Raw genomic sequence first — 72,089 nt, forward strand, 5'->3', positions numbered from 1 at the left:
CTGAACATGCATAAAATTCCATTTTGAATCTTGCCACTCAACGTAGGGCTAGTCTGTGCAGTATTTGTAAAGAAGACCTGAATAGGGTTCTTGCAAAAACCAATGTTTGTGTGCAAAGTGATAAGCATGCACATAAGATTCTGCCCCCCCCCCACTCCCCCCAATATATATTTGTCTTCTCCGGCTTTTCTGTTAGACCTCCTCAAAATGTGTTTTACATTTCAGGGGTTTTTTGAAGTGGTTTATGACTGTGATGGGAGAAAGCTGTCAAGCAGAAAATTGTCAGGAAAAGTGAGGAGCAGACCCCTGGACCATTGCCCAAGTGCTAAGACAGCAAAATAAGAAATGTCATTTGCTTATACTGCAGCGTCTAGGAGAATCCTGATGTCAGGTTTCCGCAATACGTACATGGAAATTACTCTCTAACTTTTGTCTATCAAAGAATCTTTTTTTCATTGCTTTAATAAAACGTGATTGCCTAGATATTTCATAGTTATTGATTAGACTGTGTGTGTGTGTGTGTGTGTGTGTGTGTGTGTATTATTAATAGCCCCATATGGAGCTGTATAAAGAAATTGCCATGGAAGTGAGAGCTGGACCATAAAGAAGGCTGATCACAGAAGAATTGATGCTTTTGAATTATGGTGCTGGAGGAGACTCTTGAGAGTCCCATGGACTGCAAGAATATCAAACCTATCCATTCTTAAGGAAATCAGCCCTGAGTGCTCACTGGAAGGACAGATCCTGAAGCTGAGGTTCCGATACTTTGGCCACCTCATGAGAAGAGAAGACTCACTGGAAAAGACCCGGATGTTGGGAAAGATTGAGGGCACAAGGAGAAGGGGATGACAGAGGATGAGAATGGTTGGCTAGTGTTCTCGAAGCTACCAACATGAGTTTGACCAAACTGCAGGAGGCTGTGGAAGACAGGAGTGCCTGGTGTGCTCTGGTCCATGGGGTCACAAAGAGTCAGACACGACTAAACGACTAAACAACAACAACAAGGAAATTGCCAGTTACAAAGGGCCATGCTGTGAAACTAAAATAGCGCTCAGCCTTTTTTTACAGGTTGGGTGGCTTTTTTTTCTGTGTTCCATTAGGATTTAACTATTGTAAAACCGAGTTACAACTCATGTGAAGAAGCATAAGAAATAAAAGCATGGTGTGCCAGACCCAAACGACATGTTACGTACAAATGGACTCCGGGAATTGAGTCAGAAACCTTATGGAACCTCATTTCATCACAAATACGAAAGATGTTTGTGCGCATGGTGGTCCAATCTAGGTATTGGCTAGTATGATGGCCTCTGAAGCCACAACTGAAATGCTGCATGGACATGCAGATAAATTTAATGCACTGGAATTGACCTCTCCCACACTGGAAGATTGTGAGGACTAGATGAATGAAACCCATTAACTTTGGAACAATATACATTTTGCGGTCTCGTACAGCAGAAACATCATATTGGAAATCTCTGGAAAATTTGTTAACTGCATTTAAACATTGAAACAATAATTTACAGGTACTGTGACCGCAATAAATATGCACACTAACCTGAAAATAACTTTGACAGGACTCAGCAGGACTTTTGCTTGCATTAGATTGCTCTGTAATTTCCTATTTATAGAAATGATATAAACACATTTTTGTACTCCTGGTTGCATTGCAGAAAACAGACATATACTGTGACGTACTAGGCTCTAAACCACAGAGCCTAGGGCTTGCCGATCAGAAGGTCGGCAGTTCGAATCCCTGTGACGGGGTGAGCTCCCATTGCTCGGTCCCTGCTCCTGCCAACCTAGCAGTTCGAAAGCACGTCAAAGTGCAAGTAGATAAATAGGTACCGTTCCAACAGGAAGGTAAACGGCGTTTCCATGTGCTACTCTGGTTTTGCCAGAAGTGGCTAAGTCATGCTGGCCACATGACCCGGAAGCTGTACGCCGGCTCCCTCAGCCTGTAAAGCGATATGAGTGCTGCAACCCCAGAGTTATCCATTACTGGACTTAACAGTCAGGGATCCCTTTACCTTTACATAACTACTGTAAAGCTGTTAAAATTTCAGCTGACATTTGTTAGTTTAACACCTGTTCACATTATGACCTCAGTTGAAAACAGCACCAGACACTGGCAATCCTATGCATATCTACTCAGAAGTAAGCCCCACTGTGGTCAATGAGACTTACACCTGCAGCCTTATTCATGAGCCATATTTCAACTTTTCAACAGAACAATGGCATTATTATCAACTTCTCAAATTCAACACTTCCCAAAAAACATCACGCACCACCACCATTCCACCCACCCATAAGTGGAAATGTTAAGATAGATATAAATCGGGGGGTATATATTCAATAAATCCAGTATCTCTGCAAGCAGAGAACATGTTTAAGATCCTGCCCACTTCATTTTCTCAGGGTAAAATAAAGTGAATGCCTAGAGGGTCAGAGATGCACTTTTTAGAAGACCGTACCTTGGGCAACCCATGCAGATTCTTCTTCAGAAGTGGAACTGATTTCCTACACTGAATCCATTATTGTTCAAACAAAGGCTGTGTCTACAGCAAAACCAATCTTACCTCCTGGAAATGAATTTTCCCCTCCCTTCAGCACAAGGCATCAGAGATCACTCTCAAACAACCTACCCTATTGTCTGCAAATCAAGAGAATGAAAGACTCTCTTGATGCCCTCACCATTTCCATTTATTTTTTCCTGCTGCTGAAACAATAGCACAAGTACTCATACTATATACCATGGATTTCCCCACAATTGTTCCTTTTGTTGTGCTTTCAGCGCAAACTGTGTTCATAATCATATCAAACAGAGAAGACACACTCCATTAGTGACCTCAGTTCTCGGCTAATATCACTTCCTTGTCCTTTGTTAAGTAGTTTTCCAGAAAAGAAGCTGGATTCCTTTCACAGTAGCTGCAGTTCAGAAGCAATGAACAACTTAGGAAATAATATTTCCTGCCCCCCCAGCTTTCTGTCAGCTGATGCATGAGGCTGTTGGGTTTAGTTTTATTTATGTATTTTCAGTTTTGCATGATTTATTACTGCCCATGAGAAAAGCACACTACATGGATGTGACACATTTGAAGACGTGTAGGAGAAGTGAAAGACTCTCTTGTATGACGTGTTTCTGATCCCTGAAACACTTTACCCTGGGTCCAAACAAGGAGAAATGAATTCTGTGTCCTCAATGGAGTTTTGGAAATATGTTTTTCTCAAACAGCAACTGCTATGCCCTAAATGATTTGGGACCAGGTTGAAGGTTCACATCTCCCCATGTGATTCTATCCACCCACTCAAGTCTTCAGCAGCAGCCTGGTTCCATATTCCCCAGCAGCAGATGTTCAGTTGGTTGGTACCCAGAACAGGGCCTTCTCTTTCGTAGCACCCAGGATTTGGAATTCTCTGCCCTGGGGGAGAGCTGTTGTCATTTATGGTGTTTAGATGCATCATTAGTACATTTTTATTTTGCTGTGTTTTCAGCCGGAAGGATTGGATTTTATGTTCCTGTTCTTTCTAATATTGTGATTTGTTACGCCCCTTGCACTCTCTATATTACTGTGCTTTTTATTTTATAACTTTTTGTTTTTAATTGAACTATTGTAATGGAGCTGGGTGAGTGAAGATCAGAGGCAGGGAGGTATCAGGATGTAGGAGCAGAAAGATACGTGGGACAAGGTCATGGGGAACTTGGAAGGTAGAGAAGCACATTGTGCTGGATCCAAGAATGTACAGAAAGTCAGTGTAGGGGTGTAAGGAAGGGTGTGAGTGCAACGAGAGGCATGAATTATTTCAACACCAAAGTGCTGGGTAGATATGAGGGGGCCAAGATGAGAGAACAGAAGATCAGAGGGCAGAAGGCTCTAGTAGTCCAGGTGAAAGATGACCAGGGCATTGACAAGAGATTTTGCTCAGGTGACATAAAGGAAGCACCGTGTTTTTGCAATGTTGTAAAGAGAAAAGTGACATGACTTGGTTACCGACTGAATATGGGAACAGAGTGAAAGATGAAGCCAACGGTTGGTGCTTATTCAATGGGATAGATGGTGACATTATCAGTAGATAAGGAAAATGTATGAGGCTACAGCTGCATTCACACAGCAGTTTATTCTGTTTCTCCGACATTTCCCAAACTGTTAGTTTCTGCATTATATTTGAGATTTCGCATGACATAAAAGCCATTTCCAGGAATATAGCCGAAGTTTAGCACCCATTTCTGTGTTATTTGTAAACTGATTCCCCCTCCCCCCTGGAAGCACATAACATGGAATTGAGCACTAAACTTGTGTTAGATTCTGCTATATTTCTGGAAGTGGCTTTTATGCCGTGCGGAAGGAAGCTCAAATATAAGGCAGAAAGTAGCAGGTAGGGAAACATCAGGAAAATGTAATAAACTGCTACGTGAAATTCAGCCTAGGAAGGTCAGGGAGGAAATATGAAAAGTCCAAGACAAGGAAGCATCCAAGCAGAAGAGGTGGCTTGAGATGTGGGATTGGAGTCAAGGGGACAGATTGATGGGGACAACTGGGTATCATCTATATACAAGTGGGGTTAGTGGACACAATTAACTTCCCACTAGCCTTCCAATCCTACAAACCCCAGCAAACTGCTTCCAGTCAGCCCCAGATCTGCTCTGACTACTCTGCCTCCCACTCAGCTTCAACCTGCTGCCGCCATTCTCCACCAACAAAATCTCCTATGTTATCCAACTCTGTTATGCTCTCCAATATTCAGGAAATTTCAATATCCATAGGAAGACTCTTGTCTCCAGTCTTCATGGCCAAACATACTGAAGAAATGTATAACTGTCAAAGAAAAGTCAACTTCTTATAACTGCCTCTTCATTTAACATTTTCAATCCCAGAGTGGAAACCAATGAAAGGAAGAGCCAGTGTGGTGTAGTGGTTAAGAGCGGTAGACTCGTAATCTGGGGAACCGGGTTCGCATCCCTGCTCCTCCACATGCAGCTGCTGGGTGACCTTGGGCCAGTCACACTTCTTTGAAGTCTCTCAGCCCCACTCACCTCACAGAGTGTTTGTTGTGGGGGAGGAAGGGACCGCTTTGAGACTCCTTCGGGTGGTGATAAAGCGGGATATCAAATCCAAGGTAATAAAAACACACAGGGAGAAAAAGGTATTTAAAAATACAGAATCCATAAAAAAGCAAGTTCATTAAAAAAAAGCAAACAAATTAACAGCTCCCATCACAAAGCAAACAGAGCTAAGTGCAGTGAGGATAAAAATTAGAATATCCTATTAATGAAATACCCAGGTAAAAGTACGCAGGATATCCAACTGATGGAAGCAACCAGATGTTCTCACCCCATCTCTTATTTGAAGCAGCTGACTCAATGCCCCCTGTGCTAATAGGTTATCACTCAGTACCTTAAAATAGTAATAATAATTTATTATTTATACCCCGCCCATCTGGCTGGGTTTCCTCAGCCACTCTGGGCTGCTCCCAACAGAATATTAAAAACATGATAAAACATCAAACGTTAAAAACCTCCCTAAGCAGGGCTGCCTTCAGATGTCTTCTAAAAGTCAGATAGTTGTTTATTTTCTTGACATCTGATGGGAGGGCGTTCCACGGGGGGGGGGGGGGTGCCACTACCGAGAAGGCCCTCTGCCTGGTTCCCTGTAACTTCGCTTCTTGCAGTGAGGGAACCACCAGAAGGCCCTCAGCGCTGGATCTCAGTGTCCAGGAAGAACAATGGGGGTGGAGATGCTCCTTCAGGTATGCTGGGCCAGGGCCATTTAGGGCTTTAAAGATCAGCCCAAGAAGCATGAGTCCTTGCCCACAGGAATCCACAGCAACATTTTGTGGCTTTAACATGCAAAAAATATTACATGAGTCTAATTCCTAAAGTACAAGTAGATAATGGTCTTCTGGAATAGTATCTTTCCTACTTACAGTACAGAAAGTAAGATCAAATTATATGATTTGCAGAAGTTAAGAGTAGGCTAAATTGCAAAATCAATGTTTTCAGGTGGAACATGCTGCCAACTGGGACTGCCTGGAGATTTTGCAAAGTTCATAAGCATGCTTCTATTGTGAGAGGTGAGAGCTGTTCAGCTGTGATGATGAGATTGCTTGAGCATCTGGTAATTAATCCCAACTTTAGGGAATTTCAAACCTTCACCAAAAATGCATGAAACTTAAAGCAGTTGATGTGGAAAGGCATTTTTATTCTCATGTGCAGGTCATTCTTGGGCGATACAAAAATACCGAAAATCACCCTTGACCTTCATTTACATCAACTAGTAAGAGAGCACAGCAAAATATTGTTCTGGTTGATATTAAATAATGTGTGATTTCTGTCTTTCCATACACACCTCTTCTTTTGTGCTTAGTCTTTCTCCCTGCTTTTGCCTCTGCCTAGTCCAGTCTTCTCTGCATCCCATTCCTGTATACCAGCTCCTGTTCAAGACTCTGCCATAGCATCTTCTCTCTCCCCCTTGTCCTGCTACCATCTCAGGACTCATCGCTCCTGCCTTTGGACCGTGCCACCGTTTTACTTAGAATTCTGCTTCTTAGACCTCTTCTCTGCATTAGGCCAAGAGAGGGGAGCCTTTGGTCCTCCAGGTGTGACTGAACTACAGCTCCCATCAACCCCAGCAAGCATGACCAGTGGCCAGGGATGGTAGGAGTTGCATTTGAGAAACATCTGGAGGGCCAAAGGTTCCTCGCGCATGCATTAGGCCTATATGCTTGCCATATTCATTTCTAGAATAAGACCAGCTCAACCAACGTCAACCAGATACTCATCCACATTTGTACGACTCAGCCATTTCTAGAGGCTTCATCACCACCATCCCCCAGTCATTAGTGGTGTCTGACTCTTCGTGACCCCATGGACCAGAGCACGCCAGGCACTTCTGTCTTCCACTGCCTCCTGCAGTTTGGTCAAACTCATGCTGGTAGCTTCGAGAACACTGTTCAACCATCTTGTCCTCTGTCGTCCCCTTCTCCTTGTGCCCTCCATCTTTCCCAACATCAGGGTCTTTTCCAGGGAGTCTTCTCTTTGTTGGGATACTGCCAAGGAGACAAAGTCCATCATGACTCCACGTCGCCTCCGGACGATCCATCGATCTCCCGTAGATACAGTATCAGCAATTAGCGACATGAGCTCCAGAAATAGCTTGCCACATTCCAGAGCTGATGCATGCTCTATCAGCAGAGTTCGCATAGCGAAAGATGCACTCAGGAGAGCATATTTACAAGTTTATTCAGCGTTGGTCAGAACAAAGAAAAAACATGACTGCCTGCTTCAGTGTCTCAGACACAGAGAGAGAACGAAAGCATAGACACAACAGAAACATCCTGTGAACAGGAAATACGCAGGCTGTGACACAAATATCCTGCTCCCTTTTAAGGTGGAACGGAAATATCCTAACACTCTTCTCATGAGGTGGCCAAAGTATTGGAGCCTCAGCTTCAGGACCTGTCCTTCCAGTGAGCACCCAAGGCTGATTTCCTTCAGAATGGAGAGGTTTGATCTTCTTGCAGTCTCAAGAGTCTCCTCCAGCACCATAATTCAAAAGCATCACTTGTTCGGCAATCAGCCTTCTTTATGGTCCAGCTCTCACTTTCTAGTGGTATCTAAAGAATCACTTCCTTTAAATTCACTCACATATTGAACTCAGATGACTCAGTTGTTAGAGCATTTAGGCTCATGGTCATGGGTTGAAGCCCCATGTTGGGTGAAAGATTCCTGCATTGCAGGGGGTTGGGTTAGATGACCCTCATGGTCCCTTCCAACTGTACAATTCAATGATTCTATGTCATAACATCCAATGGACACCCTGGAGCTAAGTGTGTAGATCTGTATGCTGAACAATACATGTGAGCTGGTGGATTCTGCAACCTGACTTTATGGATCTCTGGTCATTTGTGTCTTGGACCTTTATTGGGGGTGGAGGCACCTGATGTAATGGCACAGTGTAGTACACTACCATTTCTTTCAGCAAAGTGAGTTTTTTACATAAAGGTCTGCAGACTGCAGCAAGCATTACTTTGGCAACAGCCACTTCAGCCAAAGAACAACAAGGAAGAAGCAAAAAATTCCCTGCCCTTCACATAAAGGCTGTAGGTTGATGAAAATATTTCCCGGTACCCCAATGTAACCAGGGAATGAGCACCACCAAAGACAGCCCTGGATATATCCTTTTACGATAACATTTGGCTCCTGTAGCTCAGAGAAGCTGCACGTTTTGAAGAAATGATAACACAGCAAGACACCTTTTGGACAGCTCCCTCCGGGAGCACTATTAGTTATCTACAGGCCGATAAGGAGAAAGAGGGCATTTTTCTTATCTTGCTTTCTAGATCTTACTAAAGTTTGACTGCAGGAGGTCAAAGTGTGGGGGAGAAGCCCAGAACAGAAGTCAAAGCGTAGGGGATAAAGTGAAGTAAAGTTATGGTGTTATCTTCACAGCCAGAAGAGAGTAAAAAGGGAAACACAGTTGTGAAATGCCTTGGGTGCATCTGAATTACAAAATAAGTTTATCGTGAATTAGGATGGAACTGCATATCACAAGACAAATGTGTTTATTGCACAGGACTAATGGTGGGGGGCTGAAGAAGCATTCTCAGGGAAGAATGGAGAAGTGGGGAGAGCTTAACTCTTTCCCCATTTTCCAGTTCTCCCCTGTGAATGTATTTATTTTATTAACAGATGTTTAAAACTACCATTGAAGCTCTCCTGCCCTCACAAAGATTAATAACAATCATATAAAACCATCAGATGAACATCACATTACATCCCTGTTTAAATGAGCAGTGACAATGAACAGGACACAGCAACTACTCAAATGGGGATCAAAATAAAAATGTATCGAGAACGCTTCCTAGGTAAATATATAATTATGATATATTAAATACCACAAGAGCATCTGGATGAATTGCTCTGTTTCTTTTTTCTGATGGTATTGGTAGTTTCCTTATATATTATTGTTTATTCTTTCCTTTATTACTGATAAACCATTTACATATCTTATATCTTAGATATAAGGATGTGAATAATGCAATTTCCCCTATATATTCTATTGTATTTACCTCCGTTTCTTATAATATGCACTATTTTTTAAAAAGAGAGAACTTGATATCAAAAGTCAACAGTGGTAGATCATACATATTTCTGAGGGGTGGGGATTCTAAAAATGCCCCTCCTAAAATAATTTTAAAATTGATGTTTTCCTTAGTCAGGTTCCAAAAACTGAAGGAAGCCTGGATGAGGTTAAATCAGCTCTGAGGAAAAAACTGAAGAGTTGAATCAGTGGGCATGAGAAAGGTTAAGTAAATTCCCATCTACTAATACTTCTTCTGCTTCTTCATTTCTATTACCTCAGGGTTTTTTCTGTATTACTAAAAGTTAAATAAAAGAAAATATTTCAGAGAGAAAACATGTTGCCTCAGGAAAGACAGTTTGGATAACATATAGGGGAAAGCTGCAGGTGGCCATGTGTAGCTTGGTAATTGTGTATTTCTTTTATCTGGAAAGTGGCCGTCAGGTTGTTGGAGAGGTCCCAGTACTGCATCCTGAACCTTTTGTGGATTCCAGAGGCGATACAATGCAGATCTGATGATGAGGTTGTGCCTCCAATTTTAACTGAGGAACAGGGGAAGCATGCTTTGGTAGCAACAGCTTGTGAGGCACTGAAGAAGGGTGTTCAGTCTCATATATATATATATATATATATATATATATATATATATACACACACACACACACACACACACACATATACACACACATATATATATATACACACACATATATACACATACATATATTTCCAACAATCATATAACATAATTTCTTATCTTATACTATGTTTTGGACTTCCATCAACCACATCTGAAGATTTCTCAGTATTTTTCACTTAATCTACATTTCTTAATTTCCTTATTACTTTTAATTGTCCTTAACTAACAATTCTCTTCATAATCTTCTCTGCAATATTACGCATAATCCTCCTTACAAAACGTCTTGCAGTCCTACTAGCGTAATCTGTTAGGGTGTTCAGTCTCTCAGCTTGCTGTTGTCAGGCGGCAGAGGAACCAACCCCCACGGCAGGTTGCCAGGAATGGATAAGACAAGGAAAAGTTCTTACCATCTGCTTTTATTCAATATTTACAGAGAGAAGCTTGGGAATGCAGCCTCATGGAATGATGGCATTGCCCCGAGTAAATCTCCCCTCCCCTCCCCTTCTCTCCCACTTCCTCATTCACCATCCCTTCTACGGGTGGTGCTGAGGGCCCTTTGCTTCTGAGACCTTTGCTCTTCTACTTTTAAGGCTTGCCGGGTTCTGGGAGATGGTGGGTCTGGAATGCTTTCCAGTGATAATGTGTTAGCCAGCTGCTCTGGCTCTGCCTTCTCCTGCTCTCCCATTACAGTGGTACCTCGGGTTACATACGCTTCAGCTTACATATGCTTCAGGTTACAGACTCCGCTAACCCAGAAATAGTACCTTGGGTTAAGAACTTTGCTTCAGGATTAGAACAGAAATCATGCTCTGGCGGCGCGGCAGCAGCAGGAGGCCCCATTAGCTAAAGTGGTGCTTCAGGTTAAGTTTCAGGTTAAGAACGGACCTCCGGAATGAATTAAGTACTTAACCCGAGGTACCACTCTATTTCCCAACTTCTCCCCTCATCTTCCTCTGAGCTGTGATCTCCCTCAAACCCCTGTTGTAATTCTGAACTGTCTTCTTCTCTGGAAGGGTTGGGCTGGGGAGACGGTCTTCACCGTTCCTCTTCTGCCCAATCACTGACAGCTGTCAACAGAATCACAAGTTGCTGCTTCCAAATGTGGTCATCAGAGGATGAAGTCAAGGCAAAACCTTGTGGGGTGAGGGCACAACTGGGACAGAACTTTTAATGTGCTGGCTTTGATGACTCTAATACTGGCCATCTCATAGAACACGACTTTATAGGGGTGGTGATTTCTTTCAGAATGAACGGAAATATTGCACCAAATGAAGTCAGTTTCCATTTGCTCTGAAACAAGTGCATTGAGGTCTGAATGGGAGTCTCACAATTTTCCCCACAGAATCCCTGGGCAGTTTAGGAGGGAATTGGCAGCTGTCAATGATGCCAACTGCATTGCCCCAGGTGGTGGCACACACACACTCACAATACTATTTTGTAAAAAATAGGGAAAGGGGGGAAAAACAACATGAGTGATGAAGCAAACAATGCTAATTTATGAATAACAAGACGGATGCAAACTGAACAAATTGATGGAATGAATGAGGGCCAACGATGAAAATGAATTGAATAATGGAATGAATTTTTCAAAAATGATATCTCTTATTGATCAGGCCAATGTTTTTCTCACTAGTACGGAAGGGCAGTTTACAATATAAAAATGCAAAAATACATACCATAGTAACAAACAAAAACAATACCCCCATGCTATTTAAAAGGCCATAGATTGTTTAATTAGTTAAAGGCCTAGGAGAAGTGGAATGTGTTTGTCTGGTGCCTAAAGATATATATATATATATGGTGCCAGGTGAGCCTCCCTGGGGAGAGCTTTCCACAAATGGGGAGCCAAACAGGAAAGGCCCTGTCCCATGTTGCCCACCTCTGGACCTCTCATGGAGGAAGCACACAAAGAAGGGCTTCACATGATGATTGCAGGTTCCGGGTTGGTTCATATTTGGAGAGGCAGTCCTTGAGGTATTGTGGTCTTGAGCCCTTTAAGGCTTTATAGAACAAAACCTTTAAATAACAAAACCAGATTGTGATTTAGCACTGTTAATAACTAGCACAGTGCACATCCACAAACAACGCAAGACTATAGTGCTTAACAGATTCTGGTACAAGAAGAGATGCAGTTCTAATTTCAGTTTGGTTCTGCAAATTAAACCAGCAGTTCCCATAATAGATATCTGAAAAAGGTGCCTTCAGAGTCCAAGAAGCCATCCCACTGTTATCGTTTTAACTCCCTTTGCTTGACTTAGAATGTTTGTGTATCTGAAGTGGTAAAGTGCTGTGGAGTGATAAATATTAGTGCAACTCAGCAACTGCGCCCTTACAAGACTACCTAGGCCATTTCTGGGATCTGTAATTGGGAAGGAAATGTAACACAGCAACATTTTTTCCTTACTCTGAGACTTTCAAGGGAACTACTCTGATACTCTTGCATGCTACAAAGGGTCCTGGTGTATATAGGTGATGGACATCCTAAAACACACACAGTGGTGTGTGGTGAATTTTTTCATAGGGGAACAGTTAGGGCCAGAGGCGCCAGTTTGTGACAACAATTTGGGGGAGGGGGCGCAGTCCCACCATCACACAAGTGAGCATTGCGCCTCCCTCCCTACGCTGGGCTGAAGTTTCCTAGTCTTTGGGAAAGAGGCACCAGGCTTTAATACTTTAATACCCTAATTAGCCCTGTTTAGGGAAGTTTTTAATGTTTGAAGTTGTATTCTGTTTTCAATGTTCTGTTGAAAGCTGCCCAGAGTGGCTGGGGGAAACCCAGACAGATGCGCAGGGTAGAAATAATAAATTGTTGTTGTTGTTGTTTACCAGGAGCATTTAGGGGACTAGCCTAGTCCCCCTAGTCCACTGACCACATGCCACTGTTAGGTAACTATCTTGGAGAGCTGCTGCCAAACAAAACATGGATCAATACCATGATTAAGGCTGCTTCCATGGGTAAATATAAAATAGTTAAATTCTAGAGATCATATGCTTGAGATACCTGATGTTGAATGTGGGACCTTCTGTGACAGTCCCAGCTCCTGCCAACCTAGCAGTTCGAAAGCACGCCAAAAAAATGTGCAAGTAGATAAGTAGGTACCACTTTGGCGGGAAGGTAAACAGCATTTCTGTGTGCTGGCTGGTTTTGAAGTTCCATTGCACCAGAAGTGGCTCAGTCAGGCTAGCCACATGACCCAGAAAACTGTCTGTGGACAAACGCCGGCTCCATCAGCCTGTAAAGCGAGATGAGTGCCACAAACTCAGAGTCATCTGTGACTGGACTTAACTGTCAGTGGTCCTTTGCCTTTTATCTATGTGTAGGGTGCGGTGCACACTCCCTGCCCGCAGGCAGCCTCAGCTGCCTAAACAAGTGACCTTGGGGTGTGGGGCACACTCCCCCTCACAGATAAAGCCACAGCTGTCTGAACATCTTGCCCTCTGTCTAACATTTTGCGATCTCAGTAGTCTGCTGTGTCCTGTCTGTGACCTTTGTCTCTGAGACCTTTGTCTCCTTCGTCATACACTGTGCAAGGGGAAAATGACACGGTGGAAATAGGTGCCAAAATAACTTTGTACCACCCCACAATCTCGGGACTGGAAGATGTGTAAAGGTCGCAGCCCAAAATGTATCTGCCTGGGTTTGCGTATTGTGTCAATTAAAGGAGCCTCCACAGAGCTGGCCGGCAGCTTGCTTGCAGCTCACCTGTGCACAGCTCACCTGCATTATCAACTCCTTCCTCATGTCCTTCACTTCATCTATGCTCTAAATCAATAGTGAATTATATGATGCTGCCCTTTACTGAATTAGACAATAGGCACACTTGTCACATTGCTGTTTATTCTGACCGGCAGTGCCTCTCAAATCCTTAAAAATTGTTTTGGGTCTCTAACTTGGACCTTCAACATGCAATGCATGTTCTCTGCCACTGATCTTTGGCCTTTTCCCTTATTTCATATTTATCAACTGTGGTCCTCCCCACCTCTTTTTTATTTTATTTGTAAAAAAAAAAAAAAGCTTGTTAGAATAAAGAACAAATGTTGCATATGGAACAGTGTCGCCAGCTTTTAATCTCCTAATTATGCAACCATCATAGCTGTGTTTTCAGCATACATTCTGCCCTTAAAAGGAACGTATGTATATCTTGCATTAAACAGAAGTAGCACAAAAGATCTTCCCAGGGATAATAATTTATTTAAAAACACATCTCTCTTTCTGGCTGTTGGCTGGACTTTTGTAACTGAAAAGATGAAGAGAAATGGTTGAGACATTTGAAAGCTAGAGGCAGGCCAGATTTAAAGATTCTGACATTTTACAAAGGCCTCAGGTTTGGAAAAACAAATCAAATGGTGTAAATATTTTTATCTACGTTACAAATGTTGTCATTCTAGCGGTTTTTAAAGCAGAAATTTTCGGCACGTCTTTCCTTCTTTCCATCTCTCCCTCTCTCCAACATTGAGGCTGCCAATTGAATTCTGAATTTATTAATCATCTCCCTTGTAACCGATTAATCACTCAATTAAATGCAAGTTGTTGCCTTGTTGTTATTAAGATTCATCTAACGGAATAACATGATAAAAAAGATAAGTCCCCCATCCTGTCTTGAGGGAAATGAAGACAGAGCAAGGGGAGAGAAATTCAAGAAAGATAATAATGGTGAGATGAATGCATTAAAATGTACTTCAGTGTATCATCCAGCAATATTTGTTTACCCAGAAGAAGGTATCAGAAAGTACCGTGATCTTATTCCCAACGGAGTGTACACACAGTAGCATAGGCCAGCCAAAGAGATTTTGGCACCTGAAGTGAACCACAAAATGCTTTCTCCACCCCCAACCCCAGCCAGGGAAGAAGAAATGAACGAATATTTACCTCAGGAAAAAGTGGGGAATAAAGATCAACATCAGGATCTGCTAGTCCTGGGGGTCCTACCACCTGAGGCAGTAACCACATCTTGCCTCATGGGTGGGCCGGCCCTACGATAGCAGGCTTATATTTCTGTTCAGAAGTGACCCCTATTGAGTTCAGTCGGGTCTATTTCCAGGTAAATGGGCCAAGGATTGCAGCTCATTAGAAGATGAGATGTGAAGAGGTGAAGCCAAAGTCAACAAGAGGCAAGTTGGGTTTGAGCAGGAATTTGAATGAAGCTGGTGATGAAGCTGGGCTTTCCTCTCCTCTCCTCCTCCCTGGGCACCACAAAAAACCTTCTCTGAAGGATTCCCCAATCCCATTTCCATTCAGGATGCCTCATATAGATGCCACCTGCTTCACAGAAGACAAGAATCCTTACAAAGCACTCTGTTTCCTCTTGGAATTTGTCTGAATTTGCTGCACAGCCCTATTTAATTGTCTACAGAAGCAGGTGCCTTTTGCTAATGTATCTGAAATCTGGTACATTAAAGGAGTAACAGAAGGCCTGAAAAATTCATGATATTTGGATGGGAAATGCAAAAGTTACAAGCAAGAGAAATTCAGCTGGGCCTTCTGTTGGAATCAATAGAAAATGAAACTTTTAAAATGAAAACAAATGGATAAACAGAGCATTTTTCCTTGCACAATACTGATTATGGTCAAAAACCTCCATACTGATAGCATCCATTTATTTTTCTGACATTAAACTACATTGCTCTTAATTTAAATTCTAGACCATCTACTACAGAAACTTGTGGTGATACCAAAGGACTTATACCTGTCCCATATTCTGAATAAACTAAACTAATATAAATTCTGTTTTATTTGTATTGGTCAAATATCATTTTTTTTCTTGCAATGCCATGTGTATGATAAAATGGCAGTTACTGCATTTTTAGATTGTAAAAAGTCCCATTTTTAAACCTTCATACATTAAGTTATCTACTTAATGCAATTAACAACATAATGCAACTTTAAATTAAATGTGGGTATCACTGTATCCCCCCCTCACAATGTACTACAGTTGCAGTAATTCTAGACCTTATTGCTCCATATAAATGTATCTCATCATTAGCTACTTACATTTCTTAAAATGATCATGGTTTAGCTTAATAGGAAGAAAGTGGAACAAATAGCTTACTTCAGGGAATAAATGTATTTTTGATCACTTAAATGCTACCTAAAATGGACAATCACAGCTTATTTCATGGCTCAAATAACAAAGAAAATTCCTTATACAGTAATTCATAATTGTGCTCATATGTTATAAAGGCCACTAGGTAACTTTATACTTAGACATCTTATTGGCTTATCATTCAAATAATCATCAAACTCTTCTTTTATTTAGTCCTTTAAAGGTTCACCTATGTTTATACTCAGAATTTCAGATTTATTTCTGTTAAAGTCAGAAATGGCTGGTGGCATAACATCTACAATAACAAAATCTCCCTAAAGTTGCATGCGGATCTTTCTGAAGTCCGTTTCACCTTTATGTTGTCATTAGTTCAATTAGTGGTTTTCAAAGTTGTTCCAGGAAAGCTAAGGCTCTTCAGTCAATTGAAATGTAATGGTAGACAAACTTCGTTTAAAGACAGTTTACCCACTACTACTGCTTTTCTTCATAATGGGCCATTGGAAGAGTATGTGAGGTGTAACCAGTAGTGTGTGGTCAGTGGACTAGGGTACTAGGCTAGTCCCCTAAATGTTCCCAGAAAAAATAGAGTATTAAAGACTGGTGCCTCCTTCTCAAAGCCTGGGAAGCTTCAGCCCGGCTTAGGGAGGGAGGCGCGATGTTCCGACGGGATCCAAGAGCCCTTCCGCCACCTTCCCAGAGCCCATGATGGGACGGCACACCCCCATCACCCTTGCAAGCTGGCACCTCTGGCCCTAACTGTTCCCCTACAAAAAAATTCACCACACACCACTGTTACCTAAGACCCTTTAACTCAGTCATCTCCAGTCTAATGCCCTCCAGATGTTTGGGCTACTACTCCCATCAGCCACAGCAACCCAAGTCCAAATACATCTGGAGGACAGCAGGGTTGGGGAAGGCTGCCTAAACTGTTGACATCAAGGTTTGAACCTGGAGTCCTCTTCATGCAATGCATGTGCTCTGCAGACAGATGTTTCGTTAGTGAAAACATAACTGTGGCAATGATTGGTGAACCCTTAGATCAGGGGTCAGCAAACTTTTTCAACGGGGGGCTGGTCCACTGTCCCTCAGACCTTGTGGGGGGGCGGACTATACAGTGGTACCTCAGGTTACAGATGCTTCAGGTTACAGACTCTGCTAACCCAGAAATAGTACCTCGGGTTAAGAACATTGCTTCAGGATGGGAACAGAAATTGCGCGGGGGCCACGCAATGGCAGTGGGAGGCCCCATTAGCTAAAGTGGTACCTCAGGTTAAGAACAGTTTCAGGTTAAGAATGGACCTCCAGAACGAATTAAGTTCTTAACCCGAAGTACCACTGTATGTTGCCATGATTATGACCCACATTTTTGGCAAAAACCCTTGTTGGGACCAACCCCAACGTTGCCCAAATGTGATTTTTTTTTTGGGGGGGGGGTGTTCCCTCATACACCCACACTGCTTCCTTTGCATTTTACGTGTTGACAGTTATTATTTCTCTCGTAAGGCTGGGTGGGGGGCGGGGGGCTGAGGTAAGCGTGCCATTCCTGTCAGACCAGGAGAGCATGTGTGCATGCATGAGTGAAGGGGAAAGCCATTGGCCATGCTAAGTCAGGCCAGCGCCGCTCAAGCAAAAACATTCTTTGAAGGAAGATGAGGTGGCTGCTATTGACCTTTCCATGACTCGCACCATGTAGCTAATGAGTGGCCTCACCAGCAGAGCGCAGAACACCGGCGGTTGTCGCTCCTGAGGCGCCTCCGAGCCCCTGCCGCCGCAACTGCCCTTCCTGACGTCAGTCGCCAGCAGCTCCATGGTGAAAATCCAAACTGTGGCTCCTTTCCCCTCTTCCCCAGCCCCTACCCCGGAAGAAAAGATTGCTGTGCATGTGCGATGGACAGAGAAGGAGCTTGTCTTGAGCAGCCTCCCACCTCACTTTTGACCCCCAAGCCTGGCTGAGTCGCAAAAACCATCATGCGTGTGCACTATGCTGGCTGGATTCCCAGACCGTCTGCAGGCCAGATCTAGAAGCCAGTTGGGCCTGATCTGGTCCGCGGGCCTTTGTTTGCCGACCCATGCTTTAGATCATGTACAATCGCTATTAACACTGCTGGTTAATCACTATAAGTGAATGGTGGTTGTATGGAAGAAGTGATTCTAGGAGTTGCCACTGCTTTGTGATTCTTTACCCTCTCTTACTAGCTCCCCCCCTTTAAATACATGGCATATTATTTTCCTCAAATGACTTTAATCACACTGTCTGCTGACCCCATTCCGGCCAGCAGGGCTGGCTCTACCATCAGGCAGAGTGAGGCAGCTGCCTCAGCTGACAGGTGCTGGGAAGGCAGTGCACAGATTTGTAGTGAAGGCTTGGAGTTGTGTGCACCATGCCCTGTACCTCCTCAGCTGGCCAGCTGCCATCAGACACAGTGGTGGGGATTGTCCCATCACCAGTGTTGAAGAAGCAAAATTCAGCTGCCTTCTTGTCCTTTGTCTCAGGAAGCAAAATATCTTGGGCCAGCCCTGCTGGTCAGCCAGTGTGATAAGGGGAGCATATGAGAAATGTATGAGGCATTGCATGGAAGAGAGAGGGAGAGAGAAGTCCAAGAAATGACAACAGCTCTCTACCTCATAATGTCTAGTTAGGCCCTGAATTATTAGAGTCACAGGATCAATTACTGGACAGGAAAAAGGCTGCCCTTTCTGTGAGCCAACCTGGATTTCCAAATATTTGTTTCATTGATTCCCGATAGGAGCAGAGATTTTGGAGAGCTTAAAATGCCTGAAGTGAGTGAAATAGTTTATCTTCCCCTAACTCATTGCTGAATCTCTCTAGCTTTCAAAATCCTCTTCCTGCAGCATTGAGAATGGACAAAGCAAGTATGATAATAATAAGGGCTGCAAGCTTTATCTGCTTGAAGTTCTGTATTGCCATCCTTCAGGACACGGAAATTTCATTTGTAGGGCACAACCTACAACCTACAGGTGACCACAGTGCCTGGAGACAGACAGTCAGGTCATGTATCCAACAGTGACCAGAGGAGAAATTGCCTCTGGGAGGAGCGCAGAGAGAAGAAACGACATGGTGCAACTACAGCAGCACAACTGGACACCTTCATCTGCCCCAGCTGCAACACAACATGTCTCTCCCCTATCGGTTACAGCCACAGCAGGCGCTGCAACCTTCCAACAGTTTGACTCCACCCCCAAAGGTGCACTCCTCCATTGTCTCCTGAGATAGACAGATGCCAACTGGTGCAACTTGTGTTGTATTTGCTGGTACCAGAAAGCCCTAGGAAGAAAGACAGATTGCTATCCATTTGGGATGAAGCCATTTCCTTAAATACTTTTCAAGTTTCAAAATGCACAGAGAACAACCATTTTCTAACAATTTTGAGGAGGGACGGTTCGCGTCATACTTCAAAACCCCATTCTTAGAAACATATAATCAAGAGCAATTTGTGAGGAGTAGCATATCTTTAAAATGTTGTGATTTTTAAATATATAAATAAATCAACTGACAGTAACTACAGGCAGTTAGTAATATCAATCACCATAATGAACCACATCACTTATAAAGATTAGAACACTGGAGCCACGCCTTATGTTGAGTAAGACCATCATCACCATCAAATCTTTATTACAGTCATAGACCAGCATAGAGTAAGACCTTTGGCCCATCTGCCTCAGCATTGACTTATATTGACTCAACATTATGTTACAGGGTTTCAGATGGGAATTTATCCAAGCCCTGTTTGCAGATGCCAGGGATTGAACATGGGACCTTCTGCACGAAAAACAGACCCCTCTACCACTGAGCTACATCCTTTCCCCAACCTTAACTAATGTTAAGGTGTGACGTGACTCACACTATCTAGGGCAGATGTGGCAAAAGTGTGGGAGATTTGCAGTCAAACCTAACAATGCCTATTTGCTAGTTAGCATATGAAAGGGTTAAGGACCACGGGATTCTAATTGCTAGAGTAGGCTCTGTTAGGTCAAACCCCTTCTTCTCCTGGGAGGGAGAAAGTAATGCCCAGTTCCTGTTTCCTCTCTCTCCCCCCAATGCTACAGGCCATGGAGGCAGATGTGCCTCTAAATACCTCCCAGCTTCAGACACAGGCCTCAAGCTACCTTGCTGTAACTTCTCCCCAAGGATATTTTTGCCTGAGTCGTCTTTGCTGTGGCTTTGAATGATGCATGAATTGGACCTTGGTTTATACAGTGGTACCTCTGGTTGTGAACAGGATCCGTTCTGGACCCCCGTTCACAACCTGAAAGGAACGCAACCCGCGTCTGCGTGTATGCACACACGCGGGTCACGATTCGCTGCTTCTGCGCATGCGCATGATGTCGTTTTGTGCGTCTGCGCATGCGCGAGCGGCGAAACCTGGAAGTAACCCTTTCCAGTACTTCCTGAAAAGACATAACTTGAACCAAACGTAACAAGAAGTATGACTGTACAGTGGTACCTCGGGTTACAAACGCTTCAGGTTACATACGCTTCAGGTTACAGACTCTGCTAACCCAGAAATATTATCTCAGGTTAAGAACTTTGCTTCAGGATGAGAACAGAAATCGTGCTCCGGCAACGCGGCAGCAGCAGGAGGCCCCATTAGCTAAAGTGGTGCTTCAGGTTAAGAACAGTTTCAGGTTAAGAACAGACCTCCGGAATGAATTAAGTATTTAACCCAAGGTACCACTGTATAAGTAAAGCTTTTAAGCAGGGATCAGCAAAGTTTTTCAGCAGGGGAGCGGTCCACTGTCCCTCAGACCTTGTGAGGGGCCGGACTAAATTTTGAAGGGGGGAAAATGAACAAATTCTTATGCCCCACAAATAACCCAGAGATGCATTTTAAATAAAAGGACACATTCTACTCATGTAAAAACACTAGGCAGACCCCACAAGTAACCCAGAGATGCATTTTAAACAAAAGGACACATTCTACTCATGTAAAAAACATGCTGATTCCCAGACCGTCCGTGGGCCGGATTTAGCAGGCGATTGGGCTGAATCTGGCCCCCAGGCCTTAGTTTACCTACCCATGCTTTTATGCATACTCAAGTGCAGAAGGGGTAAAAGGGATGAACTGCCTCAAGCAGCTGAAGGGTTTAATAGTTTATATTTCTGGCACCATATGGCTGCATAACTTTGAGATTTAAACTCTCAGGGCTTCACTAGACAGGTCAAGAAATATGTGCTTACCCTCTGCAGGTGCCAGGGATGTTGAAATTTGAAATTGGGGTAAACTTCAGCTTCTGTTTCAAGGTGGCCGAATTTTCAAGAAATGCCCATCGCTATCTGCAGGCTCCTTGAAATTGGCAATCTAGTACAGCTGCAATCCACCCCAGGTTTCATTCTACCATTTCATTGTTATAATCACCTCATTTTGATATTCCACTTAGGTATCAAAATTCAAATGCCCAAACTAATTTTAAGCACATTAAGGGAAGCCTTTTATTACTGGAGAAAATCAAATTTTACACATGACATATCATACAGTGAATTCTGTAATTCTGGCAAATTAAACTACGATGGCCATAATGTAATGGGCTGAAGCGTTGCTGATATCTCCCAATAAATACATTCTAAGAAGGGGGAAAAAAGGTAATAATATAGAAGAGGGGAGTTGTTAAAAAAAATCCTTTTCAGTATATTGCCGGAGAAGCAATTTTTAAAAACAAAATCCTATTACTTTGAGTATCATAGGGAATAGAAGGAATTCAATTCAGTGTATAGGCGTCTTTACATTTATTACAAACAAAACACGGATTAGGCTGGAAATATATGGGTTTGTGGACATGTATAAGTTCTGCTGACTATGAGGCCCTTTTAAAAATGGGACGGAGGCAGGAATACATTCGGAGCGACTGGTAAAAGAGCAGCGCTAGAGAAATGTATTCAAGACAGTGCTGTGGTCTTAAATTGCTTCTGCTAGTGCTTTAGCTACAAGTATCTTGAAGCAGAATTGTAGTGAGATAAGTGGATGATGGCACTTGGAAGTGGCAGTGCTGTGATGAAACACCGGCTTGTCTTGTGGGACAAGTGTGCTTAAGGCCACACATTGCACCACACATTTAAAACACGGTTATAGCCAGTGTGGTGTAGTGGTTAAGAGCGGTGGACTCGAAATCTGGTGAACTGGGTTCGATTCCCCGCTCCTCCACATGCAGCCGCTGGGTGACCTTGGGCTAGTCACACTTCTCTGAAGTCTCTCAGCCCCACTCACCTCACAGAGTGTTTGTTGTGGGGGAAGAAGGGAAAGGAGAATGTAAGCCGCTTTGAGACTCCTTCGGGTAGTGATAAAGCGGGATATCAAATCCAAACTCCTCCTCCTCTTTAATAGGCATGACTTCCCCCAAAGAATTCTGGGACTAGTAGCTGAGCATCGCCAGTAGACCCCTATTCCCCCCATACAACAACAATTCCCAGAGTTCCCTAGGAAGAGTTCCCATTGTTAAATCGCCCTGCAGGGCAGAGGTTGGCCAACCCTCCATGGGCCAAATACTATTGGTGGGTGTAGCCAAAAGTGCATGTAGCTGTCCCATTCTAGCACCTGTTGCATTCTTGGACGCACACAGAGGCAATAGTGGCTGGTGAGATAGTGTGGTTGGGGCTTTGCTTGTCTCCTAGTTTTCCAACACAGTGGGTCACTGGGGTTTACCAAGCAGGAGGGGTGAGGCTCTGGGCGCTTGTTGCATTAGGGTGGAGCCAACCCACTGCACCTGCTTCAACATGATGTAAAATGCCAAACTCTCCATTCCCTGCCCCTCTCTTCTGCCTCTTATGTATTCAGTTTGGCTGAATATCGGATGTCTGTCCTTGCATTTCCAAACCCCTTAATTCCAGTTGATTCCAGGAAGGGTTATTACTGGCATAAAATTTGACTTGAGCAATCCTGGAGTCTCAATTTTTGATGTCTCTTTCCTGCACCCCCATTTCCAGTGGACAGGCGTGCCAAAGGTACTCAATATTTTTTTAAAGGGAGCTGGCCCCCCTCAAACTTGAGGTAGACTTCCATGCGCTGACTGTGTCTGATGTCATGTGCATGACACGCATTGCAGGCCCAGTGGCCGACTCCTTCAGGGTCCACGGCCTCCTCCATCGTGTGTGCATCTTCACACATGCATGACACATATGACACGTGTGACGATGTGCAGGGGGCAACCTGGCATCTGGTAAAGCCTTGCTGCACCCGAGGGAATAATATTTTTGACTTCTTTTTGGAGTTGCTTTGGTGCTAAGGGTCTTTGCTTGCACCACTGTATTCCAGAAACGCCACAGGGAAGCAAAGGTACAAGTCTTCCTATCAGTTCTGCCAGCTTTTCAACTTCATTGCTGTACTCCTCCCCTCCGTCTCCTTTTGGCTAGCTGCAGCAATCACCGGATAACCTTCCTGACTGGCATATCACTTCTTATCTCTTTTTCCCTCCCTCACCATGTTGTTTACTTTCTTAATAAAAACACATTTTCTGGAAAAGCTCTGATCTTACAACTGCTTCCCCCCAAAGTACCTTATGGGGTCATTCTGCTATCCAGACTTCAGCCCAGAGTAGTAGCCTATCTTCCAGTAGAATAGAGATAGGGTCTCACTGAGTAATTGTTTCCCTAGCAAGTCTGAGCCAAATGCTTCCCCCTTCAGTCATTTGTGTTTTGGAAGGGTTTATTGCATGCTGAAGCCCCGAGCCCCACAGTTCCCTTAGATAATAAACACATGGACACAAATATTTTAGGTTAATGGGATAAAATAGGCCACAACTTTATTGGTTACCGATGTGAGCGGTTTGGCTTAGGCATTGGGTGAAACCGGACTATATCACAACCCCTTCCCATCTGCAGGGAGTTTCACTAAGGGTAAACCACCAGTAGGGGGAGCCCTATGACATATGTCAAATTGGGGCACCCCGCAGGGTCCCCGTTGGGGTCGTGGCATGGCCTTAGCCCATACCCAGGCTTCAGGCAGGATCCACCCACCCCAAATCCCTTTAACAGGATACCCTTATCGAGGAGGGGCAGGTGGAGGCTACAACCTCCCCTCCCATAAACAAAGGCTTACCCAATGCCTAACCTTACAAAGTTGTGGCAATTGCTACAAGGTAGGTGAAAACCAAGGGACGCGGGTGGCGCTGTGGGTTAAACCACAGAGCCTAGGGCTTGCCGATCAGAAGGTTGGCGGTTCGAATCCCCGCGACGGGGTGAGCTCCCGTTGTTCAGTCTCTGCTCCTGCCAACCTAGCAGTTCAAAAGCACATCAAAGTGCAAGTAGATAAATAGGCAACGCTCTGGTGGGAAGGTAAACGGCTTGCTGCTCTGGTTCGCCAGAAGCGGCTTAGTCATGCTGGCCACATGACCCGGAAGCTATACGCCGGCTCCCTCGGCCAATAAAGCGAGATGAGCGCTGCAACCCCAGAGTCGGCCACGACTGGACCTAATGGTCAGGGGTCCCTTTACCTTTACCTTAGGCGAAAACCAAATGGCTGGTGCCAATTTGCCAAGTGGAAAAATTCCTACCTGGCCCCACCAATATGGTGGTCGACATTAGTCCATAGCAAGATCACTGTCCTAGCAATGCATAAAAAGAGGGCAGGTGGGCTGGGAGATCTGGCAAGGAGATGAAAGGAGGAGCCGCCCCTCCCAGCCACGCCACAGTTTAAACAGCCTGAAGCCACACCCCCAGCTGAGCCGATTGGTCAGCCGGGGGCGTGATGCAATCAGGAGTCCTTATGATGTGGGTGGCATCCCTCTGCCCTCCAGCTGGGTCACTGGGGGTTCCAGATGCCCTGCTGCAATACCGCCCACCGGGGAAGGTGAGCAGACTTCTCAGAGCATGGAAAAGGAGTATGCAGAAATGTACAGAGACACCAAGTAAGTGTGGTAACTTGATTCAAATCTATGTCATCTGCAAGCAAGGTGCAAGAACCTGGATGAATGTGAATATATCCATGTGGCAGAAAATATTATGCAACTTAATACCGTGAAGTTAATGCTTTTTAAAAAGGAAAGATATATTTTATTATCCACAATTATGAAATTATTGGTACTGTGGCAACATATATCAGATTCCAAGATATTTGCAATGATTACTATTATGAAAGCATAAGAAATTAGCCTAGTGATATAATTAATCTGTCAAATATGATGCATTTTGCAGAGCAAAACACAGCGCCTACCGTCACTGAATTGGTTATTTGCAACCACTTGTCATCTTTTTAAAGCATTTAGGTTGTCAACAAAGGGGGTGAACGTTTTATTAGGCATGACTTGATTTGCTTACCCTGCCTGCTGGTTTTCCATTTTGTGGTGGTTATTGCTGCTATGAACTAGATCTGCGTGTATGGAAATGGTGTCCTAGAATACACAGAACATTCCCCTGTGGTTGCACATTGCAGCGGAAGAGCGGGCCCAATTGTCCTTCTAAGACGTGTGTCCGTCGTCACATATTGTCTCATCACTGAACCCATGATAAGCTTATGATGAACCACCCAGTGCCTTAGAAGATGGTTTGAAAAACACCCATGTACTACCCATAAATGGGTGGGGTAGGGCTGAGAAATAAGTCTGTGTGCAATTCCGCTTGTAGGAAGCTCTGAAAAGAGCTTTCAAATGTGTGTTTGATGTGAGGGATCTCTGGGCTTAAAAACTCTTCCCTCCAGCAAGAGTGTTGCTAATTGTGGCTAAATTTTGCAGCATATGAATGATGTCTGAGTCTTTATCAGAATTCTTTAAGAACATGCCCACGGAGACTAGCAGTCATTTGCAATGTGTTTTCTTTTGTTTTGAGATTGTTTACAGCTGCACCATGAACAGCTACCTTCATTATGTGTTAATCTGTGCTGCAGAAGAATGCCTGGCAGCGGCCCTGAACATAAGGGTTCATCAGGTGAGCCTCAGCATGACAACTACACATGTTTTGCGTGGAGCACAACTAATAGATGCTCATCTCATATTTGCATCCTTTGGTGCTTTGCTTTTTATCCTGGGAAGTGTTCATTTCAAATGCCACCTTCACTTTGTATATTCAACATAACCATTGGCTTTTGCATCCTTACACTTAGGACTGCATGTATTCTGAACCTGAGAAAAGCAAATTTGCCCCAAATTTTCCTAATTTCTCTTCTTTCGCATCATCGCTTTTCTTTTGCTGGTCACGGAGCAAGGTGATATGTTTGACATTCAAATACCACCCCTTGATCTGCAGCCCCTTATATATTTTCAAACATACTTTCACAACTTAAGGACTAGTAACTTGTGTGCTTTAAACAAAAGTTGAGATTCTCAGGGAAACGATAGCAAAGTGTTCTTTCTCCACTGATGCATAGCACTGCTGGGTGCACACAGTCCAAATTAGAGCTAAGACTAATTAATTGAAGGGAAGAGCATCCATTTGACAGGTCTCAAGGCTTGTCCACACTTCTGCATGGGTTTGAGCAGTTTTGCCCTGGCTCCACTCCTATCCAAGGAAAAACCTTCTGTAGCAGTAGATCAGAACAAATGGCATCAGGAAATCCCGAATTGCTTTCTGCTCCTGTTGAGTGCTAAAGATTGGTTTTTCCCTGGGGGGAAGCAGAGGGACAAGAGGAAGTGTGGATAAGCCATTAGTCAACCAGCTTTTTACAAATTGCAGAGATGCTCAGCCGAATTTGGCTGACCCCCAATAACTCCACTTGGCAAACTGCCATGCTGATCATTCTTAGCATGCGCAAGCATGCTCTACAGGTGAAAGAATGCATTTTTAAATGATTTAACCCCCCCCCCCCCGAAAATAATACTTGCTGTTTTAACAGCAGAGCTAAGGCTATCTCAAGTTAGCTCAGGCTCCACAAAACTGGGGAACTGAAAGCTAAGACTGATTCCTTAACAGATGTGTCATGTAATCAGCAATCATTTTCTGCAATGCCACAAATTGTGCTAGCTTAACTCCACGCACCCACACTTTTCCTTGTTTTTTGAGGCCCAAATCTTGTTGGAAAAGATGGGGTGCCTGGGGTGAGCAAAGATGTCCCAGGAGACACAGGTGCATGCATCACATCCCCAAGCCATTAGCAGCAGTGCTACTCTCACCCCATGCTGTATCAGAAGAGACACACATCTCCCACTGTTTACATCAGCAGCTGGCAGGATGCGTTCGACGACAAACAGGCATAGCTCAACTCACAGGGGGATGCCTGTAGCAACACAGAAATTACAGCTGAGATGCTTTGCAAAGCACTACAAGGCCAGGACAAGGTGGGGCATCTTTGCTGGTACCAGGCTGGTACCCTATCCTGTCTGGGCCTTGGTAGTCACAAAAGCACTGCTATGAGAGGCATCCCCCTGTGAGTTGAGACATCCCCTGACTTACCACCCAATTCCTCTCAGTTCATTATTAAAATCAAATCCTATCTAAACTTCAGTACACTCATATTCTCTCTGTCGGCTAACTCCCCCTGCCAGATCATTACCCTTACACACATGCACACAATTTGTCACCACTCAAACATGCACATCCACACATCCTTTCTGAAGGAGGAGTCCTCAAAGTCATTCCCTCCCTCCCTCTCAGCCATGGACCAATGCTAACCCTGTTGGTTGTTGTGAGGTTTACATAATTCAGTGGTACCTCAGGTTACATACACTTCAGGTTACATACGCTTCAGGTTACAGACTCCGCTAACCCAGAAATAGTGCTTCAGGTTAAGAACTTTGCTTCAGGATGAGAACAGAAATCGGGCTCCGGCGGTGCGGCGGCAGCAGGAGGCCCCATTAGCTGAAGTGGTGCTTCAGGTTAAGTACAGTTTCAGGTTAAGTACGGACCTCCGGAACGAATTAAGTACTTAACCTGAGGTACCACTGTAAATCAATAGCTCAGCCATAAGTATGTTTACTGGGGGGGGGGGGGAGTTGAACTTTGTTCAGTTGGACTTCATGTTCAGTTGAACTGCTGCCTAACTGGGCATTCCTATGCCTGTTCATTCAGAATAAAATCCCAGCTTCCTAACAGTGCTCACCTAATTCTGGGTCTGCAGCCTAAAAGTGGTACATATAAATAGAAGTGGTAGCACTCAAAGTTTTCAATGCACTGAGGCTTATCAGTTCCTCTGTAGACTAAGTTATATATTTGATTTCTGTCTGTGCAAAGGGTTTTAATAATCTACATGTTCATGAGTCCATGCACCCATTTTCAGATGGGACACAGGTCTAAACCACAGCTTGCTGATCAGAAGGTCGGCGGTTTGAATCTGTGCAATGGGGTGAGCTCCTGTTGCTTTGTCCCATCTTCTGCCAACCTAGCAGTTCGAAAGCACACCAGTGCAAGTAGATAAATAGGTACAGCTGTGGCGGGAAGGTAAATGGCGTTTCCATGCACTCTGGTTTCCATCACAGTGTTCTGTTGTGCCAGAAGCAGTTTAGTCATCCTGGCCACATGAACCAGAAAGCTGTCTGTGGACAAATGCCTTCTCCCTTGGCCTGAAAGCAAGATGAGCGCCACAACCCCATAGTCAATGTCAACTGAACTTAACCGTTCAGGGGTCCTTTACTTCAACCTTTTTACCTACTCATTTTCGTTCCTTAGCACTATGCACCATCACTTTGATGTTCGTAACCTACAAAATCATGCTGCACTCAGAACAGGCAAGACACACACATGCACACATACACATGCACATGTGCACACACTTGACATATTTCCCAAAATCAAGGTCAGGCCACGGGAAACAGTCCTGGAATTTCTCTGCTGCAGTACTTCGTTGGGTTAGTGGAATGACTTGCGCACATTGCTGCTCCAGGTTTATACCTGATAAGCTTTTGACATGTTTATTTTGGGCTCACGTCTGTGCAGAGGAAGTCCAATTAAGCTTGTTAGGGAGGAGGGGATAGCGAATAATTCATGGGATGTGCCGTCAGCACCCCTCTGCAGGCTGCCAAATGGAAAGGCTTTGGAAGAGATTCCTGTTGGTGTCAGCAAGGTGCCATGGTGTGTCTGTCTGGGGTTGATGAGATGGATGCTTTTTATGTTTGCTGTGCTGCATGCATGAAATGTTTCAGAGTTTTACAGTTTTAGTTGCATACTCTACCAGCAAAGCAGAAAATCTGAGAGGCTATTATTATTATTATTATTATTATTATTATTATTCCTTCCACACACACCCTGAGAACAGGTGTGGGTTATTTGAACATCTAATGGAGAATTGCATTGCAAACACACTTATTAGGATCCATTACTGCTTTTTAGCCAGCGAAGGAGATATCATGCTACTGTGTATCTTTCCTTTCCTCACCATAAAAATGTGTGTTGAGCTGGTGTTTGAATGACAAACCATAGGATTATAATTTTGAACTCAATTTTTTCCAGATGCTCATCCTAATACAGTGGTACCTCGGTTTTCAAGTGTCTCAGATTTCGAACGTTTCAGTTTTCAAATGCCAAAAACCGGGAAGGGAATACTTCTGTTTTTGAATGCGCCTTGGAAGTCGAACGGCTTCTGCTGAGTCCCCGCCCCCAATTTTCTCTATTGAATTTGCAGAAAACCCTTTGCGCCTCGGTTTTTGAATGTTTTGGAAGTCGAACGGTCTTCCGGAACAGATCACGTTCAAAAACCGAGGTACCACTGTATAGGCAAAATGTTATCATTCATGCACAAGAAAGAAATCTTGGGAAATTTGGGGGAACTGCAAATTTTTCAGAAGTGCCAATCATCATCATCATCACCCTCCTCCTCTTATTTCCCTCTTTTTGCACTGTGGGGCGCGATGACGACAGTGGGTGGTAAAACCTAAAAAGAACTCAGTGAGGACTGAGCATGCTCAGTGGGTATGGAATACTGATTGGATGCGGGGGACGATGACCAGAAACAGGGGGAGTGGAATGGAGTATCCGGAACAGGAGCACACAACATTTTGTGTCGTGTCCTAAATGGGCATGCCAAATCTCATCCTCTGCAGGGGTTGCCCACATTTTTAGGTCTGTGACAACATTTGGATTTTTTTATGAGAGTTCCATGGCCAGCAAAACCATCTGGTATCTTCTCTCTCTGCTTCCCAGGTCAGGGATAAAGCAAGGATGAAGGAAAACTGAAGGAAGGGGGCACACAGGCAGGGGTATGGCCCCAAGTAAACACACATCAAGCTAAAAAGCCACAGGCCTTCTCAAAACAGAAGTTTTATTCAGTTGCCTAAAAGGTCACAATACTGCGGTGTGACAGATTTCACCTGGGTACCCACTACTGAAAAGGGCTGCTCCTTCTAGCTACTCACTTTACCACTGATGGACAAGGAGTCTGGAGCAAATATGAACTGGAGGATGTTGAGAATGATGGAGGAAGACCCTCGTTAAGGTGCGCTAGCCCTGTTTGTGTCATCCCACAATATATTTGAGTACTACACTGATGAACAAAGCCCTGTCCATTGTTCTTAGTCCTTTTTCCTTTCTTTTCTTACCTTGTTTTAAAAAGGTAATCAAAGATTTATCTGCTGATGCACCGGAATTTATTCAACAGAATCCAGAAATTCACAAGATGCTTTCCTTACAAATAATGATAAAATTAGGAATATGTGTAAATACCTAGCCCTGAGAGTTATGTCTTTATTTTTAGTTTATAAGCAGCCCCAAATCTATTTTTATCGATAGTTTTTTTTAGGGCAAAGTGAATCAGAAGACAAAATTATTTTAAAGGCTTCTTTAATTTTATCCACCGAAATAAAAATATGAATAATATTCACTTGTCTGGGCCTTTAAAAACTATTTCCCCCACATTTAGATGTTGGCAGCAAGTAGATTAGATCATTTTGATATTGATGCAGGACGTAATGCCTATATCTCCTGTGTAAGTGACCCCTAAGGCTTGGCTGAGTAGAAGAATGAAGCATTGGAATTTCAATGATGTTGCTTCTTTTAGTAGAATGAAAAAGACTTGTGGAATGTCCTGGCCACCGATAAATCTAATGATGCTTCACCACCAGGGACACAGATGGTAGCAGAGACAAATGAAAAAATCATGACCCCAAGGCCTTTAATATGACACAAAGTTAACTGCTGGTCACTTATATGTAGTTCAGTCATTATGTTTGCAATGGCCAAACCCATCTGCTTTTACTCAATTAAAGAAACAAAATAACTAAAGGACCGTAATGTGTCTCCGCCAGAAGTACTACCCCTCCCCTCACACCCCATACACCCCCTTTAAAAGCACTTTGATACCACTTTTAAAAAGTCATGGCTTCCCCCAAAGAATTCTGGGAAGTGTGGATTTCAAGGGTGCTGAGAGTTGTTAGGAGACCCCATTCCCCTCGCAGATCTTCAATTCCCAGAGTTCCATGTGAAGAGGGATTTAAAGCCCTAAACGGCCTCGGCCCAGTATACCTGAAGGAGAGCCTCCACCCCCATCGTTCAGCCCAGACACTGAGATCCAGCGCTGAGGGCATTCTGGCAGTTCCCTCACTGCAAGAAGCAAAGTTACAGGGAACCAGGCAGAGGGCCTTCTTGGTAGTGGTGCCTGCCCTGTGGAATATCCTCCCACTAGATGTCAAAGAAATAAACAACTAACGGACTTTTAGAAGACATCAAAAGGCAGCCCTGTTTAGGGAAGCTTTTAATACTGGATGAATCATTGTATTTTAATATTTTGCTGGAAGCCACCCAGAGTGACTGGGGAAACCCAGCCAGATGGGCGGGATATGTGTGTGTGTGTGTGTGTGTGTGTATAATTTTATTATTGATGGTTAAGACACAAATTATGGCTCACCCCATCCATGCATTCATGCAGCTATGCGTGAATGCATGAATGTGTCCTTAGTGAGCCACAATTTGTGTCAGCCTGGTGCAAAGTGAGAGCAGCTCCGGTGACTAAAGTCAAATTACTCTGACTCCATTTTGGAGGTTTAACTTGCAAAATAGCTTCCACTTTTTATGGTATCGTTTATTTTCTGTGATATTTGCATGCCTTTTCACCCTAACCCACCCCGCATTGATTGCTATGGCTAATGAAGTAGCCTATGAGGTGTAAAGGGAAAGGGAAAGGACCCCTGGATGGTTAAGTCCAGTCAAAGGTGACTATGGGGTTGTGGCTCTCATCTCACTTTTAGGCCGAGGCAGCTGGCGTTTGTCCACAGACAGCTTTCTGGGTCATGTGGCCAGTATGACTAAACTGCTTCTGGTGCAACACAACACCATTACGGAAACCAGAGCACATGGAAACACTGTTTACCTTCCCACCGCAGCGGTATCTATTTATCTACTTGCACTGTTGTGCTTTTGAACTGCTAGGTTGGCAGAAGCTGGGACAGAGAAATGGGAGCTCACTCTGTTGCGGGGATTCGAACCACCAACCTTCTGATTGGCAAGCCCAAGAGGCTCAGTGGTTTAGACCACAGCGCCACCCGCTACAGCTGACAACTTTGAGGCTATCTCCAGCCCTGGACATCTGCTCAGCACATCCTGCTGTTTTATCTTATTGCCCATAAATGAAAATATTTGCCTTAAATGCCATTACATTCATACCTTGGGTTACAGACGCTTCAGGTTGTGTTTTTTTGAGTTACGGATGCACCATAACCCAGAAGTACCGGAATGGGTTACTTCCGGGTTTCGGTGGTCACGCATGCGCAGAAGCTCTAAATCGCAACCCGCGCGTGTGCAGACGCAGTGCTGTGGGTTGCGAATGCTACGGGTTGCAAACGTTCCTCCTGGACAGATCACATTCGCAACCTGAGTGACCACTGTAATAAGAGCTGCAGCCTGCGAAGCTGGTAATTTCGGAGGCCTTGACATTACATTCATGTAAATATTATAAAATACCATGTTGGCTCAAAAGTAAAATCAGCTGTGAAATGGCTACCTAGGAGATAAAAATGATTTCATAGCAATTGTCATGGGTGAAACGTAAATACATGCTTCACTTTATCACCTTTCTCCTGCCCAGATATTTAATTCCCAGAAGGGTCCTGTCTCTTAGGCTATGCACACATTGGCAACTCATTTCCACCCACTGAATTTCAAGTTGCATTTGCATGTTGCTGCACATACCAGAGAGGGGGAGGGAATGTTTTCCCCTGATGTGCATTAACCGTTTGGTTCCCCCAAATTTGTGACTGCCCTGACTTCTATTCATGAAACCATCATCTGCACATGCTCAACATTTTTCTTTATTTTTATATTTGTTGAAATATATGCTCATTGATTTTTGAAAATACAACTGAAAAAGTCAATAGAATGTACAAATCAAAGGAGGGGAAAAATCACCATAATCGGGTTTGTTTAAATCATCTTCTTCATCTTCAGTATTAAGAAATAAATATAGAGCATTTCTCATTACTGCCTAAGCCTGCAAGCCTGCACCCGTTTCCCTGAGATAAAGCCCTAGTAAATAAAATGGGATTGATTTTAAGTAGCCGTGTTTAGGATTGCTGTTAATCATAGCTATGTAAGTAATGAATCTAGCTTGGCTGAGTGTTCCAGCATCTAAGTGCCACATCAAGGAAATCCTTGCCTCCAATAACCACCTACCTCAGGTCTGAAAGCACATTGTCTCCATTTCAGACAAAACTGATCCTGGCAATATTTGTTTAGGTTGTCCTTTAAAGAACCAACGCCCAGTTTCCAGGAGTCTGGAAGAGATTTTCTCCTCGTATGTGCTTGCCTTTCTGAAGGTGACCTGCGCGTTTGGCAGAGCCAAAAAAAACTCCATCCCTAAAGTGACCACTTGGCAACTGGTTGTTGCTTCTCCTTGTCTTTGTTTTCCATCCTCCTCCTTCCTGAGATGGCACATTTTCACAGGGTGAGCACATTGCCAACTTTTTAATGAGTGCTACACTCCGAATCTGAAGAAGAGCTTGGCTAACAATCTGTTGTTTTTGTATCCCCTTTAGTTGTTCTTGGCTCTCTTTCCCACCCAGAGCAGTGGTGTGTGTGTGTGTGCGCGCGCGCGTGCTAATTTTCTTCCCGTTTCAGTGGCATAGAAACTTAGGTTGGCAGCAGACAATTTTATTTTGGGCATGCTTGAATGACAGCGTCATGGTGAGAAGGAGAGGAGGGGCGCTACCTGTAACATAGGATCCAATATTTTCCCCTAGACGCACCGATTTTACAGGTTGTTTTGTTGTTGGTTCTAAAAGACTGCAAAACCTACTTGACCAGATTTCAAGAGCTGGGACAACATATACCTACTGGTTCAACATGGAAAGCAACACACCTCTCAAATGGCTTTCTGTCCTTGGCTCAGTGGCGTAGCGTGGGTTGTCAGCACCTGGGGCAAGGCAAGTAATTTGCACCCCCTAACCCGTGGATTTTAGTAGGGGCAGAGAGCTGCGAGCACCCCCCCCCAGATGTTGCGCCCAGTGCGGACGGCCCCCCCTGCACCCCCCACGCTACTCCACTGCCTTGGCTGTACTTGAGGGACAATTCCAACAGATCCCATACGAAAAACGCTTATGTCCCTGCGGAGATGGCAGCACCGAATCAGTGGCTCATGCCCTCCTCGCGTGCACTCTTTACAAAGACCTGAGGAACAAGATTATCCCCCCTCTTTTATTGTCCATTCCGGGTTTCAAAACCACTGCCACAGTGTCTTTCCTCCTGGCGGCTCAAGAGGAGCATATGACTGCAAAGGTTGCAAGGTTTCTAGCTGGGGCAATCAGAATAGGGTCCACTATTTGACTGCTGATTCAGGACCCTAAACTGTGTTTTATACAATCGGATTTTTTATTTTGTTCTGTGTATATTGCAATGTTCTTTTGTTGCTATGGCTGATGGCTGACACAAATAAAGTTTCATTCATTCGTTGGTTCATTCATTCATTCTCTTAAAAGCTATATTGTCTTCGGGTAGAGATGAGGAACCTGCGGCCCTGGAGATGTTGCTGTTCCTATCATTTCTGACCAGTGGTCGAGTTAGCTAGAGCAGATGGTATGTGGAGTTCAATAGGTTCCCTCTTCCTGCCTCGGGCAAAATAGCCTGTGAATTTCTACAGCTTTCCCTGACATTGGATTCCCTGTGACATGAAAGTATAATAAATGAATTTTCCACACAGTGGGGAGTTTAATTATTTTTGTCTTTTCCAGTAATTTATTTATCAGCTGGAAACATTCTGTAAAGAATCGTGATTGAAGGTCTGCCTATTTTCTTAGCAGGAATCCTGTAAGTGAAGTGTATATGTTAAGTTTCTCAGGAAAAAGCAAGGCTGAAGTGCTGTGTTATTTTAAACATAGTGTATACTTGGTACAGATGGGGAATGAAGGTCTATGCAATTTCTCTCTGATTTCTTAGAACTGCACATATTAGTTCTCATGGTAATGAGAGAATTGAAGAGATGAGAGAAGCCCCTACATCATCCGATGGTATTTGGAATAATATTATCTCTGACATGGTAATGTGCTTGACTGGCAAATTAATTGACTGCTATCCAATACTCGTCTGGACAGGTCATATTGGGTTCAATAGGGCTTTATCCCAGAAAAGTGAATATAGGATTGCAGCTTTAATCTTTTCTTAATTAAACTGAACTTAAGCGATAATAGCAACACTGAATCGGTGGTGTGGAGAAATTAGTATATATATATATATATATATATATATATATATATGGGTGTGTGTGTAAATATATAAAGTTCTACTTAGAGTAAACACATTGAAATTAATGAACATAAGTTAGTCATGTCTATTAACTTCAGTAGGTCTACTCTGAGTAGGACTAGTTCTGAGTACCACCCTCCATTTATAGCTTTTTATTCAGTTGTAATTTATGGCAATTTAACATATTTTAAATCTTTCTCCACTATTTATTTTAGTCACTGAAAATTAATGGCAATTGATCCCTATTTAGTTTTCACAGGAGGTTTGGTTGCTGGGGCCACCATGTGTTTGCTTTATGCTGTGTTGGATTTTACTGCTGAATTGTTGCTGGTTGGTTTTTATGTGTTGAACTGTTGTATTGTAATGTAGCATTCCCCAGTGCAGGCACCCATAACACTTGTAAAGGGTAGCCAGTCGAATCAGACAGTGGTTGGCAAGATACAATTCTGATACCTGAGCAGAATTTGAGAGTGCAGTCTAGAGGAGTCGAGGAATGGCGTAAAGTGCTCAGATGATGGAGCCAACCAAAACATGTTCATCTAATGCAGGCCTTTTTGTTTGTTAAGGGCTGTATCTGCTTGTGGGAAATGTATTGGGTGTGTACATTTCTTGTTTTGCCAGATAGGCACAGGGACTGAGGCTCACAGAGCTTTCCTGTAAAATTTGCTAGAGAGAACTCTGTGAGATCACTTCCTTTGCCTGCCTTGACAGGAAGCTGTAACACAACACACTTCTTCCCTGCCTGGGCATCTCTCTCTTTCTTCATCATGCCTCCAAGCTGACCACACGTACATGTCTGCAGCCCATACACCACTTTGAATTTAGATTTTGTACATTTGTAGCTTAGAATGTAGTTATAGACCTGCCTTAATTTTGCTACCGTAACTGCAAGATTATGTAAGTAAATACTACTTTTACTTCTTCACAAAACTGTGTTGTTGTTTTTGTGTGTGTGTTTCTGTCATAAATTATTTTGGATTCTTTTTTTTCCAAAAAGTTAAATCAACCTTGTCTTAGCTTTCAAGTTTAAAGCTGCAAAGGACGGTACTCTGCTGATCTTACAATAACAAGAAAGGATAATAACTAAATAACATATCCTCTCCTAGTGCTTAAATCCATTTCTATATGAATGAGTGGAACCAGTGTCAATGATGGGTGGATGTGCATACAAAAGGATTAACTAACCCCTATAGATTTAATGGAGTTGCTCTCAAATAAGAATGCAAAGAGATTTATTTCTTAAACAGCTACTGTTCTAGAAAGTAAGTGGAAGTAATTACCTCCTGACTTTAGTGTGCTATATGCACACACACAGTGGCGGCACAACGGGGGGGAGACGAGGGGCAGTGCGCCCCGGGTGCCATGTCTGGGGGGGTGACAAGAAGACATCCCATGGGGGCTCATGGCGGCACGAGAAGCCATTGCACCACCACAGCTGCATGTGGAGGATCCTCTGTTCGCGGCTGCAGCCGCGAGCAGAGGATCCCGATGCTGGCGGCAAACCACTATGTACAGTGCATGTGCAGTGTCGCATGCATTCACTGTACGTAGTGATGCCGCACATGTGCTGTACATAGCGGTTTGCCACTGGGACTGCTCGAGCGCCATACAGACAGCGGTGGGATCCCTCTGTCGCTGCTACAGCCGCATGTAGAGGATCCTCCGTTCACAGCTGCAGCCGTGAGCAGAGGATTCCGGCACCCTCTGTACAGCGCTGGAATGGCGCCAGCGGCAAAATTCTATGTACAGCGCATGTGTGGCATCGCTACGTATGGCGCCTTCATTCGCCCCTGCACACACACACACACACACACACACACACAAGGTAGAAGCCGCAGGTGGTATGTTGGGGCTGTGTTGCTCAGCTAACCTCCTTCTGGCTGAGTTGCTGAGGAAACAATGACCTTGGCTCCTTCTCCTTCCAATCCTCCTCTCTTAGCCCATCACTTCCTTCATCCACCAGCACCAAGTAACAATATTTATTTAAATATTAACCAATTCAAAGTTTTCAGGGAATTTTCTGATATTTTCCTTCTTTCCACTCCCAATCTGTGGAGGGATTCTGTTGCCCTGAAGATAATATTTAGTGAAATGTTTTTCCTCATCCCACAAATGGGGTGGACATTTTGGGAGACTATTTCTCTCAGCCTTAATTCTGTTCTGTCACTAGGTCCTGGCCCTCCTATGAAGTCGCTTCTCAGAGGTCAACTACTTGAATGCAGTGTCACAGCTGAGACTTTGTCAACTGCTCCAGAAAAAAAGGGATGAGCACAAAAGAATTGTATTTCAAACAGCATGCAACATTGATCAAACTCTGCTTAAGGGTGAGTAGTCTATTTAAATTCTTCCAGAGCTTTTGAAAGCAAGGACAGCTGTGATACCATTTGACATCAATGGCCCAGCTCAGAAATGATGTATGGAATGTGCTTTTTTTGGACCAGCTATAGGTTAGAATGTCATGCAGAAAATGTTTGAATATAATTGTTTATTTGTGTATTGGTGAAGAAGTTTGCAGGGTCACTTCATCAGCACTAGCGAGAGACTAGCAACTTTTGACACCTCCTCTGATTGAATGCTCTGGGCTGGTCATTAAAAGAACTTACTATTAAGTAGTGGGTGGACATAGCAGACTACACAGAGATTTCTCCAAGTAGTTCTTTATAAGTAAGCTGGAATTGAACTGAACAGCAAACAGCTCAGCCGGCCTGCTTTTATAGGCAGCTGGCTGTCAACATTGTAACAACAACAACCCAGGGTTTCCTAAATTAACTTACGTGGACCTGAGTGAAAACTATATACACAATCCCCCCTGGTGGCCAGGGTGAGAGCTTCAATAAATTACACCCCTCCCCACCGAGATAAGGCATTAGTTACAATCATAGTGGTTCCATTACATACAGCACTACCCTTATTGATTCAGTAAGGCGCATAAGCATATCTATCCCAATTTTACAAATTTGCAGGCATAACTGTTTCACTATCAACTATATTGTCCGTAAGACTCACCATCACATATTAATTGACCCTATTCACCATACAGCGTTACATGTGCAGTTTGTCCGGTGAACATAGTCTTTTAAATAAGCTGGGTGCCTGAAAAGCCTGCTGCACCGTCCAGGGCAAGTACCAGAGTCCGGGTGGCTGCCTGATTCTGGCTGCAACTGTGGTGTGACCAAATGTGGCATTGAGCCCAAGTTCCCTGGCTCTGCTGCTATAGAAGGACCCACCGTGAGCGGACTTAGCGGACAGTCAGTCACGGCAGAGGTCCGAGTCCCTGGAGAGCCAGGCAGACCCACCGAAACGGCTTGGCTCAACTCCACGCCCGCAGGTTGTAAGGAAGATGTAGGTGGAGCCTCGCCTTCCATTAGCGTCCATTCCGGAGCTGGGGCCACAGTTGGGGGCATAGTGATAGTGTGCAAATCGCCAACCCTGTGCCTTAGCTGGTCTATGTGCTGATGCCACAAGCATCCGTTCTCGAGTGCCACCTGGTACGAACGGGGCCCCGTGACTCCCACTACCATGGCTGGCACCCAAGGAATGTCCCCCACAAAGTTCTGGGCAAAAATCTGATTCCCCATAATAAAGGACTGTGGCACGTTAGTACAGCCCGGGGACTCGGCCACACCAAAGTCCAGGTGCAGCTGGTTAAGCGGAGACCTGAGGCAGCGGCCCATAAGCACTTCTGCTGGGCTCCACCCTGTGGCTACATGAGGGGTGATGTGCTGCACAAGCAAGTATTCAGTGACCCGCTCGTGCCAGTCCCTCTGTTCCAGACGCGCCAGTACCTCTTTTGCTGAGCTCATCATTTTCTCTGCCTGCCCATTGCTGGGCGGGTGAAATGGTGCCATTAGGGCATGGCGGATGCCCAGCCCCAAGAGGGTTGCCTGACGTGAACTGATGTCCATTGTCCGAGATGAGGACATCAGGATACCCATGAGTTGCAAAAAGGCCCCGCAGCACCCAGATGATGGCTTCAGTAGTGCTGGAGGGCATCAGGGCCACCTCCAGCCATTTGGAATAGGCGTCCACCACTACCATAAAGGTCCGGCCGTGAAAGGGGCCAGCAAGATAGATGTGCACCCTCAACCAGGGGGCCTTGGGCATCTCCCAGGTGTTGCCCTTAGCTGCTGGTGGTGCTGCTGAAATGCCTTGTTGATCATGCATTTGTAGTTTGCACATATTCTCACTAATGCATCTAGGCTGCACTTACTTGGAAGAACTCAGTGAGGGCTTGCATCTAAGTAAATGTGTGTGGGATTGTGACTCTCTGCCTCAAACAAGGGGATTTTCATGGCTTCACAGCAGTACCCACCTCTATCTTTTTCTCCCTATAATTTGAAGAGATGTGAGATGTACGGTTTCTCTTACTTTTAAATATAGATGTGAGTGTAAAGGCAATAATATTGCTTAAAGAAAGAGGCTTGGTTTCCCTCAGTTCTTTGTACCTTTTTCTCAAGCGCCTTCCTCTTCACCTCCCTGGAGAAATGGTTGCTCCCCCAAGTGGCTGAACTGCCGATTGATGGCAGAAAAATCGACTTTGAAAATGGTCACCTTCTGCCAGATTTTTGCCTCCTTCCCCCCTGCTGTGTAGCTTTAGTTTCTTGCCTTGTAACATTGTCACTTGGTGCATTTCCAGCTGGATTCCACCAGCAGGAGCTGGAGAAATGTTCAAGGTGCAATGTGATGATGTCATGATCAGTGACTACACTGGCACAACTGCACTTCATGTCGATTAGTTTCCAGGCACAATTCACAGTACTGGTGTTGAACCAGCACTTACACAGCTCAGGACCTCAATACCTTACACAGCTTAGGACCTCAATACTTGAAAGATAGCTTCTCCCCATATGAACTGACCCAGACCCTGCACTTGTCATCTGAGGCCCTTTTCTGTGTCCCCCACCCCAGAGATGTTGGGAGGGTGGCAACCAAAGAATGGGCCTTTTTTGTGGTGGCTCCCTGATCGTGGAATGCTCTCCCCAGAGAGGCTCACCTGGTGCCAACACTACATGCCTTTAGGTGCCAGGCAAAAGCATTCCTCTTTACCCAGGCCTATGGCTATTAAATAATCTATGATCTGTGAAAGTGTGAGGGAGAGGACTGTTATTAACTATTTTATTATTTGTCTGTCTGTCATTATGTTTGCATCATTGATGTTCTGTAATATGTTTTTAATGTTGTACACAATCCTGGGGTCTTCTGATAAAGGGCAGTATGGAGGAAAGATGGAGATCTTTGCAATTTGTTTCAGATACAGATTAGGTTTATCTGCTTCTGGGACTTGTTTGCCTCCCTGGGAATTGTAACCGCTGCTATACAATGATGGCCAGACATATGCCTTGCCAACAATCCTCTTAAATGTAAGCTGACTTAACAGGAAATCTGCCTTATACCATTGAGTTCAGTATTGCCTACACCAGCCTTTGCCAGCCTGATGCCCTCCAGATGTTGTAGACAGTAGCATAGTATGTGTGGGCACAGGGATGGTTGCCCTGGGTACAAAATTGTCAGGGGGTGCAAAATTTCAACATCCAGTGTTGCCTCAATACAGCTGTGCATTTCCATCACTGGGCTCTGTTGAAAATGGCTTTTTCCTTGCAAACCAGGAAGTTACCTCTCCAGATAATGGAATGGCTCTTCTTAATCTCTATGGCTGTGATCTCCTGGGTGATGTGGAAGCCATTAGGCAGTTGAATGCCCATGTGTACTCCATCTGTTTCCCTCTTTCCCACACTGCCTCCACAAGACTCCAAGCACTAATAATAATAATAATAATAATAATAATAGTAGAATTTATACCTCGTCCATCTGGCTGGGCTGCCCCAGCCACTCTGGGAGGCTTCCAACACACATAATAATAATAATAATAATAATAAAACATCAAACATTAATAGTAACAATCAGATCCTATACAATAAAATCACAATAACTTTAAAATAAACAGCTTGTATCAAATAAAGCAGTATTCAATAATCCATTAAGATCCAATAGCAAACAGTAAAAGTATACATCAGCAAATAATAATTTAACAATTTACACTTATCAGTTACAATAAAGAATTACTAATCTATAATCAATAAAATAACACCAAATCACAATGCATAAAATACCAGAAAGTGTACAAAACTATGTAAAAGGATCAAATTGGGAAATAAGAGCACACAACTTATAAAATTATTTTTAAAAAACTATCCCTGAATTTCTCTCTCCCCAGCTGCTTTTGCTGCTCTCAAAGTCATGGTCTGGGAAAGGCTCCCAGGGCTGGAGGGTGGGACAAGGCAGGTGGGAAAGCCATTGCCTGCAGAAATTCTCTCTTCCCTCAGCAATCCATGCTACGTCACTGGTTTTTAGTCTACAAAGTATGCTGGTCTACACCAAAGCTCCAGACAGGTCACTTTCCTAGCCTTGTCTAGATATGGTTATCACTGAAGCAGGTGTCTTTGTGAGCAAAGGATTTCCTGTTCAACAGAACTATATGTCCTTTCCCACATGCCTGGAAATTTACCACAGTGAGGGGCCCTGGGTTCTTTTTAATACCCATTTAAAAAATCAACTTGTTCTTTCCCCCAAAGCGCTCTGTAGACATAATTATCCTGTCTCCATTAAGGCAGCTTTAATTCTGCCTCAGATCTGTGGAATCATTCCTGCTTTAATTTTCATACACATGACAGCAGAAATTTGGCTCTTGGCCTCTGCATGTTGGAATGTTCTTAATGTAAAATTATTAAAGGGATAGGTCGTATGAATGGGAATGTAAAATGTTCTGATATTGCCCCCCTTATCTTTTAAATAAAACTCTAATTTGACACCAGCACAAGAAATAGAAATTATTTCTCTCTGGGCTCTTGTGTGAGCTGTCAGGATGATAAAATGGAATAGGCTTTGAAATCAGCTTTTCCATGGACAGCTGGTTCATCATCATTAGTATGGATATACTTATTAATATCTAGGCCACCCAGTTCTACAAGGCCTTTGACTAGGGCTTTTCAGAGCACACGTCTGTTCCAATCATTTGTTGAGTGATTCTACGTGGCAAAGCCTCTTGCAAGCATGAATTCTGTGTCTCTTGGTTATCAGCATTTATTGGTGGCCTTTTCAAATGCATTAAAGGGATCAGTCTTATGTTTTCCTTATCGCACAAATTGCACTAACCCCTTCTACTCTGCCAGCTTCCTTTAGAGTTCCAATTTGCTCTCAGCCAAACCCATGCCATCCAATGAAAATAGGGGTGTCCAATATGATGATGATGATACAATTTATACCCTGCCCAACTAACTTGGTTGCCCCAGCCACTATGGGCAGCTTCCAACATACAAAATAATGATAATAAAATATTAAACATTAGAAACAAACAAACAACCCTTTCCTATACAGGGCTGACTTCAGATGGCTCGGAGGATCTGATAACTTTATACTCTCCAACATTTTTCCAGTGAAAATAGGGACATCCTAAGGAAAAGCAGAGAAAGTAGAGACATCACCTTGCCAACAAAGGTCCGTATAGTAAAAACTGGTTTTCCCAGTAGTAATGTATGGAAGTGAAAGCTGGACCATAAAGAAGGCTGATCGCCGAAGAATTGATGCTTTTGAATTATGGTGCTGGAGGAGACTCTTGAGAGTCCTATGGACTGCAAGAAGATCAAACCTCTCCATTCTTAAGGAAATCAGCCCTGAGTGCTCACTGGAAGGACAGATTGTAAAGCTGAGGCTCCAATACTTTGGCCACCTCATGAGAAGAGAAGACTCCCTGGAAAAGACCCTGATGTTGGGAAAGATGGAGGGCACAAGGAGAAGGGGATGACAGAGGATGAGATGGTTGGGCAGTGTTCTCGAAGCTACCAGCATGAGTTTGACCAAACTGCAGGAGGCAGTGGAAGACAGGAGGGCCTGGCATGCTCTGGTCCATGGGGTCACGAAGAGTCGGACATGAGTAAACGACTAAACAACAACAACAAGGAAAAGTGGGACATTCTGGGATCAAATCAGAAACTGGGATGGCTTCTGTAAATCCAGTGCTGTCGCTGGAAAATAGGGACACTTGGAGGGTCTGCTGCCCCCACCTGTCTGCCTGCTCAATTACAGGTGGCCCTGACTGTCGAATTTCCTCTTCTTTAGTTTTGGGGCTCATCCACAATTCCGCTTGACCCATATGTTCTAGGCGTGGGTCTGAGAGATAGATAGATAATTTTTATTCGCATTAGCCAATGGCCACAGCAACATAAAACAAGCAATATATACAATAAAAAAGACAACAATGGGTAAAAACGGCAATCAAATGACCAAGATTATCGTTCAGATAGTGGCCCTTAATCTCATTGCACCCTCGATAAACCTAGCAACCTTTGCTGTTGCCTGATCATTTTGATCTGTGGGTCTGAGAGCTTTTTCGTTTGCCCTGCTGCTTTCCCCAGGAAAACCTCCTGCTTACTGCTGAATGTCAATCCTCAGGAAACCCGACTGATGTTTGTTCTGATTCAGCAGTAATCAATGGGTTTTCCTGGAGGAAAGTGGAAGAAAACATGGGACAAATGGAAGTGTGGTTGAGCCTTCAATATAGAACTCAGCAAGGAAGAGAATGGGGAACAAAACTAGCATTTGTTGGCAGGGACATAGAGTGAGGGGGCTGCTGGGGTGATGGCCCTGGATGCATTTTTCTGGGGAGTGCTGGCAGGGTGGCATGAGGAGGATGAAACAGCCTTGATTGGAAGGTTGCGTGCCTGCCCTGTTGTGTCCTCCTCATGTCACCCTTCCAGCCTGTACTGGCAGGGCAGTGTGAGCAGCGGCGGAGCATATGCCCGTGCTGCCCCGGGTGGGCACGCTCTTGAGGGGCATGAGGTGCATTCCCGAGGGGAGCGGGGCATGGAGGGTGCCCTCCCATGCGCCACAGTTCAGGGTTGGAGAGGGGTGGGGAAGCTGCTGCTCACTCTACTCCTGCTCTCTGCAGCCGAGTTAGACATTTACGGGACCGCCTCTCCTGGTATGCCCTGCAGAGGACCTTAAGGTCCATGAATAATCATAGTTTAGAGGTCCCGGGCCCTAAGGAAGTTAGATTATCCTCCACCAGGGCCAGGGCCTTCTCAGTGATGGCTCCGACCTGGTGGAATGCTCTGTCCCATGAGACCTGGGCCCTGCAGGATTTAACTTCTTTCCGCAGGGCCTGTAAGACAGAGCTATTCCGCCTGGCTTTCAACTTGAACTTAGCCTGATCTTTTATTCCCCTTCCTTCCCTCCCCCTCCCCTTTTTATGAAGATTGCCCGCTCTGGGATCCCACAGCTAATTCTCCCCTGATCTCCACGGTGGCCCAAATAGGACTAATTTAGCCACCTAGCCCTGGTGATCTAATGTTTATTGGATGGATTTCCCCCCTAAATTGATTTTTCAATTCTGAGTTTATCATTATTCACATTTTATACCGTATTTTATGCTGTTATTTGTTGCATCAATTAAGTGTTTTAAATTTCTTGTTAGCCGCCCTGAGCCCGGTTTTTGAACCGGGAAGGGCGGGGTATAAATACAAATTTATTATTATTATTATAACCTGGCAATGGGTGCGCCTTGCCACAACTGAGGGCTGCTATCTGCCGCCGGGTCAGAAGAGCTGCTGCCACCGCGTGCAAGGTGTGCCGCCCACTTGCCTGCCATTTGTCACCTCCCTCAGTCCTGACACCTGGGGCGGACCCCCCCTTCCTATGCCTCTGAGCGTGAGGAGGATGCAACAGCCATACGCTCTTTGATCCCAGCCTTGCAAGGCGAGGGTGAGGCTGGGATCGAAGGGCACATAGTCGCTTGGAGGAGGAAAAACTTAAACACGTTGCAGAGTTTCCCCAAAATAAACCAGAGGCAATTTTATCCAGCAGAGCTTTACTGCTGCTGAAGGCAAATGAGCATAATGGTCACAAATCCAATACATTTGGGATTGGCACAGTCCATAAGAAATCCAGTTGCAGCAGACTTAATTTAAACTTAACAAGAACTTATAATAAGACTAAGGTAAAAAGGTAAAGGGACCCCTGACCATTAGGTCCAGTCGTGACTCTGGGGTTGCAGTGCTCATCTCGCTTTATTGGCCGAGGGAGCCGGCGTATAGCTTCCGGGTCATGTGGCCATCATGACTAAGCTGCTTCTGGCGAACCAGAGCAGTGCATGGAAACGCCGTTTACCTTCCCGCCAGAGCGGTACCTATTTATGTACTTGCACTTTGATGTGCTTTCGAACTGCTAGGTTGGCAGGAGCTGGGACCGAGCAATGGGAGCTCACCCCGTCGCGGGGATTCAAACCGCCGACCTTCTGATCCCTTAGTAATAAGAAGAAGAAGAAGAAGAAGAAGAAGAAGAAGAAGAAGAAAAGAAGACTAAAACACAACACTATAACATACAGAATAGAATACCACACCAGGACAAAGAGATAGAAAGAGAAAGTGAATGAAACCCAGGCTCCCCCTGGCCTTACTTTTATAGTCAGCATGACCTTGACAGAAAGGGTAACAGAACCAGTTTAAAGCAGCTGTGCTCAGCTTTCCAGAAGGAATAACCCAAACATGAGAAACCTTCTGCCTACTTCTTTCACATAGAAAGAAACCTTCTAGAACCCTCTTAAACTAAGCAGAACAGTAATGATATCTACATATCAGACCGGTACTTTCTGTACTAAGAAATGCAAACTGACAGTTGTGTCCTTCTCACACCGCCCTCCCTGAGCCACTCTGTGATGATCTCAGCCTCCCAGAGCAGATCAGGGCTGGCATTGCATTGTGGGTGAGGGCTGGGCTGATGCATTTCCTTGGCTCACCCTCTAGCCGTGGGCGCCATGAAGACACACTCTGCCGCTGTTTGTTGGTTCTGGCTATGGTGGCACCTGAAATTGTCTCTGGCTCATCTTACTGTCGTTCTCTTGCCTTACATCCTGCCATTCTCAGTAATCACCAGATCCCTATTGTCAGGGGTTCAGGGACAGAGGCACAGGGTAGGCAGGAGATGGAGAGCGATGGGGATGAATTCCAGGACAGCGAGGAAGAGGATGACAATGACTCAAGAGATTCCATGAGTCTTTCCAGCGAATCAGAGGATTCCCAGAAGGGGGCGCCGGTGGTCAAGGCCAGGGGAGCCCCAGGGGGGACGTGTCAGGAGCAGGGGGCCAGCGGGGGATCCCAAAGTGGCAGCTGGGCGTCAGGACCAGCCTCCCCGCCAGAGTGCAGTGAAGGGGGTGGAGGTTCCAGTGTATCAGGGGAGGCGGCTCCGGCAGCAGAGAAAGGAGGGAGGTCGGAGCAAGCCACCCTCCCGGAAGGGGAGGGGAGTAGTGAAGGGAGTAGCGTAGCTGTCAAAAGGAAAGTTAGAGGTTGGGCGCGCGCGCCAAGTTCAAATGTAGAGGCGCGCGGAAGTACAGGGAGCCCGGAGGAGGGGCCAGGTCCCAAAGCCCGCAGGAGGGGGCAAGAGCAGTCAGATTCCGCGTCGGAGGAATCCAGGAGGGGCGAAACCCCAGCGGGCAGAAAGACCCTGCGGAAAAGGAAAGAGAGAAAGAGGTGGAGCAGCGCAAGCCTCTTAAACTGGTGCAGGGGAGGGACGGATTCAGAGGGGACTTCAGCGGTCTAAGCCTAGCAGACGTAGGGCTGCGCGCCTCGGATCTGAAGCAAACAATGAACTGCAATAAACACTTTTGTATATAAGAAAAGATAGGCGTTGGTCTTTTGTGAGCTGAGACTTGAGGCAGCCCTGACACCTATGAACATTTGCTTTAATGGATCCTATTTCTTAGGGCAGTCCCTTTTTTTTTGGTAGCATCTGTCTCTCCTAAATCATGACCTCTCTTTTGTATATTGGGAATGTCTGATTTTGTTGTTGCTGCTGAGATGTACATACGAATTGCCATTCTTCAAGTTTCCCTTACGTTTCTGAATGTTCAGTCTCTGGGGGTATGTCTATATGCAGTAGGGATAGACACAGATTTTGCTGGGTCTGCATTTTTAAACGAACCAGATGGTTTTGCACTTCCAAGACTAATACACAGATTTGAAGACCATTATTCTTCTGTTCCCCCCCCCCTTCTTAGAATTCTGTAATACCACCAAAATGCATAGAAACATGAATATTTTTTGTTACAAAAACACAGAAATGGTATGCTTTAGGGGGAAACATCCACAAAATGTGCATTTAGAGTAACAGAGGTATAAAACACATGTTTAACATTTTGACAACCCACATTTTCATGCAGTTTTTTTTTTTAAAATTCAGAACACTTCAGAAACTGAGGGGACAGACTTATGAATGAATGTATGTGAAATTATTATGAAATGGAAATAGTCCATTCCTGGTGTGCAGATGTATCTCAACTCTAGTTAGGCAGGTCCCCCCCATATGCATGAATGGTTTGGGCCAAACTGGCCATGACATCAATAGCGCACATGCAATCTACCTGCACAGTTTTTTTCTTTCTGTAAATAGCAGCCAAGGGAAATCCTGAACAGCCTCCAAACTCTGTGGGATGAAGAGGGGGAAAGACAACTCTTTTGAGATGAAATGCAATTAGCAGTTTCAGAGCAATCTTTGCCTGGGCCTTGGCAGGGAGAGAAATAATTAAATGTTCCCAACCCACACAGTCCCAAGTTTGTCCCTGAGGCACAATGTGTAGTGAAATGAATGTTAGCATCCAGACCAATGCAAGCTCCATTGAAATTGAGGAATATTCAGGCTGCTGCATTATAAACTGGCGGAGTGTGCAAACAGAAGGAGAAAGGCCATCTGCGTTGTCTTATTCTAACTAGACATTTTACTCTCCTTTAAATACTGCATTATTGGCCATGAAGCCAAAAGACTATTAGTTCATTAAGGCATTTTGATGCTTGTAACAATAAGCGATGTTTCATTTGAACTGAAAATAGGACTCAGAGACTCTTGCTAATTCCCCTTAGCCGCAGTGGCTGGCTCCAATTGGGAATGGGAAGTTCCCTGCCCACCACTAGGTGGAGCCATAGCCAATGCCAGTTTTGCCCCCCACCCCCGCTGAGTTCTACAAGGGCCATACATAAGGCAGGGCCACCTCTGGACTAGTTGTAAGTAATAAGACTTACACCTGAAGACTTAAGGCAGACTGAGGTTGCTGGGGCAGCGCCCCATTTGCCCTGGTGGACTAGTCTCCACTGCCCCTAACTAGCCGAGGCAAAGTTGTGCAGAGTGCAGCCTCCTTGTGTCACTCAACAAGGTGTCACACTGTGGGCGAAAGATCTTGAAGTATGGTTAACACACACACACGTGCGCTCACGCATAATAAATAATAATAATAATAATAATACATTTTTATTTATACACCGCCCTCCCTAGCCAGAGCTGGGCTCAGGATGGCTAACACCAGTAAAATTACAATAAAAACATAAGGGGGGGGGGCAAGATAAAATACAGGTTAAAATACAATTTAAAAAGCAGCCTCATTTTAAAAGTAGCCCATAAATCAAAACCGTAAGGGAGGGAAGACGTAAGGGTCAGACTGAGTCCAAACCAAAGGCCAGGCGGAACAGCTCTGTCTTGCAGGCCCTGCGGAAAGATGTCAAGTCCCTAGTCTCTTGTGACAGAGTGTTCCACCAAGTCGGGGCCAGTACTGAAAAGGCCCTGGTCGTAGTTGAGACCAATCTAACCACCTTGCGACTTGGGACCTCCAAAATGTTGTCATTTCTGGACCTTGTGTCATTAGGGGCAAGTGCAAGAAAAGGGGGACTGCCAGTATGCAATATACTATGGCAAAGCATGCCTAAAAATGCATATATTGGTGAAAACAGCACAAAACAGAATTAAAGGTGTATTTAGGCAGTATTGCCTTCAAAATTTTGTATATCAGGATAAAGCCACATTCAAATGCTGCTGAATTTTCATGAAGACTTTTTTTTAAAAAAAAAATACCAGTTGATGTGGAAAAGTGGAGAACTGAATGTAAGAGGGGAAACATGAGGAACTGAACATGGCATCCCTAATTAGCAACTAACAGTAGCACGTTGAAAGTGATATAGATATAGATATAGATGCAGTGCTTTTTTTCTGGGGAGACGCAGGGGTACGCATACCTAAACATTTTGTGAATCTAAAGGGAGAAAAAACTAAAAATTTTAACATTTTCAGCTTTTTCTCTAGCATGGTGAACCGTCAGTTCTGTTGCTACCCCTGATGGACGGCCTCATTTCCTGTCATGGTGTTTCCTGAGGATCAGGTGGAAGCGAGCATTTAATGTATGAAGTACAAGTTGGAATCTACCACGGTGATTAGTCAGTTGTTGCCACCTCTGATGGCGGCTATAAAATGGTGATTTTCTTGAGTCAAAATGAGAATACCCCTAAACATTTTTTTAAAAAGAAAAAGAAAAAAAAAACACTGGATAGATGATATATATGCAAAGAAATAGCTACATTAATAATGATAAGTCCCTTGGATAATTATGTGCAATGCAGGATGACAGCGCTGAAGAATTCTCTGTGAAAATATTATTTGCTTAGGCTTCAAAGAGAAAAAAAAAACTTGTGAAAACTGAAGGGCGGGCAGAACTTTAGAATAAAAATGGGTCTTGGTTCCTTTGTGGGGAAACCCCAGAAGGAGGACAATAGTATCAAGGTGTTCAGATGGAAAATGTTCACTACAATTGACAAGAACACTTTAAAACAGTAAAAAAGAGCCCAAGGCTGAGATCAGAAACTGAATTGTTTTGATAGATGAAAGTTGCCGTCTCTCTATTTTGTGCTTTACACCAGCTAAACAATTAAGATTTTTGTTATTAGCCATCTGTTACTCCCCCCGCCCCTTAAGCAGAGGTAGAGGAACAGAACATTCTTCCATCTCATCAACATATTGGACTCTCCAGAATATGTTTACACTTCCTTCTGCTTCCCCTCCAAGCAAGTTGCTTAGGATGATGTAATATTTCTTGTGGAGTGATCTCTATGCAGGCTCTAGAGTGCCCAAAGGACAAAGAAACAAAGTAGGAGAACTGTCTGAAAGAGGTGAGGAGGTGACTGAAGGGATTGTTGTTGTTGTTTAGTCATTTAGTCATGTCCGACTCTTCGTGACCCCATGGACCAGAGCACGCCAGGCACTTCTGTCTTCCACTGCCTCCCGCATTTTGTTCAAACTCATGTTGGTAGCTTCGAGATCACTATCCAACCATCTCGTCCTCTGTCCTCCCCTTCTCCTTGTGCCCTCCATCTTTCCCAACATCAGGGTCTTTTCCAGGGAGTCTTCTCTTCTCATGAGGTGGCCAAAGTATTAGAGCCTCAGCTTCAGGATCTGTCCTTCCAGTGAGCACTCAGGGCTGATTTCCTTCAGAATGGATAGATTTGATCTTCTTGCAGGCCATGGGACTCTCAAGAGTCTCCTCCAGCACCATAATTCAAAAGCATCAATTCTTCGGCGATCAGCCTTCTTTATGGTCCAGCTCTCACTTCCATACATCACTACCGGGAAAACCATAGCTTTTACTATACGGACCTTTGTTGGCAAGGTGATGTCTCTACTTTTTAAGATGCTGTCTAGGGGTTAGGGATGAGCAAATCTGTCAGTTTTGGTTTCTCTCCGTTTCACATTTTCCCAATCTGAAATTAACTTTTCCACGTGCCCGCATTAGTTTGCAAAGTTTTTCTCTGAATTCCTTATGAAAATTTATCATTATTCTAGTGCAACCTTCTGCTAATGTGCACACGTGTTCCTAGGCGATTTTGTCCAATGTATCTGTTTTTTTTGCCAAGCAGTGGTCCCTAATATTATGCATTTCCACATGCTATTTTCATTAACATGCACTTTAATGCACACCTTATACCCTAGTATATGCACTTCTGTGCACATTGCTTGGCTGGAGCACTGCATTGCAAAATTCAGAGTAGTGCATTTCTTTAAAAAAAAAATGGTGGTTGCTTCAGTTCATGCCTTGTTTTGGAACCTGCAAATTATGTTGGTTCGCCAATAAATGTGAACTGAATTGGATTTCTCCTCCAGCCCTTCCACTGATAAAGAGACCCTCCATGATGTCTAAACCCTTTACAATGTTGTTTAAGGTGAAGGTCATCAGCAGCTGGTATGAGATCTGGGAAAGCAAGAACCAGCACTTTCCTTAGCACCTATTAACTCCGTTTGGTCTTGCAGCAAATCCTAGATTCCCTCTACCACACACTGTATTTATCTTCACCTATTGCTTTTGGGAAATGCCTTTGTTCTCTGTTTTGCTTCCCAGTCATTCTGGTTTCAGAATAAGTCGGTTTATGACTTTGATGGAAGTCAGTGGGAAGTTATATGGAAACTTTTATCACTGAATGAAGAGCTTCATAGGCTTTTAAAGATTCACTTAAATTCTTTTTGTTTCGTTGCCTTGTTACATAGCTTGATATATTAGGCCCTGTGATTTTATACAGCACCGTACAATATATAATCTACTTTAAGTTATTGTGGGGGTCCAGGGAACACCCTCCCTTGAGCCAAAGCATACAAATGTGGGAACAGGGTCTGCCAGGTTCCCATCCCAAAACACAGTGACAATGACTCTTACTTGTAAGTAAGGAAGAAGTCTTTATTCAGGCTAAAAGCGGACAAGCTCAGCAGTGAGTGCAAAATCCAAAGGTCAAGATTCCAAGGTTCTTGAACGAAGCAATAAGCTCATAATCAAACAGAAGCAAGGAAGATGTCCCAACAGTTGAGATGCCCTCCCTGCCAAGCTTTCAAAGTTGAGTAGGGGTGAGGGTTGAGCTCACTCATGGGACTTCCTTGCCCTATGAGTGTGCATACACACGTGTGCACTCCATTTGGGAGGGTGTATCTGAACCCACCCACAAAGATGGCACCTAGTTCTTGGTGATAAGACGATGTCCTGCTGCTCTGCCTCTAGCTCCACAGCTACCTCCATCTGGCGGATAGAAGTCCTCTTTCCTTTCTGATGAGGCTGATGAGACTGGAAGGGTGGGGGAAGGAGAGAGCCAGCAGCTTTGCTTCTCCCTCTTGTACATCTAGCATCACAAGGGGGAGGACCTCTCTCCTCATTCCTGGGTGCTAAGCCTCCAGTCCCCAATCTCCTCCTCTTTTTTTCCTCCTTCCTGTCCACCTGGGGCTGCCAAACCATGCCAGATCCTGATGGAGCTGAGGGACCCATAACAAGGATACTATGATGATGATGATGATGAAAGGCTGAGGTAGTTGGCTCTTCTAGGTGACTAGCTCCATTCAGCCACAGGGAGGCAGGATCATGAGCAAGATAAAGGAGGCTCAGCTAGACTGACGATGCAGATAGAAGACAAATGAAAGTGAAACCCAAAATGGAAGTAGCTTTGTGGCTCTCTCTGGTCAATGAGTGATCAGGATCTACAGAGAAGCAGCAATGGATGGTGCTTCCAGATGGCAAAGTTTTAATGTAATTGTTGCTCTAACTCTGAAAGGTGACATGAAGAATTGCAGTTGACTTTGTATGGTTGGGCAGTTATCACTTTTGATGTGTACGTACCCCACTAGGCTCCTACACTAGTGGCTGCAACATAGCCCTGTGGGCATCTGAGTAACAATTCATCTAAGAATACCATTTTAGCAGGGCTTTTACTTTTTAATTAATATTTAACAATGGCACTCAACTTTTTTTTTTTTTTTGTAGTAGTACAGTGTTAATATTTCAATTTCATTGCATTTTTAATGTTAAAAAGGGTTAAAAGTACACCACACTGCTAAAATGGCACCAAGAAGAAAGACAGCAACAAAGCGGAAGGGCCGTAACTCAGTTGAAGATCACATGCCATTCGTGGAAAAGACCCTGGGTTCAATCCCTCGTGTCTCCCCTAGGGCTGAGAAAGATCCACTGTGGAATCCTGGGGCAGAGGCAGATTTAGGTAGCATGATTTAGGTAGAAGATTTAGGTACTTAGTGGGTAGAGGTTCTTAGTGGGTCATGCTCTTTTGCTTAGTACCTGGCAGCCACGTAAGGATGTGGACGTGCTGGGAAGATATGCACCTTCTGCCTTATTCCCTTCCCAGGACTATAATTCCTGGGAAGGAAATAGGAGAGGGGCTGATTCTTAAACAACTCTGTAAATTCTGGTTCTGGGGGGCGGTTTATATTCAAACAGATTATTTATGGGAGCAAAATGTCACCTTCCCCCAAGGACTTGGAAAACGGAGAAGTGTTTTCCTCGGAATTATGTGAAAATGCATTTAGCATCTTTATGTTTTGTTTCTAGCAATCTCTGCTACTACCTTTTTCTGTGTTGATACCTCATTAGATAGGGGGCTTCTACGCTGAATTTAAAATACTTGACACATTCCATGGCGATTCTTTTTGAGCTCTCATAATTCATTGCCTGCATTACTCCCTGGTGACATTACTTATGTAGATTGCTCTCTAAATATATACAAAACTCAATAGTAATAATAATAGCTAATATCTTTCCTTGACTGCACTGTAGAACTGAGAAAGGGGAAAAAACACAATTACAAACTTTTAATACAGTGAAAAATTATATTGAGGCTTTAATATTCTTTTGCTTATGCTTCAGTAAGTACATTCATTAAAGTTTTAATTTGCCAAAATCTTGCAGAGATAAAATCAAGTAAATATCTGTTGTTACTATCTACCTAGAGAGAGAAAAATTGCTTCTTTCCTTCATATAAAGCATGGGTGGTGGCATCAGGAGGAGTCCCATGGAGATATCTTGGTGGGATTGCTCAGAGGTAGAGGAGGAATAGACAATGATGGAGAACAGGAGAAATGGTATCCTGGGAGTTGGAAGATGGTTGGAAGAAGTCCAGATCCAGGGGAAGGGCTAAGCAGATGGACAAGGGAAAAGCCTGCTTCAATGCCACAGGACACCACTTATGTCACATTGACATCACAAGTGCCATATTACAGCAGACTCACATGACCCCAATGCCACCTCCTGCTAGCAAGGAGCTTCTCCCCTCCAGAGAGGGGCCTAGGACTAGATCAGAAAGTGAGCCAGCCCCATTGATTCTGGCAGGTTGCTGTGCAGGGCAGTGAGATGGGACTATTTGTCACTGGTCTTTAAAGCATTGCCCGGGCTGAATGTGAGCTAGTGTCGAGGCAATGATTCTTCAACAGCCACTTCGTTGGACTGGTCATGTTGTGCGGATGCCTGATTGGCGTCTTCCAAAGCAGCTAATCTATTCCGAACTTAAAAATGGAAAGCGTAATGCTGGCAGTCAACAAAAGAGGTTTAAAGACTCCCTCAAGGCAAATCTAAAAAAAAAAAAAAGTAGTATAAACACCGACAAGTGGGAAACACTGGCCTGTGCGTGCTCCAATTGGAGAACAGCCTTTACCAAAGGTGTCATGGGCTTTGAAGACACTCGGACTCAGGACGAAAGGGAGAAAAGTGCTAAGAGGAAGGCACGCTTGGCAAACCCTCACGGTGATCAACTCCCACCTGGAAACCTGTGTCCCCACTGTGGAAGGATGTGTGGATCCAGAATTGGCCTTCACAGTCACTTACGGACTCACTGTTAAAACCATGTTCATGGAAGACAATCTTACTTGGCTATGTTGTTGTTGTTTAGTTGTTTAGTTGTGTCCGAATCTTCGGGACCAGAGCATGCTAGGCACTCCTGTCTTCCTTTTTTTTTTTTTTTAAATGATATTTATTAAGGTTTCGAAAAGAAAAAAAAAAGATTACATAGATAAGAAGAAAAGAAAAAAAGAAAGAGATAAAAAAAAGAAAAAAATACAAAATACAGAAAAAGGTAAAAAAACACTTAAAAACAAATCCATCTTCCATGCCTTACATTTCATTTCCTTGCTTCCCTGACCTCCTCACACCTCCCTTTTTTGTATTCCAGTTCAATTAGTTAATTCAGCAATTCCTTTCCCTCTTTGTTCTTGTCTTAATCCTTTAACTTAATATATTATAACTTTAGATTCTCACCTGTTAACAATCCATTTTTACATACACCTTTATATCATTGCTGCTAAAACCACTTAACTTCATTCTGACATCATTCTAACATTCATTAATTTTGCAGTATTTCTGTAAATAGTCTTTAAATTTCTTCCAATCTTCTTCCACCAACTCTTCTCCCTGGTCTCGGATTCTGCCAGTCATTTCCGCCAGTTCCATATAGTCCAGGCACTCCTGTCTTCCATTGCTTCCCGCAGTTTGGTCAAACTCATGTTAGTAGCTTCAAGAACACTGCTCAACCATCTCATCCTCTGTAGTCCCCTTCTCCTTGTGCTCTCAATCTTTCCCAACATCAGGGTCTTTTCCAGGGAGTCTTCTCTTCTCATGAGGTGGCCAAAGTATTGGAGCCTCAGCTTCAGGATTGCCAAAGAAGAAGAGACCAGGTTTTGGTACTGGTGTCCTGAATGGCTTGGGTTCTTTGTTAAGGGATTGTTGGTACAGTGGTACCTCAGGTTACATACACTTCAAGTTACAGACTCCGCTAACCCAGAAATATTACCTTGGGTTAAGAACTTTGCTTCAGGATGAGAACAGAAACCATGCGGCGGCGGCACAGCAGCAGCTGGAGGCCCCATTAGCTAAAGTGGTGCTTCAGGTTAAGAACAGTTTCAGGTTAAGAATTGACCTCCAGAACGAATTTACGTAACCAGAGGTAACACGGTATCTGTCTGTCTCAAGAGACAGCGGAGTGAAGTCAAACCACTACATTAGCAGCACGTCCCCAGGATGCAAGCCTGGGCACTGTGTCAGCAGGTCTTGTGCTCTGTGCAAGTCAACATGCCCTGAGGCTTGCATGCATGATGTCAGCATGCTGTGCAGCTTGCATGCACAGTATGCACATGTTGCACAACCCCGGCTGCCCCAATTGCAGGGGCAAGTCATCATGGTTGGTTCCACATCCCACTGTGAATACAAATATGGACTGCTTTTGCACTCCTTGCATCTCTAGTTGAATTGGGGTGATAGTGCTGGAAGACTAGCTGGCACTACAATAGTCATATATCCAATAAACAGAAGCAGACATCCACATGCAAACAAAATACCTGTGTGTGCTTATAGGCACACAAATGGGAATGTGCTTCTTGGTACCCCAGGAATTCATTTTGCACCCAGGAAATATTGACCTATTATACCTTCCATTTTACTGTTGAAAATGTTAATGTCTGATAAAGTACACTATTACAAAACATTATACCGGGTCTAATATAATCATCAAAATGCTGTCTAGAGAAACCATGTAATATCTTTCTTCCAAGAGAGAAAAACAGCAATTACCATATAGGAATTGTGTAGACACTGATGGACTGGGTGCAGTATCACTCTGAATTTACAATAATGGGAGAAAAGTCTATGGGCAATAGAAGACAGTGAGGAAAAAGGTTCACCTAGTAGGGCTGTCAGCTAAGCCGTCAGGTTACACATAGCCTCAAAGAAGCTGGGATCCGTCTACTTAAATAAATTGTTCCCTAAGTGCTGATATTTGGACGTTTTGTAATTACACAGCCAGTGCATAATTGACATTAGTTTGAAGGCAGCTGCCTTATATTCAGGCAAAGTTTTCAACATGGGGACAGGAAGTCTGAGCTCACTTCTGTGATTTGAAATAACCAGGCTTACCTTGCCATCCCCTTGACCAGGATGGGGAAACTTTCATCAGCTTGAGGGCCAGATTCCTTCTGGGAAGTCTTTGGATGGTGGATGGGGCCACTGTCAATAATGTACGGAAAAATACCTATGTACCCTAGGCTTGGCTCTACGTACACTCAGAAGTACCCCTCTCTTGCCTCCATCTAGACAAGCAAGGGACATCATAAAAACTGAAGGATACATTCCAGCCAGACAAAAATACTTGGGGTATGAAGTAGGGGCAGTGAGGGGGTGACCTATGGAGAGGGGGTGTCATGGACTGGTTGGATGTGGAGGAATGGTGAGAGGAACCGGCTGGGGAACCACTAAAGGAAGAAGGTTCAGAGCCTGGGGAGTGGTGGTGGGACAATGATGAGTGGTCAGAGGGAGAAGATGGCAAGAGGACATGTCTGAAGCTGAAGAGGTAGCAGGACTTGGTGAGCTGGGGCAGAGAGAGGTCCAGAATCAGAGGCAGAAGCTGAAACAGAAGAGTGGGAGGAGGGAGGCCAAGAGACAGAGATGAATCAGGCTGGTGATGAATCACTGGTGTCTCCTCCTTCTGCAACAAGCTCTTTCTTCCCTGTCTCCCAGAATCAGAAGAAGGATGAAATGGATGGAGCAGTGGCAGGCTGCATGAAGGCACAGTCTCGGATTGCTCGGAAAAAGCTCTGGAGAAGAGGGGATTTAGACGTCTGTGTGGAGGCAGGGATTTTCAGCCTCCCCAGTTGATTCATGGGGCAAGAACTATGGGAATGAGCTTCTGGGCTCATTAGACCTGACACTTAGCAAGTCTGTGAAGACTGTGTTTCTGAATGGTGTGATTTACTGCCAGTTCACTCTTTGACAGGGTGTGTAGCTTCGGGAGAGTTTCAAGGGTCAAATATATTGGCCCTGGGCCTGAGGTTCGTCATCCCTGCTCTAGACATGTCTATCCGTACTTTTAGGCAGAGTAAGCAGTCTATCAAAAGGGACGCGGGAGGCGCTGTGGATTAAACCACAGAGCCTAGGACTTGCCGATCAGAAGGTCGGCGGTTTGAATCCCCGCGACATGGTGAGCTCCCGTTGCTCGGTCCCTGCTCCTGATAACGTAGCAGTTCAAAAGCATGTCAAAGTGCAAGTAGATAGATAGATATCGCTCCAGCTGGAAGGTAAACGGCGTTTCCGTGCGCTGCTCTGGTTCGCCAGAAGCGGCTTAGTCATGCTGGCCACATGACCCAGAAGCTGTACGCCGGCTCCCTCGGCCTATAGAGCGAGATGAGCACGCAACCCCAGAGTCAGTCACGACTGGACCTAATGGTCAGGGGTCCCTTTAACTTTACCCTTTTAAGCAGTCTATCTCAGTCTCAAAGAGATTTGGGGATGCTATTAAAGCAGCACAATTTAGTTTAAAAAGTTATTTTTGGCAGAGGTGACTTTTCCCCCAGCAGGGTGCTGTTTCCTTCCTTAAGACCCGTAATGTCTTTGGATGACTCGGAGGAGATAGGTCCCAACATAACCAAACTTCCTTTTTAAAAGATAGGAGAAATCACACACAGTTTTGCCTTGAAATCTGTGTAAGGTATCTACAGAGGGTTTTAAAGCAGGACACTTCAGCTACAGTTTACAGACTTCTTTATGGCCTGGGTGTGACCTAAGGGTGCTCAGTGACTCGAGATTGCTGACTGGGGGAATAAACAGAAAACCAGGAGGAATGGAATGGAGTGTCCTGAGTAGGCACATTCCATGCTGCAACATTTTCTTTCAGGTCCCGCTAGTTCTTCCCCACTTTCCATTGTTTAATCTTTCTCTATTTTGGTTGGATTTAAAGTCAAAGGTCTCTTTGTTTACTTTAAAAGGAAGCCTGGGAGTAGGCTATTCAAGCCTTATTTGATTATAGTTGTCACAAAATTGCCAGCAAAGACGCAATTAAACCTACTTACATTAAACGATCTGGCTCCATATTAGAAATAGTCAAGCAAATGGCAAATCTCTTAACTCTTAAGTCAATTTAGCAAGGATTAGACCCCTGGAGGGGGAAATCTTCTTAAACTAGTGCAAAGCTTTCTCCCTGCCATTTTAGCAACGAAATATAGGGGAGTAGAAATAAAAAAAATAAAAAGGAGAAAAAGTTTTATCAAGATCTCCTCAAACATTCAGCTCCATCTTTTCCTCTCATAGCTAGGCTGAATATCTGACCTAAGCATATTTTACAGCTCGACATGAAATTCAGGTGCGAATAGAAGATAAGGAGCTCTGCCTACTGAATTTCTAAATCTTTGATGTTTATAACTTTATCTACTAGTACTGAATGAGTTGGGAAGTATCTTAGTGGCCAGGAAAAGGCTCGGTATGTATGTGGATATCGGGAAGTAGAGGAAAGGAAGCAGACCTTCTTCTATGAGAAGGTTCTCAAGAGGGTCCAAGGTCTTTGCTTCTCACTGAATTAGACACCCCATGCTGGTGCCATGAATTGTCTTCAGGCGGGAAAAAGACAGAATGCCATCCTCCTCCTCATTTTATTGTAAATTAGGGTTGTTTAAGGAATTGGATCAATTCCAGTAGCAACTGACCTTTTATGCACCTTCCAGATTAATGTGCATATTGGATCCTAATTATTCACTGACTTTCATAGTCCCTAAATTGTCAGTGAAGTTCTCATTCCAAAAAGTATCAAAATACATTTTTAATTATGCATTTTGAGAGAAATATGCTTAGAAATGTGCATTTTGAAAGAAAACACACTTAGCAATCTGTATTTTTTATTTTTATTTTGCAAAATAATGTAATAAATAGATTATGAATGTTATGATAAACATATGCATATATAATTGGTTCATCTACAAAAATAATCATCTGTACCCCCAAAGCCAGATAAACATTTGCAAAGACAGTTTGATACTTCATCTTAATTTTTAGAGAATGCTTTGCTCTACTCCATACGTTAAAATGTGCATTTGGAGAAGAAACGCATTAAGAAATGCACATTTGAATACTACTGAAATGCAAACTTTCATGCAGATTGCAAAGTTGCAAATTAAGATAGGAGTGGGACTCAGGAAGCACTGAGTCAAATGCCTTTCTGTGGGCTGTGAAATTGGGGCAGCCTTTTTGGTTCAGTTCTCTGGGGGCAGGATATGTGGTTTTTTAACCCTTAGATGGGACTTTACATGCAAAAGGTCTCAGGCTCCATTCCTAGCAACACCCAGTGGTGCTATGAGAGACTCTCTGTTTGAAACCCTGGAGAGATGCTTTCAGTCAATGTTGACAATACTTTTGTGACTTAGTGTAAGGCTTAATGCCTCTGCTAGGATGATGTTGCATTCTGGGATGGCATGTTCAGACCCAGAAACCTCTCCCTAAATAAATTCACACTTGACTCAAATTTAGGTTTTGGCAGAATTTAGGCCACAGCTTTATTGATTACAGCAAGTGAATGGTTGCATAGGCTCTGGTTCGACTAGCTCCCTGCACCATTGCAGGTAGCGCTGACCCAGGGTTCTAGCATAGGTCAGCCAAGGGTGAACACCTGGATAAGCGGAAAGCCAGGAACAGGCTATCTCCGCCACCCAAATGTCCCTCTGGACTCTGGCACAGGCACAACCCCCTCTCAGGGGTTGACCAAACCATTGAGTCCCTGGATTCCTGTAACGGAATACCCTTCACATAGGGATGGCGAGAGCGTTCTCCCATCCCTATCCCCTGAACCAGAGCCTGTCCGCAACCTTACAAGTTGTGACGATTTGCTACGTGGCAGGTGAAACCCGAATGGCACCAGCCAAACAGCCAAGTGGGGAAAATTCCTGCCGTGCCCCTATCCCAACGACAGATGACACATGACAGCATAGCAAGGTCAAGCACAAAGCCCTAAAAGTAGGGAGAGGGGGGTGGGTATTCCAATGCACGCACTGAAAGAGGAAGCTCCGGGTCATGTGCATAGGTATATATAGGTCCCTTGATCCAATTAGCCTGTGTCCCATTGGCCTGATTAAACCCTGCATCAAGGGACCTACCAATTGGGTGTTGTGGCTATCCAATCATACCCACCCACAACACAGGGTTTGGTTGCCAGGTCTCACCACAACATGTGCCCTCTTTAAGGGAGGACCCGATCGCCCATTGAATCTATCTGCTTAAAGTGTTTGCCTTTTGTGCTCATCACTTGATTGATGGATCCTTTTGGATGGAGGCCTTTCCCATTAACATAAATGGGGACTTTGGGGTCTGTTGAAAAGGTGAAAAATTCTGGAGCAAAATCTGGTCAGTCTCTTGCAACATCGATGGAGTGAACCTGAATAGTTTTTTTCACCCCTTCTTTTACGACGACTGCAAAGAAACCAGACAGTCCTCATGTAGCTTTTTCTTTAAAAAGAAAAGAACCTGCTCTTTAAAATTAATGAACACACCTGTTCTTTCCGGGGAGTGAAAGCCTTTGTCCGTTGGTGAGTTAGAAAAGCGAAGCCCTGGGTCTTAATAAAGCAGAACTGGAAACGGTTTCTAATCCTCAGCAGAGCTAACTTTCAGCTCAAGCGCTGATCTAGGAACATATGGAAGCTTCATTATTCAAGTCTCATATGGAAAATTGGAAATAACAAGGGTCTGGAGTTTTTGTCCCCAAAACCTGCCTCAGATTCCAGAAGCAGAAATGCATTAAAAATGCATTATTCATATTGCTCTGAGGAGGGAGGGATGTATGAAATAGCTTTTCATGTACAGTTGTACCTTGGTTGTCAAATGCCTTGGTACTCGGACGTTTCGGCTGCCAAACGCCGCAAACCCAGAAATGAGTGTTCCAGTTTGTGAAAGTTCTTTGGAACCCAAAGTCTGACAGGGGTTCCGTGGCTTCATAATAATAATAATAATAATAATAATAATAATAATAATAATATATTTATACTTCATCCATCTGGCTGGGTTTCCCCAGCCGCTCTGTGCAGCTTCCAGCAAAATATTAAAATACAATAATTTATCAAATATTAAAAGCTTCCCTAAACAGGGCTGCCATCAGATGTCTTCTAAAAGTCTGTTAGTTGTTTATTTCTTTGACATCTGATGGGAGGGCGTTCCACAGGGCTGGTGCCACTACTGAGAAGGCCCTCTGCCTGGTTACCTGTAACTTCGCTCCTCGCAGTGAGGGAGCTGCCAGAAGACCCTTGGCAGCCACCACCATTTCCTCCTTAGGGATGGGAGGAGAGCCAGATCTGGCCTCCAAGGAATGCATCTCCCACTGCTGCTGCCACTACCACAGTAGCAATGATGGCTGAAGCACACTACTGTTGGGCTAGATCTGTTGCTCTCCTCCCATCCCTAAGGAGGAAATGGTGGTGGCTGTCGTCTGGGATCTCATAGGCTTTGCACCCACACAGCATGATTCAGAGTAGCTCCCTCCCTGACCACCTTTGATTCCCATTTCAACCATTGGGTTAGGTTGATTTGACTCTTACCCCGCTTTACTGAGGTACCATGTGTTCTGATTAGCTTTGTAGTTCTGAGCGAGTTTTCTGCTATATATTTGGTTGAATGTCTCCCTGCTACGGATGAGGCCCAAACCAGGAAAGAGAAAATCTCCCTGTTCGCCTCAAATTGTACACCATTTTCTTCAGTTTCCTCAGCAAAGTATAGTCAATATTTCTCTCTCTCTGGATTCCATCTGTGTTGTTTCAGTAACTTTGCAACCAAGAACACACACACACACACACACAGGCAGACAGACAGATAAGACCAGTACCTTGTCAAATCTCAAACAAAGGGATTTATTTAGCTGTCAAACAATGCTCTTCAGAGCTCCTTACATCTGCTCATAGCTAGCAGATGATGTAATACAAATTTAGGCAAATATACGCCAAGACTATACTGCAACCTGAATGTTGCCAACCTCGAACCATTTCACTGAAGCTGTCAGTTGAGAAAGCTGACCCATCAGAGCTAGGCGAATTATTATGCGAAGGCAGCTGGTTACCTAGTGGTGTAATGGGATGGGTGAGTTTAAGATTTGCAGGTAAGAGGCTTACGGGAACCTTGCCCAAATGTTGAGACTGGAAGCCTTTCTTACCAATTCAATTTCTGTGAGAATCTGCATCTTCTCTATTCCCCTGAAGGATGTGAGGAAGGAAGGAAATCATTACAGCTGATGCTGCTGAGCTACTTGCGGCCTCGAGCAACCCGAGAAATAATTGAAATACCTCAACTTCTTCCTGATGTTGCATGTAGATGCTGTAAGAGTTCGGATACCACTTTTTAAAAAGAACATTAGAACATTCAGAAGTACTTTGAAAAACATTTCATGGGTTTTGAGGCTCCGAATGACCTTGTCTTGTCCGTGGAGTGCATTTTTCTTCATAGGTGCCTCTTCTTCACTCTCTGCCCCCCCCTCAAGGTTACCATTGTCAGGGCACAGAGCGAAGCAACAGCCTCGGGCAGCAGGTGCTAGGAGGGAGAGGAACGACTGCAAGGTGTATCCGAACCGCAGACCTGTATGTGCCACATAGCCTGCCGTGAACCCCCTAAGCAAGCCTGATGTGCTCAGGCGCATTGGAGGATGATAGTCCATCACCAGTTTTGAACTAAGATCCAATTTCCAGTCCAGTCAGCTTCTGAACATGGAGGGGGAGGGACAGTATATTGTCCTTCACCCCATGCACCAAAAATGCCTTGGACTGAATACCCCATCCCACTGTGGCCCCCTGATGGTTCTCCACAAGGTAACCCAGCCCTCTGGCTGAAAAATGTTCCATGCCCGTATAGCTCAGCTGGTTAGAGTGTGATGCTGGTGATGCCAAGGTGGCAGGTTCAATCCTTGTGTGGGACAGTTGCATATTCCTGCATTGCAGGGGGTTGGGAAAGATGATCCTCCGGGTCCCTGCCAACTCTATAATTCTGTGATTGCCCGAATAGTCCCTGCTTTACATAGTGTTTTGTGGATATATCAAGATGTATGAACTTGCTAAGCCAGTGGTTCCCAATTAGGGGTTCGGGGACCCCTGGGAGCCCACAGAACGCACCCAGGGGCTACGTGGTCCCACCCCTTGCCTCACCCTGACTAAATTATTGTCATTTTTGCATGGCAATACCACATATTTTATGGCCTGCTTTAGTGCTGCGCAATTTTTCAATACATTGGCAAAAATCGCTTTTGAAATCACACCGCAATAACGGTTTTGTCCAGAAAATACGCAACATGGTATTGCTCCTCGCACGAGGGAGAGCAAGGCAGCCCCTTTCAAGGCACCGCCGATATCGCACGATGCTCTCCGCTGATAATGCTGCTGATCTGAGCTGCCTTCCCCTAATGCTGATGGAGAACAGGGCAGCTGATTGCCCTCACTTCAAGGCACTGTGGCACTACCTCCCCCTGGTACTGAGGCAGAACAACTTTTCTCAGTCAGCAGGAAAGCAGCAGGAGTCACAGTGGATGTGCATCTTTGCCGGCTGCCACCGCTGGCTACACTGCTGATGGTGGCTTCATGCAACCCCCATCCTTATTCCCTCCTACTCAGACTCACTTCCTCCCCTTCCCTCACCCATCCGATCTCCATGGTTGCCCTTTCCCTCATCCCCACCCCTGATCTGCACGCACCCCACCCACCCGATCTCTGTGACTGCTCCTTCCCTGATCTCCAATTTCATTTTTTTTTATAATGATATTTATTAAAGTTTCACAAAAATACACAAGACAAAGAAAAAAGTATAAAGTACAGCAAAAAAGTAGAAAATAAGAAAAAACATACAAAATAAAACAGTTAAAAACACAATAATGTTCCATAACCTATCTTCCTTACTCTTATTTCCCCGGACCTCCTCATACCTCCCTTCTTTGTATTCCAGTTCCATTTGTTGGTTCAGCAAATCCTTACCATTAATCTTTTACCCAATTGTTAACCTTTTTTCCCCCCCCCATATCTCTTGAAGCATTACAGCTAAAAACCTCTTAGTTTCTATCCAACATCCTTCTAAAGTTCCTTAATTTTGCAATATTTCTGTAAATAGTCCTTAAATTTTTTCCAGTCTTCTCTTCTTTCACCGATTCTTCTCCCTGGTCTCGGATTCTGCCGGTCATTTCCGCCAATTCCATGTAGTCAATCACCTTCATCTGCCATTCTTCCAAAGTGGGTAGATCTTGTGTCTTCCAATACTTTGCAATAAGTATTCTTGCTGCTGTTGTAGCATACATAAAAAAAGTTCTGTCCTTCTTTAGCACCAGTTGGCCGACAATGCCCAAGAGAAAGGCCTCTGGTTTCTTCAGAAAGGTATATTTAAATACCTTTTTCAGTTCATTATATATCATTTCCCAGAAAGCTTTAATCTTTGGGCACGTCCACCAAAGGTGAAAGAATGTACCTTCAGTTTCTTTACATTTCCAACATTTATTGTCGGGCAAATGATAAATTTTTGCAAGCTTGACTGGGGTCATGTACCACCTGTATATCATTTTCATGATATTCTCTCTTAAGGCATTACATGCCGTAAACTTCATACCTGTGGTCCATAACTGTTCCCAGTCAGCAAACATAATATTATGTCCAACATCTTGTGCCCATTTAATCATAGCAGATTTCACCGTTTCATCCCGAGTATTCCATTTCAACAGCAAGTTATACATTCTTGACAAATTTTTAGTTTTGGGTTCTAACAATTCTGTTTCTAATTTTGACTTTTCCACTTGGAAGCCTATTTTCTTCTGATCTCCAATTTCAGACACCATGAAATATTGGAATATTGAGATGTTTAGCTGCTGATCTATCACAGTGTTGAAAACCAGAGATCGCGAGGCCCTAGTCTGCTTTTAGTATAACTAAAATCCTCTGTGTATATTTTAGTATACCTAAAATGTGGCCACCCCACATTTTGTTAAAAAAATTGCTTTGCAGAGGTAGCTACCACAGAGTTATCAAAATTTTCAAAAGTAGGGGATCCATGGCTTGGCTTTTGAAAAATAGGGAGTCCTCAGTAATTAGCTAATTGGGAACCACTGTACTAAGCAATGGATGCGGGTGGCACTGTGGTCTAAACCACTGAGCTGCTTGGGCTTGCTGATCAGAAGGTTGGCAGTTCGAATCCCCGTGACGGGGTGAGCTATTGTTGCTCGGTCCCAGTTCCTGCCAACCTAACAGGTCGAAAGCACGTCAAAGTGCAAGAAGATAAATAGGTACCGCTCCAGAGGGAAGGTAAATGGCGTTTCCGTGCACTGCTCTGATTCGCCAGAAGCGGCTTAGTCATGCTGGCCACATGACCCGGAAGCTGTCTGCAAACAAACACCGGCTCCCTCGGCCAGTAAAGTGAGATGAGTGCCGCAACCCCAGAGTCGTTCACGACTGGACTTAACTGTCATACTAAGCAATGCAATGAAAAGTCAGCCTCATGGATTTCTATGAGAAACGAATGGGAGAAAGGGGAAAAAAGGGTTTTCATTCCCCCTCCCATTTGCATTTATTTATTTTTAACAGAAATGAATTGCAAACCAATGGGGTGCATTTGTTTTCTTACTCATTCCTTTTAGAGAAACAGATGCATACCTCAATGAGTTGCCTCTGTAAACCTAGCCTGAGCAATGCAGCAAGCTCTCTTAGCTCCCAACTGACCCCTTTGCAATAACTATGTCCTTTGGGCATCTGCAGTTCTGAGCCCCTCCGTTAAGTTTAACCGTGTGAAGTATTCCATTTGGTCCAATTATGTCAAAGTTACGCACTGTGAAGCGGGATATCATCTGGATGATTCAATTTTATTGCCAACCTGATGAACAGAGAGGCTCCATTTTGCATGACAACGAAAGGCTGCGATTTTCAGCTTGTAGGAAGCATTCTGCTTTGCATAATCTTTCTCATTGTGGTAACTGGCTACTGTAGTGTGTAGTTCATTTCAATTATTAGACTGTTATTCCTCCCACAAGGCCAATGGCAAATGCTTTCTGTTGTTATGCAAAATATTCTCTATTGAATCTAGCAGCTGTTCATTACAGCAGAAATGTTGCTCGTAGCCTTAATTTCGCGACACTTCAAATTATTTGGCAATTGCAAAGGCGTGTTTCCTGTGCACTTTCGGTGTAAAATGTAGGTTGTCAAATGGTTTCTCTCTCTCTCTCTCTCTCTCTCTCTCAGCCATTTTATGAATCTATTTTTAATTTGTTCCATGTTCTTCTCTTTACCTTCTGTGTGAGAATTGTGCATTATCTGCTCCCACAATGTCTTTTGTCTCCGCTTTCATTCAGAATGGACTAGTTTTAATTATATAGAGTGAGATAACCCAAGATGTCATCTTTTAAAAACACAAAACATTCACCTCAATAGTGTGGTGGGAGGGATCTTGGAATTACAGAAGTCCATCTAGTCCAACTCCCTGCAATGCAGGAATCAGTGCTAGGGAGTCCATTCTACTGTTAATCAGTTCTCACCATCAGAACTTGATCCCTGCCTTTGGGCTACACAGTACAGACCCTCCAAGTGTCCCTATTTTCCAGGGACAGTCCCAGATTTATAGAAGCCACCCCGGTTTCTGATTTGATCCCGGAACATCCTGCTTTTCCTTAAAGGTAAAGGTACCCCTGACCATTAGGTCCAGTCGCGAACGACTGGGGTTGTGGTGCTCATCTCACTCTATAGGCCAAGGGAGCCGGCGTTTGTCCACAGACGGCTTCCAGGTCATGTGGCCAGCATGACAAAGCCACTTCTGGCGAACCAAAGCAGTGCACGGAAACGCCGTTTACCTTCCCGCCGGAGTGGTACCTATTTATCTACTTGCACTTTGACGTGCTTTTGAACTGCTAGGTTGGCAGGAACTGGGACCGAGCAACGATAGCTCACCCCATCACGGGGATTCAAACCGCCAACCTTCTGATCGGCAAGCCCTAGGCTATGTGGTTTAGACCACAGCGCCACCTGCCACCTGCTTTTCCTTAGGATGCCCCTAGTTTCATAGGAGAAATGTTGGAGGCTATGTTAGGACATCATTATCTTCATCAGAAAAATGTTGGAGGGTATGTTGGAGCATTATGTGACCCCTGAACCAAGGGGATAAGCAAATAGACAACCTTTAGAAGACATCTGAAGGCATCCCTGTATAGGGAAGTTTTAAATGTTTATTGTTTTATTATGTTTTTATATATGTTGGAAGCTGCCCAGAACATCTGGGGCAACCTAGTCAGGTGGGCTGCACAGGGTATAAATAAGAAAAGTGTTGTTGTTGTTGTTGTTGTTGTTGTTGTTGTTGTTGTTGTTATGGACATCCCTATTTTTATCAGAGAAGTGTTGGAGGGTTTCAGTGATTGGGAACCCTGTATGGTTATTAATTATGTGAATTACCGTATTTTTTGCTCTATAAGACTCACTTTTTCCCTCCTAAAAAGTAAGGGGAAATGTGTATCCGTCTTATGGAGCGAATGCAGGCTCCACAGCTATCCCAGAAGCCAGAACAACAAGAGGGATTGCTGCTTTTACTGCGCAGCGATCCCTCTTGCTGTTCTGGCTTCTGAGATTCAGAATATTTTTTTCCTTGATTTCCTCCTCCAAAAACTAGGTGCGTCTTGTGGTCTGGTGCGTCTTTTAGAGTGAAAAATACGGTACTTAACAGGGCTCTGGAAAGGTGCCGTTTTCACTTGCATTTCATCAATCCACCCCCTTCCACCACATTTACAGATAACATGTCTGAAACATGTGCTTTCCCAGTGAGTTTGGGATAACATTGCTAGCAGTAGACTTAGCTTGGGTCCTGCTATACATGATGGGGCTCCAGTGGCAATTTCTTTCCCCTCTGTCAGTCCTTTCCCGCTTCATCCCCATCCTGTACTTTTTCAAAGATGTAGTATATGTCATTTAATTCTGCATCCAGTTGTGTGCCTGGCCAATTCAGCAAGTAATGGCTTTGGATTAATCTTTTTACTGCCTAGTTCATATAACAATGAAAAAAAGCCTGAGCGCTTTAATGGCGTTGTTTGCTACAAATATTATGCCATAATATTTCAGGCCTAATAGCTGTTGTTAAGAAGTACAATCTATTGCTAGGTAGTTCATTTCTTTCCAAAGTGGAGAAAGGGAACGTGTGCATGTGTGTTTTCCTCATAGCAGGAAGCTCATTGTTAAAAGTAAATGGACTAAGAGGCTGTGCCCTATAACACTGGCATGCCCTCTTACTGTACTGCCTAGTGGAAAGATGAGAGGTGTGGCTTGGAGTCACGCACAAGCCTATCTAGAGGAACAGGTCAGGCCCTAAAGACTTGTTATCTAAGCACAGTTCTGTACTTTCCTGGTTCGTGCCTGAGCACTGTTTTTCTTTTTTTCCTTTTTTAAAAAATAATACTTTATTTAGAATTCAACAATAACAAAGGGGAAAAAAACCACAGTAATTGCTACATTAATTAATTACAATTAACCAATTTTAACAAGATGATCAAACCTATCCATTCTGAAGGAAATCAGCCCTGAGTGCTCACTGGAAGGACAGATCCTGAAGCTGAGGCTTCAATACTTTGGCCACCTCATGAGAAGAGAAGACTCCCCGGAAAAGACCCTGATGTTCGGAAAGATGGAGGGCACAAGGAGAAGGGGACGACAGAGGACGAGATGGTGGGACAGTGTTCTCGAAGCCACCAGCATGAGTTTGACCAAACTGCGGGAGGCAGTGGAAGACAGGAGTGCCTGGCGTGCTCTGGTCCAGGGGGTCACAAAGAGTCGGACACAACTAAAAGACTAAACAACAACAACAACAACAAATAGTAATAGAAAAAACACACAACATCACTTTTAACTTACTGAAGTTTTCATATCACACTTTTATCTCTTTATCTCTTTCTTAACAAATCAAAAAGAGAAAGACCAAGGAAGGAGGCAGAAAAAAGAGAAAAGAAGAGGAAGAAGAAGGAGGGGGGGAGAGAGAGGGAAAAAAAGGGGGGAAAGAAGAAAAAGGAAAACAAAACAAAACACATTTGACTTCCAATTAGACTCATTGTGTTATTATTTTTCTATATTTTCACACACAGTTCGAAATTATTGTATTGCTTTCTTTGTTTTCGTCAGATATCAAAAAACATTATATTTGTTGTTTTTCTTGCTCCACCTATTGCTTTCACCGCATTTATTCATAGTTGTCAGACTTGTGCAACCTCATGGGCTGCTCTTTCCTTTCCTTTTCTTTGTCTACTTTTAATCCTCATTTCTGATTGCTGAAATGTGAACCATAGGCACACAACTTCTTTTGTACAGTTCCTACGTATTTTATGGAACTCACTGTCAGAAAGTGGTGATGGCCCCTTGCTTAGACAGCTTTTGAAAAGGACTGGACAAACTCAATGGAGGAAACACCCAGCAGTGGCAATTAGCCATTGCAGCTAATTGAAATCGACATTTTCAGAGGCAGTGAACCTCTAACTGCCAGATGCTAATGACAGGGGAGGTCTGTTACCTCCGTGTCTTGCTTGTGGACTTCCTAGAGGCATCTGCCAGCCACCGTTGGAAGCAAAATGCTGGGCCAGATGAACCTTCCATCAGATCCTGCAGGGCTTTTCTTCTGTTTGTAACAGTAGCTTCTTTTGCTGCTCTGCCTCCTTCCTCAGATCAAATAAACTTGTAAGCTTGCAGAACTTTTTCTTCCAAGGTGCCAGAAGCTCTTCAGAGAAGAGCGGCAGATTTTCCCCCTCTTTATGTAAATGACATCTAAGGCATCCTGTCTCCCAAGACCATTTTGATCAATTACCATTTCCATCCCTGATCCATCATGCATTCAGAAGTAAGAGCCTGTTTTCCCATTTCAAAATCTCATCAATATATAATTCTCCTAAAGTGGCTGCTGGTTTCAATATAATCGCCCCTTTTGACATCCGAACATCGGGAGAGAAATAGCCTGTGTTCTTATCTGCATTGCATAACTTCTTAAATAATTTACAGGGTTTCTCCTCCCCGGCACCCTTTCCAGCTACTTTACAGGAATTGCATCTCAGAAGCATCACATTATTTCAAATTAAGTTTAGGAATTACGTAAGGCTGGAAGGGGTTATTTGGCAGGGTCCCCGGGATCACTTAAAACAGAATAATTACCTATCAACTCGCTTTAACCTCCCTGTCGTATAATCTGGGAGCTAAAAGGGTGGACATCTCCCATCCATTCATGGTAGACATAATAGGTAAAAAGGGGACTCTAATCCACATTAATGATTATGTGCACCGAGTCAGGGAATGCTAGAGTTCCTTATTTCACTTGTCGCTCTCTATATGGTCATGAGAAAATATTTAGGCTGGCTTACTACCCAAAGGAGAACTTCACTGATCATCTATGCTTATGTTTACTGACTGGATGCTGTCTTCGCCTTATGGTCCATATGTAAAAAAAGGGTAAAGTTAAAGGATCCCTGGATGGTTAAGTCCAGTCAAAGGCGACTATGGGGTTGCGGCGCTCATCTCTCAGGCCGAGGGAGCCAGCGTTTGTCCACAGACAGCTTTCTAGGTCATGTGGCCAGCATGACTAAACCGCTTCTGGCACAATGGAACACCATGTCATAAGCCAGAGCACATGGAAACACCGTTTACCTTCCCACCACAGTGATACCTATTTATCCACTTGCACTGGCATGCTTTCAAACTGCTAGGCTGGAGCTGGGACAGAGCAACGGGAGCTCACCCCATCGCGGGGATTCGAACCGCCAACCTTCCGATCGGCAAGCGCAAGAGGCTCAGTGGTTTAGACCACAGCACCACCCACGTCCCTATGTGCCCATATAAGGACACATTCAGCCCATTTCCACTTACCTGCAAATAAGCCTCACTGAACTCCATGGGACAAACTTTGAAATCTACATGGATGGGATAGTGTTGTGAATTCTGTGCCAGTGCACACTGAATCCACATCTCCATTTTCCTTCTTCACACCATAAACTATATACTTCTAATCAAGGGTCTAGAAACCAAGTCTTATGAGGAATGGTTGAGATAGTTGTGTATGTTTAGCCTGGAATATTGTTGTTGTTGTTGTTGTTGTTGTTGTTGTTGTTGTTGTTGTTGTTGTTGTTATTTTATTACTTATACCTCACCCATCTGGCTGGGTTTCCCCAGCCACTCTGAGCGGCTTCTAACAGGAGATTCCCTAAACAGAGCTGCCTTCAGCCCTAGAAAAGTGGAGACTGAGAGGGAGAGATGACAGCCACCTTCAAATATTGCATGGAAGAGGGAACAAGCTTGTTTTCTCCTGCTGTGGAGGGTAGGACTCAAACCAATGAATCCAAGTCAGGAGAAAGGAGTGTCAGGAGTGTGTGCAGGAGCCAGGCCCTGTGACCAGTAGGGCTTCGCAGGACTGGGCC

This window comes from Podarcis pityusensis (genome assembly GCF_964106645.2).
Source record: "Podarcis pityusensis genome assembly, chromosome: 6".
Taxonomy (NCBI): Eukaryota; Metazoa; Chordata; class Lepidosauria; order Squamata; family Lacertidae; genus Podarcis; species Podarcis pityusensis.